This window comes from Pinus tabuliformis, chromosome J (genome assembly GCF_031772625.1).
Source record: "Pinus tabuliformis cultivar Carrire ecotype Pingquan chromosome J, CPIR1, whole genome shotgun sequence".
Classification (NCBI taxonomy): Eukaryota; Viridiplantae; Streptophyta; class Pinopsida; order Pinales; family Pinaceae; genus Pinus; species Pinus tabuliformis.
This window is the reverse complement of record NC_142295.1, coordinates 11,436,110-11,508,198: the sequence shown is the minus strand read 5'-3', so window position 1 is coordinate 11,508,198 and position 72,089 is coordinate 11,436,110.

Sequence of the window (72,089 nt, the reverse complement as noted above, 5' to 3'; positions counted from 1 at the left end):
AAAATCAAACCAATGTTGAATTGTGATAAACATTATCACAAGCTGACAATTTATTTCATACTCATTGTTGAAATTTTACATTATATCGTAATTTATTTAATGTTGACACTCAACATTACAAAATTACGATTTATAAATCCCTTGGGTTTATAATCCCTATGGTTTATAATATTAATCCCTTGGGTTTTTAATCCCTAGGGTTTATAATATTAATCCCTCGGGCTTTTAATCCTAGGGGTTTATAATATTAGTCATTCGATTTTACTAATCCCTTGAGTTTAAAATAGCATTAACATTTAATGTTGTGACATTTGAATGCTGAAGAAATATATGCAACATCTCATTATGATAAACATTGTTGCAATTTGACAAGCAATGTAAAAATCATTGCTGGAAACTTACATTACATTGCAATTTTCCAATGTTACATTGTGACGCTACAAAAGGGCTTCGTATTGTGACAATTTTTTTTACAAAAATCAATCTAACATCACATTATGAAATCAATCCAATGCCGCCTCTCAACATTACAAAGTTAGAGCTTATTAATTCCTTAAGTTTATAATCCCTAGGTTGGTTTGTTTGTTTGTTTGTTTTTCTTTTTTTAAGTCTAGGATAATCAGTAACTGGTGAGAGTTATCCTGAACAGGCCCAGGATCAAATCCAATTGGCTGACACTATAAACCTAGGCTAGGTGCAACAGCTTGCAAGCCGCACACAATAGCAATTAACTTATACCTCAACAAGAGCCGAGACGTCCGCTCAGGGGTCGCCTACTCTTCTAGCCAAGACACAACAGGCCATATACTCATTGAGATAAAAGTGAGCAGGCTTGGCCCGGGAAACGAGTAACACCCACGACTAGTCAACGCCCTCACTTAGGTTTGAGCACAAGACCTAACCGTCTTTCAAGTCCGACTTTACCAACTAGCCGCCTCCGCTGACCTTCCCTAGGGTTTATAATGTTAATCCATATAAACCCAAGGAATTAATAAACCCAATGGATTAATAAACCTAGGGATTAATATTATAAACCCAAGGAAATAATAAACCCAATGGATTAACATTATAAACCTAGGGTTTATAATGTTAATCCATTGGGTTTATTAATTCCTTGGGTTTATAATATTAATCCCTTAGGTTTAGAATATTAATCCCTTGCCTTTATAGTATTAATCCCTTGTGTTTTTAATCCCTGAGGTTTATAATATTAATATGTTGGGTTTACTCATCCCTTGATTTTATAATATTAATAATCTATTGGGTTCATTAATCCCTTGGGTTTATAATATTTATCTCTTGGGTTTATAATATTTATCCCTTTGATTTATAATACTTATTCCTTGAGTTTATAATATTAATAATTTGTTGGGTTCACTAATCCCTTAGATTTATAACATTAATCCCTTGGGTTTTTAATCCCTAAGGCTTATGATATTAATCTCTTAGATTTATTAATATAATTATTAATAATAAATCTTATTAGTACTATTAATTAATAATAATATTAATCTTTTAGGTTTATAATATTGATTTTTTGGGTTTTTTATTATTATTCTTAAAAATAATGACAATAATAATAATTTTGTTATTGTTATTAAATAATCTTTGGGTTTTAATTAATAGGGTTTATAATAAATTCTTGATTTTATTAATCTCTTAGATTTATTAGTAGTAGTAGAAGATACTTTATAATATAATAATTATTTTATAATATTATTTTTATTATTATTATTATTATTATTATTACTACGATGAACCACATTTGTTGGTTTGAAACGCGTCGACAAATGCATTATTATGTGATTTTTGCCGAAGACTCTCCTCAAAAAACTTGACATGGATCACAGAAGCCTTAATTCAACAACAACAATTATTATTATTATTATATATAGAAATAAAATATTAATATCTAGTGATATATTTTAATTTTTAATCATATTAAATTTTATTTAATATGATTAATATGTGTGTATTAACGTTTGTCAATAACATAATTATGCTTATTTATATCCAATTAAAGTACCTTCTATCTAATCAGAGTATTTTGAATCCACACCTTTTATCAACCATATCTTTTAATATAATTATGATAATTTATATCCCATTAGAATACCCTCTAATGGATCAGAGTACCTTGACTCCACACCTCTCGTTCATGATCTTCTAGAGAATGAGTCACCGTATCATAATAAGGTGTTTGACCTTCAAGGATGAGCCTCTGTATCATAAGGTGTAGGGTCATTTTCTTGCATAGCACACTAATAGGACATGGAATCAATTAGGTCACTTTGGTATAATTGATAAAGGGAGATTAGGACGAAATCGAAAACAATTTATTTGTCAATGTTGTACAAATGTGGAATTATTAGACAATGTCTTCATGTTTGGTTGTGGGCATTATTTGCAAGGATCTAACCATTCTCATAAAGCCACCTCATTGAGGTTACCACCTTTTCTTATAATAAAATGGACAAAGACGTTGCAACTTAGTCTTGTGGATTTCCAAAAGGAAGATATAGCAACCCGTGATCTCCTCTGTGCACCTCTTGAAAGTGTCCAAGCATGCATATCTTGGCCAAGACCATGACTTCCTTATTGATATTGCTAATGTGGTGCAAGTTGATTCTTTAAAAATATTGAAGTAGAGGTAAAGGATGTATCTTTTTGGTGTGGGGTTATGAGGTGTAAGCAAGTTGTATTATTCTCTTATTCTGGGTAATTTTGGTTTTTTAATATTTATGAAAAGGTTGAATATTGTTTTTTTAATGAAGATATAAGGAATAATATTTATATTTTTATGGTAAAATGTGGAATGTATTAATAATATAAGGATGAAATTATTAAGATTTTTATTTTTATTTTTATTTTTATTTATTTATTTTAATAAGTATATATTGGTTAATATATTTATGGATTTTATTATGAGTTTATTTATCTTTAATTACACATCAATTATTATGATAGTTGCTAATTATTTTTATGGATGTGTTTATTTTTATGGTTTGTAATATGATCTTATTTTTATTAGTGATTTTTGGTAAGAATTGTTAAAACTTATAGGAATTTAATTAAACTGAGCACAACTTATTACCCTCAAATAGAGGGTTAGAGATATACATGGTTAATAAGTGTTTTGAGATTTAATTGAGGTATTTGCATCATAAAAAAATGGATAATGGGTAAAATAACTTCCTCTTGCAAAATGGTGGTACAATACAATCTATCAGTAAGATGCCCTTACGACAACCTATGAAGAATTATATGGACAAAGACAATCATCTACTTTATTCTACTTGCTCGACAACTACAAGGTGTCATTAATTGATGTACATTTCCTATAATGTTGTACCTACACACACTTAAGGTCAATCTAGTCATACTAAAATAGAATCAAATTACAAGATTATCATAAAGAATTAAAACACAACTTTAGGGGACTTGGTGTTCCTTCATCTCCAACTATACAAGTAGACTTCTCTTTAGTGGAAGAGTACTTGAAATCTTACATCTAAGTCCTATGGGCCCTCATAGGTACTCATAATTATTATCCACGTTGACTATAAATTAGCTTTCCCTAATCACTCCAAGGTCCGCCTCATTTTCCAAGTTCATTTATTGCCACTCATGGTAAGAAAAATAAGCAAGTTGAGATTGCTTTATCAAACTAGATGAAGAGGTTTATTTGCTTGTAGTTTGAGGCCATACTGGTCAAATGCAAGCCTAACCTAAGCCATCACATTATAGATGAAGTCTCAACATAGTGGAAGGATATACAACCAAAAGATAACCTATGAAAACTAGTTGAAATCTTGTTGTAGTTTCCTTAACACCAATCTTAAGGATAAATTGTGTTGTTTTGGAACTGGACAACATGTTAAGGTCTCACTTGAGACTAAGCAAAACATGAGATCCATAGTAAAAAAAACCTTTTCATTACTTTTCCTAATCAATCTTAATATTGATAAATAACCTATATATAATATATTAGAAATGTTTTGATATTAATTCTTACTATAAAAATATATAACTAAACTACCATACCACACTTATTATATTACACAAAAATATTATATAATTTTCATAATTATCTTATTAAAAACTATTTCTTATTACAATATTCATCTAATTTCTTCCCATCTTTGTTTTCCCATATTAACCTTATACTAATAAATATCATAAGACATTAAAAAAGCTAAGATCTCAAATTGTGAAAGCCCCTCATTGATTAGTAGATGGGGCTAACGCCAAGAAAGTGACACCATTGATGGACAACCCATCATCTGCACATAACAAAATGGTAATAAAAACATTAAAGAATACGCAAATATTTGTGGAACCCATTAAAAAAAGTCAGATAAGTAGTGAGAGCGAGGAGTCCATTATGAGATAGTCACAATCTTGGAATTGAAGTGCAGAGAATCACGTGGAGGAATGGAATGGTTATGAGGAATGGAATGGTTATCGAAGCCAATGAGTTGTTTTCAATGACCGTGCAATAAATTTTAATGAGACTTCTAATTCCGAACATAACATAAAAGTATCACACCAGTCAGTCGAACCAATCTTCCAACGATGATACAGTATTTCCGTGTTCAGTGTGTCTCTGGGCAGCTCCATTTTAACACTTTCTTTATAAAGATTTTGTGGTCAGAAGATACATATAATTATGGTATTTAGAGCTGTAGTTTATTATGAGAGTGATGTGTAATTTTGAACGTTTTTTTTAATAAAATTAAAATATTTTAAATAAAAAGTAATGTTTACTATAATAAAAATAATATACATGTTTAGTTAATTTAATTAAAAGTATTATAAAATATTGATAATCTTAATTTTACTATGGTCACTGAATTTGTTTTTGATATTACTCTTAGTCATAAATAAATTATTTAGATGATGTAATATAATTCTATATCAACTTTAAAAAATATAAAGTAATTAGAAGTAAAAAACAAAATGTGTGAGTAAAATGTTTAAACTTTAGACTTTGTATTCACATGAGGTAATATAATTTCATATCAACTTTAAAAAGAGATAAAATAATTAGAAGTAAAAGAAAATGTGAGTAAAATATTTAAACCTTATACTTAAAAAAAAAACAAACAAACAAAACAAACAAACAAACAAACTATTTTAAGATTTATGTAATTGAAAAGAAAACAAATATTTGAAAGTTAGAAAATAAAATAAGAATTATCAAAGTATTTCCTAATAAAAATATTAAGATGGTCATTAATAAAAAAGTTCAATGTGGGTCATTAATAAAATATGCAGAATTAAGTAATATGGATGTATACTTAAAAATATATTACATAGTACACACACATATATATAAAGCCATTGAAAAGAAAAAAAAATTATGGTTAAAACATTTGAAGTAGTTTCATTATTTTACATTTCGATCATTTTTAAGATTTGTTTGGGTCAATTCCCCTTCAAATCCAATAAATATTTGTGAAACTTAAAAGTTATATACCCTATATAACATTAAAAGATACAAATTAAACAATGAAATATATATTCACCATAGATTTATCTTAATTTCCACCCAAAAGTAAAATAGATGGATATGTGTTAAAGTAATATTTAATTGATATTTTTATTATAGATAAATTATATTGAAATATTTTATTAAACATTAAAATATCTTAATCTCCATCCAAAAGTAAAATAGATGGATATGTGTTAAATTAGTATTTAATTGATATTTTATTATAGATAAGTTATAACGAAATATTTTATTAAACATTAATACTATTTTATATTTATATATATATATATATATATATATATATATATATATATATATAAATGTTAGTTTTCAATTTATTTTAAGTATTGAAGCACATCAAAATATTTATTGTATAATTAAAAAAGACAATTATGACTCTAAAAATAAGAGGAACATTGTTAAAATCAATATTAATAAATAATATATTATGCCTTCACTGCAACAAACACCCTCCAAAATTTTGCTTACACTTGAATTTTGGAGCCTAATGAGGATCTTGTGATCTATCGTTCTATGTTCACTTCATGGTATTTTAATGTTTTGCAAAGTATTAAGTCTTCTTCTAAGTGTCAAAGTCACTTGCTCACACATGTTCCATATTCGATGAATTCACAAACACACATCTTTTATGCAAGCTTAGATAAGCATTATGTAGCTCTTGAAGGTAAGGCTTGTGCAATCACTATTGACAGTGACTATGCAATACATAAGCACAGTGTATTGCGTTTGATACACATCGACAATTAGTGTGCACTCTCCATTGACAGTCTTCCTCACTTCGATTGCAATTATACTTCAATTTCGATGAGTTTTCTCAATTGTCGCTCTATGCACCTTTGTTTTTGCAAGTGTCATTTCCACATTCGCAACTGTCATTTTTGTTTTCATTCACTTTAATAATTTCCTTTTTCATGTTATCTTCGCTCTGGCATGCGCCACTTCCACTTTTGTTAAGCCTTTGCAAGTGTCATTTGCACTTTTCTCTTACTTTCACAAGTGTTGTCTTTTAGCATGAGAAGTGTCGCACATTGTAAAAGTGGAGCTATGGTTCATTTTAAGAGGAAAACTTTGGTACCAATGGGTCCTATCTATCATGTAGACATGTATTAGACCCATTCCCAAAGTTTTATGCACTGTCGTACTAGTGCCATCATTGTCGTCGCAAAGTATATCTTAAGTGTCGTACTTTGAGGAGAATGTTGCTTTTTCGTTACATTAATTGGATCATATTGGTTCTGAGTGTTGAGTGTTTAATGTTGTGTTATCAATTTTTTAGTGTGTGATCATATTCAAGTCCAACCTTGGTTTCATCTCTACCTCACTGATCCCACACTTAGTCAAATTCCAGAAAGTCTCATCCCTGACCAACCTAAGCTCACTCTGCCCCCTTGAAATACATATTGCAAAGTTGCAAGCCTCAAGCATGAATCCATGCCTCCTAGAACTACGCAATGCATAGTTACTACCTCCAAGGACTACACAATGCCCAAGAACTACCTCTTGACGTCTAGAAATGCGTAATCCTACCTCCCATCCAGTCTCCTTCTCCTCATTGTGTAGTTGCAAGCAACAATTTGTTACCCTTTGTCCATGAACTGTGCAACTATGCAATCCTCTGCCCCTCTCTCTATCTAAAATTGCACATTGCACAGTTACAGTGGGTAAGCCTACCTCATTGTGATCCTCAACTGCGTAGTATTGTCTCCTAATCCTCGATTGTTGCACATTGTGCAGTTGCAATCCTTAGTCCCTCACTCCTGTCCTCTAGAACTATGCATTGTGCAATCCCTAAGCCTTCCTCTCTATTCAATACTTAGTTCCAAGTCACTCAGTAGTTTTCACGAAGATAATTAGACTAGGATATTTTTGGAATGATGTCGTCTTGTCATCAATGATTTCACTTACAGGAACTACATTTTGACATGACAGGAGGATGCTCAGAGAGGAGGAGAAGGATATTATGCTAGAAGACACTAGTGAAGCAAGAACCATGAAGAAGTCATCAAGAATGAAGATGAAGGGACACTAGTTTACATCAGAAGACCAAAGATCAGGATCACATGAAGACTCCATATCATTCAGTCCCTTGGAGGGTGAAGATGGAAAACAAAGCAGATATTTCATAAAGATGAAGTACCAAATAAACCACTCACGAATATTGAAGACAAAGCAACAAGAAGAATAGCTTGGCATTGCCACCTCATCATTAATTCCATGTAATCATTGTCAAGTTGTGACGTGTACAAGTGTCATTACAATGACATGTGTGTATATGTATCATGCCACATCATTTGCAGATGTAATGATAAAATTATCAAAAGGAAACGACAAAATGTAATGTGTGGAAGTGCAAGAGTCATATATGGAAATATGAAAAGTCACATAGTCATATATGGACAAAAGAGTCTTTAGGAAAAGTCCAAAAGTCATATAGAAGTCAAAAGGTCGAATTAGAAGTCCAAGAGTCATGAGGGTAACCCAAGAGTCATAAGGGATATGAAAGGTCATTCCTCTTATTATAAAAGAAACCTCATAACTCAAGCAAAGGGATTTTGGGAGGCTTAGCCTTTAGGGAGCTAGTCTTGGCTTCTCTAGCTTAGCATAAGAGAGAAGATCATTCTTTAGAGAAACAATAAGTGACTTAATGTTCCACTATTGGAGCTAGTGGCTCACCATTGTAACTGTGTACTTGGATATTTCACTTAATAATCAGAAGCTCATTAAGCCAACACATTTTCATGAATGTATCATGAATATTGTAAGACTAGTTGTTAGATATTTGTGGTATATGTTTTGTTCATATGTACTAAGGAAATTGAACTATGTCACTGGATTTGGTACTTATTTTGTTGAATGTGTGTTGTATTTGCTTTAATGTTCATTATGTCTATGTGAACTATTTCACTAGATAACTAACGAATATTTTCTTGCTCTCTCATGTCTTTCTTATGATAGTACTATTACTTTCCTTTTAGAGACTCACTCTTACTTCCCTCCCTTGAAAGCCTCCTTTTACACATTGCAATTGGTGTTTCACAGTGTCAACTTTCTTGCTAATTTCAAAGGTTATGTGAATACTCTCTTTTGTTATTTGTTGCAGCAAAGGCAAACCTTAAGTTATGGCGGTCGGATCGATATTCCCAATGGGGCTCCTACTCCAAACGATGTGAGGTCTAATTTGGACTTCACATCGGGGAGTCTCCTTCGGTTGATGGATTTCCAAAACTATCAACACCTTCATAATGAAATTAATCATTTTTTAAATAATTCTTAAATATTTTTAAATGAGTAAATTTTAAAAATGATATTATAAATAGATTAAAAATAAATATCACTTCTTAATATACTCCATTCTTAACCATATAAAAAAATACTTTAGTTTAACTATATTTAAAAACTTAGGGGTGGCAGGAGAGGGAGGGGTTATCATCAATCTTGAAGGAAAATTTGTCATCAATTACATATGGGGTTGGGAAGGAAGACCAGCAATCAAGTGAAAATGTATGGACTATTGTTAGGAATAATTATAGCTCATGATATGGGAGTCCTCGAGTTAGTAATCTTGGCAGACTCTTTGATTATTATACAACATCTGAATAATGGCTCCTCTACTAAAGAGAACCACCTCAAGATCCTTCTCTAAAGAATTGATCATGCTATAGAACACTTTCCCTCGAAGTCTTTCTTTCATATCCTCAGAGGCCAAAATGTAGATGCAAATCATCAAGCTAATCTAGCCTACCTCCTCGATGTGGGTTAGACTGAAATAAATGGCTCCAAGGGAAGAAGAACTATACCTTAGTGTTGACAGTATTGGACCCACCAACATTCATGGGATCTCCCCGATATGAAGTCCCAACTAGACCATACACTGTTTGGAGTAGGATTATACTACGCAACTTGAAAGGAATGCACAAGCGAAATGGCATGACAAGCTAAGATGCGAAATAGTCCACAAGTTAAAGTGATGAGTTAATATAACAACATGCATTCAAAAAGATTCATACAAATGCAAACGAAATAGTTCATAAGCATAAGCGTAAGTTAAATAACATATATTGCGAATACAACAAAAATAGTCCTATTATTTTCTAACTTCATAACCGGAGAACCCACAGTAAAAACCATTTTTCTGTCAATGTTTCAAATCCCAACAGGGATCCATCATCAGGACTATTATTGAATGTTCTCCGGTATTAACCACAGAAGTCTTAAATCCAAAATAGTCAGGTACTATATTCACAACATATGCATGAAAGCGTGTTGGCTCTGATTTTATATTATAAGTGAAAGTTCCATTCATACATATACCATTGATGACTACTTACCCCAATAGTGGAACATTAAAGTCAAGAACACCTACTCCTCCAAAGAAGTATACTCACTCTACGCTATGGAGAAGTCAAGGTTCTTCACAATACTCCCAAGCCCTTTTTAAGCCCAAGCCTAGCCAAAAGCTTGGCTCCCAAAATCCCTTTACATGAGTTTTGAAGCTTTATTTATAACAAGAGGGGGTGATTCTTCAACTCCCCTTTGTGACCTTTGGACTACTTATTTAAGACCAAAATTGTTCCTTTTTGACACCTTCCATAAACTCCATTCTCTTCCTTTTACCATAATAACTCCAATTAAGTGTCAGCTCACAATGTTATTGGCAAAAACAAGTATTTAATCATCTTGTATTCATAGTTTCATTGTTTCTTTATCATTTGATTTAATATTTTCACACGCTACCGAATTGTATCAATTCTGCAGCTTACTTGAAGAATCTACAGGTTCTCAAACATCATTTGAGGAACGAAGCATATGGACATGTAGCTGGCAACTAGCACAACAATATCCACCTATTCCTATGATATGGAAAGATGATAAGTACGTCCGTATGAGCAGGTCAACATGGAATTCAACCCAGTGGAAAAGACGGAAGACAAACCAGCTGAGTGAGAATATCGTTGATTGAAGCTGATATTTTGCCTCATGATTTGCTTCTTCGATAGAAAATCATGAAGAGTCGTTATCTTGTTTAGGCAATGTTATTTTAATATGTTCAGTTGAGAAGGATAGGCTTATAAATCTTGAAACAATTTAACAAAGGAGGTTATAAAACCTACCTCTCGGTGTGATTAGACAAATGATTGGTTATTGTTTTAAAACCCGTTGCAATCAATTAATTAAGCTCTTGATTCCACTGTGTTGTCCATATAAATGTGTGGTAAAGTTTTGCTAATCCTTGCATACCTACACTCACGGGAGGGCCCACTAGGAACTGTAAGGTTTCATTTTTGTTTAAGCTTTTTGTTTCATAGGATTAAGCTATCATAGTGATTATAATGTTTATTTCTGGAGAAAAGTGTTAGCAACAGTTAACATATTATTTTTTATAGATTTTGTAATATAATTTTCCATAGAATTTTGTTTATAAGTTTAATCTCGTTGTGTGAAGGACGAAGAAAATAATAGCACTATAAAGTCCACACTGTGTCCTCATCTTCATAGACCAATTATTCTTGGGGATTTTGAACTTTGGATCTCTTTATTTACACAATACTTCCCTAATTGAATTGGGGCTACGAGACAATAACAAAATATTTTAAAATAAAATTATAATTTAATTTATTTTTATAGATTTTTGAATTAGGTTTAAAAACAAGTTTATTTTAGAATAAAATTTCTAGAATTATAATTTAATTATCAATAATTATTATGTGCATAGTACATATTTAACCTCCAAAAAATATTAAAATATTCATAGTAATATTTAAAAATTAATAATTATATTCGAATATTAACCATAAGAGTGATATTTATCTCTAAAACAATTGACTTTGAGAAGTTGAACCACCAGAGTGTCCATCCCCCAACCATATAAGCGAAAAGCCTTTGGGAGGTCCAGTTTGAAGGGCAGCCGAGATGTACGAGAGATGGCGACGTAAGCTGAGAAGGCATGGCTACGTAAGTAGAGAAGGCTTAGCAGAAAGGGATATAGAGAAGGACTTAGCACAGAGGAATGAAGATGAATTGCATATGAAAGCTATATATAATTATAATAAATTAAAATATATATATATATATATATAATATAATGATATTGACTCTGCAAATTTAATTAAAATGTTTTAAAGTTTGTAAAATATAACTATTTTTTGTTTTTATTTGCTATTAAAATTTATCCACATTAAATTAAAACATATCAAAAATTAAAAAATCCACATATATCATATCATATTAAATAATTTATATAATAAAATAAACACACAAGTGAAATATAACTATAATAAATAAAAATATATAAAATATAGTGATAATGTCTATTTACCTTTAATTAAAATATTTTCAAGCTTGTAAAACAATCATTTTTTTGTTTTTTTAATTTTCTATTAAACTTTAAGTGCAAATTGTTATTCATATCGATGCTCGATAACATTATTGAACTTATTGATTTTTCTATTAAAATTATGTATTTTTTTTATATTTGTGTTCTTTATTTTTTATATTTATGTTCCGTAATATTATTATTATGATTGTTACTAGCAAGTATTATGAATTAGGTTTTGGCTTGAGCCCTTATTATTTTAGTCACGTTAAATTATTTTCAATTTCCAAAATAAAATTTTACAATTTATTTTTTTATTTATTACAATCTTTTCATTAACTTTTATGTGTAATGTTATTGGCTCTAATCTTGAACATCGTATTACTCCATAGCTTTTAACTAGTGACTCAGGTCTGATTCTGTAATTATTACATCTGTACATAAATAATAAAAATCTAACAAATGTACCAAGTGATATGCAAAGATCTCTCCAAAGTCATGGTTTTATAAATGATGTGATTGCTCATTGTACCACCACTGCCGCAACTGCCACACCATATTAATTTATGCAAGGTGAGGGCCATCACTGTCACATCACACTTGCAACTGAGTTAAAATATTGGACATAAAGAACATGCACGTTGTTGAAAGAGAACATTAAAATGAAGGTATGCTTATAATATATTTTTGGAGCCAAGATAGTGCTATGGTTACCGTTCATCTCTAAACATAGAAAAAATGAAATCTTTATTATTCTAGTCTAATTTAGTGGGTAGTCCATGAAATAAAGTAATAATAATATTAATGCATTTAATAATTATTAAAACACCCAAATATTTATTCTATTTTTAAATTACTAAATATTATAACTTAAATCTAACCTTGCACATGTCTCTAGTTTCATTTACTAAACCAAATCTCACACTCCAAAACTAAATGTTACCCCTCATACTTTAAACCTAACTATTATTATTAACCAAAAATTTGAAAAGATAGAATATTGTACAATACAACAACTAAAACATTAAAAATAGAATATTATACAATACTACAATTAATTCAAATGCTTTAGGATATAGCATATACAGAAGATGGTTAAAAGAAAGATTTTTCATTGAGGTTATGTATCAATACAATAACTAGTATTAATTAACAAGCTCAAAATTAATAGATGTCTTTAGTTAATATGTTTAAAATTTTATTAGTGGAATTAAATAATTTTTGTCATATAATGGGATGAACCCATTAATAATTAAGTTAAAATAGATTTTACTTATAAATTTTTGCTCAATATATATTAAAAATAGTTAAACGCTTAAAAAAATAATATATATTCATTTAATTATTATACAATTAGTTTAAAAATAAAAACCACTTATTTATATTATCTAGTTATTTATTTTATTGTTTATTACCAAATTTGTTTGAAGTACATGAAAATGAAATGAATTTTAACAAATAAATTAAAATATAGTAAAAGTATATATATATTTACTTAATATCAGTAAAACAATTAGTAAATTTTTATTAATAATAAATTAAAATGGTTAAACACAAATAACTAAGTAAATAAGGTAACTTCATTTTTAATACTTATCTATATATATATATATATATATATATGGAACATATTCTTCCATTCTTTTTGAGATACATCTAGCAAGAACAAATACCGTTTAAAATGTACCTAAGAAAATGTAAAACTTTCTAAACAGTCTTCTCAACAAAAACATTATTACTATAAGAAGACATTATTATTGTAGTTGGGTAGGATTAGATTCTCCACCACCACAATGCAAAATTATAATTACGTAAAACCAAAATTGACTAGATTCTAAACCTTAACACTAACTTGAATTCCTTTTTACATTAATATAGCTATATTTAAACTAAGCAGCAGACACTAGCTACTATGTAGCATTTGTTTTTCCCTCACATGAAGTATAAAGGTTGAGCAATTTTTCAACACATTTTCCTTACATTTTTAACGCATCTCAATCACATGCTTTGCGTTGCCTCGTTTTGTCTTCATCTAAAATATGGACAAAAAAGATTTATGAAAAATTGTTGAAAATCAAGAATACCAGGGGCGCAACAAGTTTGGGTCAAGGTCAAGGTCAGGGTGAGGGTTGGGACCATTAGGGGATTTTTGAGGTCTAAATGGGCATCCTTAGGAAATTATAAAATAATAGTGGAAATAATAAAATAGGATTAGATTACATCATCAAATTTTAGAGGGAAAAAAAGAAAAAATTATTTTTTCAACTCATATTTTCAACTTATCTCCCTATGGGTTTACTCAAATTTCGAGTCGAAACACTCATTGGATGCATAATTTGATTCTTCATCCAAAGAGTATCCATGTTGCATACTTTCGATAAAGCCTACTACATGAAAAATGTGATTGCAATCACGTTTTTTCATGTATTTCTCATTTTATTGTGTAGCAGGGTCCATCAAAAGTATGCAACATGGGTACCCCATGGATGAGGAATTAATTTTTGCATCTAACGAGTACTCCCGTTCGAAATTTAAGTAAAACTTTAGGGAGATAAGGTTAAAATACGAGTTGAAAAAATAGTTTTGTTATTTTATTATTTTTTAATCTTTTCACTTTTCTACTCCAAAATTGGTGAATCATCCCTCATGGTTGATATCATCATCTTGAATCTTATTGGTTCTTATAAAGTGTATTTTGATTGTACATTTTTCTTAGGAGGCTCATTTTAGACCTCAAAATTCCCCTAATGCTTCTTTCTGCTTTTCCAAATTTATTTGTAATTTACTTTTGACTATGGTCGAACTTGACGTCAACAAATATTTTTCTTGCCAATGGGCATTAAATAAGTGGGGGAAGTATACCGTTGGATAACTGGCCTGCCAAAATCCAACGGTTAGCATACAACTCGCTTATTTAATTCTCATTGACAAGCTACTTATTTTCAATCCAACTATAATCAAGATTATTAAAGATTGTGTGGGGTTTGGAAAGGTACCTCTTTTATTCACAATAATGCTCAATGAAATCGGAATAAGGTTGTTGTCTAGCTAGATCCACTAAAATGAAATAACGTTGCATGTTTAAAAAAACCTTTTAACGTTTTAGTTTTGGATATATATTTTTATTAAATTTTTAAAATTAAGAACATAATTTTAAAAAAATTAAGATATTTAATCTGCTTAATTTAAAAGTTTTCGAGAATTTTGGAGAACATTGAATTCATTTATATTTTAAAACTTTATACTGAATTTATTATACCTTTGTTTATAACAAAAATTTTGGAGAATACTAAATTTATTTATATTTTTAAACTTTATAATTAATTCAATTATACTTTAGTTTAATCATTAAATTTGTTTATAAATATTATAAATTTATTATTAATAGAAAAGATAAAAACAAGAAAGTTTAAATATTTATTTACTTTTTTCCAATGTCAAATTACAACCATTTCAGGTAATTTAATTTTTCTTTCCTTCTATATCTATATGATTTGTAATTATTAATATACAAATGATATTGAATATTTAAAAATATTAATAATAAAAACATCTTAATCTTTATTCCACGAAGAAGCTCTCTCTTTAGGTGATTTAATTTTTTTTTTCCATATTATATCTTTATATATATAATTTACAATTATTAATATACAATTATACAATTGATATTGAACATTTAAACTGCATAATTTAAAATGTTTCAAGAATTTGAATTCATTTATACTTTTAATCTTTATACTGAATTCATTTATACTTTTAAACTTTGTACTTAATACATTTATACTTTAATTTAACAATTAAATTTATTTATAAATATTGTAAAATTGGTATAATATAAAGGATAAAAACACGAAAATTCAAATATTTTCAATTTCAAAATACAACTTAAAGTGATTTAATTTCTCTTTGCATATATATAGAAGAAGATGAGATTTGTAATTATTTATATATAAAAGATGTTGAATATTGAAAAGTATTAATAATAATAAAATTTTGATGTTTATTGCATCAAGAAGCTATCTATAGTTCTAGTTGGTAGAGATGTTGTAATGTAATGTTTAGTATTTTGACCAAGTCAATTACATATAAAAATAATAATAATAATAATAATAATAATAATGTAATGTAAGCATTTTAACTGTGTGAAAATAAAATAAAAAATAAAACAATGAAATAAAAATAACTTATTAAAATAAAATAATTTTAAAAATTGGCATATGGTATTGACCCATGGTATTGATAACCCATGATATTTATGTGAAATTTAGTGTATTTAAAGAAGGTAATTAAACTAGTCTAGAACCATCTTAACTCAGATCTTCCAAGCACTGAGAGGGATCAAATATCTTGATATGCAAACATATTTGAAAGTGAAAAGAGATTTGATCTCTCTCCGCAGTTGGCAAATCCAGAATTATAATAGATCTAGGTTTATCATGCTGATATATTCTTATATCAACATCATGTATATTATATGATAATCATTTCATATATATAAAGATAAATATTTTATATTTTATGTATGGTTAATATTAAAAATATATTTTTAATATTATTATGTTTTTTAATAGATGGATGTCAACCTTCTATATCTTTTTTATAATAAATAATATAAAATATCTTTAAATATAATAATGTTTTTTAAATATGGTTTATTAACTTAATAGAAAATTAGACATTTTCAACATTAAAATGTAAAATATATTTATAAATAGAATTATTTTATATAAAATAAAATAATATTTTATTATAACCTTTTATAATTTTCAATTTCAATAAATAGAAATTGATTTTAATCGTTCAATTTATCTTAGGGTTTATAATATTTATCTTATGTTTTATATACCTTGGGTTTATAATATTAATCCTTTGGGTTTAATGTTATTCTATTACGTTTATAATTCTTTAGGATTTTAGTATTAATTCCTTGGGTTTTTTATTCCCTTGGGTTTATAATATCAATTCCTTCAGTTTATTAATCTAAGGGTACATATTCATAGGGTATAATATTATTCATAGGGCATCGTTCTTGAAACTGACTAATTTAATGTATGTAAATTTCTCATTAATTTCTATGTCCTATAAAATATAGTTTTTTTTCATTTTTAACTTCATATTTTTTTTCTTTTTCTTTCTAAAATATATAAAAACATTTTGTACCACATGAATAGTGAAATATAAAAAAAAAAAAAAAAAAAATAATGCACATCTTAGGGTGTATATTCCTTCGGTTTATAATATTAATCCCTTGGGTTTGTGAGAAACATTTTCTCAATATGGAAATTAATCATGGAAAATCAACCATGGTACAATGTGGCATTGTGACAAAGATTGTTTCAATATGAAAATTAACCATGTTCAACCATGGTCCAACATCGCATTATGACAAGATTATGTTGATATGAAAATCAACCATGGTCAACCATGTCTATTTTAGGGTTTATAAAATTTATCTTAGGGTTTATATACAATGGGTTTATAATATTAATCCCTTCAGTTTAATATTATTTCCTTGGGTTTATAATCCCTTGGGATTTTAGCATTAATCCCTTGGGTTTATAATATTAATCCATTGGGTTTATACTGCCTAAGGTTTACAATATTAATCCCTTGGGTTTATAATATTAATATCTAGGGTTTATAATAGACTTAGGGTTTAATTTATGACGTTTGAATGGTGTAGATATCTATACAATATCGCATTGTGACAAACATTGTCACAATGTGACAAGCAATATGACAATCATTGTTGGTACATTACATTACATTGCAATTTTTGCAACTTCACATTGTGACACTATAATAGGGCTTCGTTTTATGATGTGTGCATGCTACAAAACTCAACCAATGTTGGATTATGAAAAACAATATCACAAGATGACAATTTATGTGATGTCCATTGTTGCAATGTTACATTACATCACAATTTATTTAATGTCGACTCTCAACATTATAAAATTAGGGTTTATAAATCCATTGGGTTTATAATATTAATCCCTTGGGTTTATAATATTAATCCCTTGGGTTTTTAATATTAACACCTTGGGTTTTTAATCCCTAGGGTTTATAATATTAGTCCCTTGGGTTTAATAATCGCTTGGGTTTAAAACCCATTAACATTTAATGTTGTGACATTTGAATGGTGAAGAAATATCTCCAACGTTGCCTTATGACAAACATTGTCACAATTGGACATGCAATGTGACAATCATTGTTGGAAACTTACAATTACATTGCAATTTTTCAACGTCACAATGCGACACTACAAAATGGCTTTGTATTGTGACATTTGCATGGTACAAAAATCAATCCAACGTCGCACTATGACGAAATCAAACCAATGTTGCCTCTCAACATTAAACAATTAAGGTTTATTAATCCCTTGGGTTTATAATATTAATGCCTTCGGTTTATAATATTAGTCCCTCGAATTTATAATCCCTGGGGTTTATAATATTAATCACTTGGTTGATATTATTAGTCCATTGGGTTGATAAACATTGTGCAAAAATCAATCCAACATCGCATTATGACAAACATTGTTGCAAGATGACAATCAATCTAATACTCATTGTCGCAATGTTACATGACATTGTAATTTATTCAATGCCACCTCTCAACAATACAAAATTACGATTGAGTAATCCCTTGGGTTTATTAGTTCCTTGGGTTTATAATATTAATTCCTTGGATTTATAATGCCAAGGGTTTATAATATTAATCCTTTGTGTTTTTTATCTATAGGATTTATAATATTAATCTCTTGGGTTTACCAATCCCATGGGTTTATAATAACATTAGGGCTTAATGTTGTGATGTTTGAATGGTGTAGAAATATATCCAACGCTTACGTTGTAATTTTTTCAACATCACATTGTAGCACTACAATAGGGATTCGTATTGTGATGTTTGCATGCTACAAAAATCAAACCAATGTTGAATTGTGATAAACATTATCACAAGATGACAATTTATTTCATACTCATTGTTGAAATTTTAGATTATATCATAATTTATTTAATGTTGACACTAAACATTACAAAATTAGGGTTTATAAATCCCTTGGGTTTATAATCCATAGGGTTTATAATATTAATCCCTTGGGTTTTTAATCCCTAGGGTTTATCATATTAATCCCTCGGGTATTTAATCCTAGGGGTTTATAATATTAGTCATTCGATTTTACTAATCCCTTGAGTTTAAAATAGCATTAACATTTAATGTTGTGACATTTGAATGCTGAAGAAATATATGCAACATCGCATTATGAAAAACATTTTTGCAATTTGACAAGCAATGTAACAATCATTGCTGGAAACTTACATTACATTGCAATTTTTCAATGTTACATTACGACGCTACAAAAGGGCTTCGTATTGTGATATTTTTTTTTTACAAAAATCAATCTAACATCACATTATGAAAAAATCAATCCAATGTCACCTCTCAACATTACAAAATTAGAGCTTATTAATTCATTGGGTTTATAATCCCTAGGTTTTTTTTTAATGTAGGATAATCAGTAACTGGTGAGAGTTATCCTGAACAGGCCCAGGATCAAATCCAACTGGCTGCCACTATAAACCTAGGCTAGGTGCAACAGCCTGCAAGCCGCACACAATAGCAATTAACTTATGCCTCAACAAGAGTCGAGACGTCCGCTCGGGGGTCGCCTACTCTTCTAGCCAAGACACAACATGCCATATACTTAATGCGATAAAGGTGAGAGGGCTTGGCCCAGGAAACGAGTAACACCCACGACTAGTCAACGCCCTCATTCAGGTTTGAGCACAAGACCTAACCGTCTTTACAAGTCCAACTTTACCAACCAGCGACCTTCGCCGACCTTCCCTAGAGTTTATAATGTTAATCCATATAAACCCAAGGAATTAATAAACCCAATGGATTAATCAACCTAGGGTTTATAAACCCAAGGAATTAATACCCAATGGATTAACATTATAAACCTAGGGTTTATAATGTTAATCCATTGGGTTTATTAATTCCTTGGGTTTATAATATTAATCCCTTAGGTTTAGAATATTAATCCCTTGCCTTTATAGTATTAATCCCTTGTGTTTTTAATCCCTGAGGTTTATAATATTAATCTGTTGGGTTTACTAATCCCTTGATTTTATAATATTAACAATCTATTGGGTTCATTAATCCCTTGGGTTTATAATATTAATAATTTGTTGGGTTCACTAATCCCTTAGATTTATAATATTAATCCCTAAGACTTATAATATTAATCTCATACATTTATTAATATAATTCATATTAATAAATCTTATTATTACTATTAATTAATAATAATATTAATCTTTTAGGTTTATAATATTAATTTTTTAGGTTTTTTTTATTATTATTATTAAAAATAATGATAATAATAATAATTTTATTATTGTTATTAAATAATCTCTGGGTTTTAATTAGTAAGGTTTATAATAAATTCGTGATTTTATTAATCTCTTACATTTATTATTATTCGTACTAGTAGATATTTTATAATATAATAATTATTTTATAATATTATTTTTATTATTATATATTTATTAATATTATTATTATTATTATTACTACGATGAATTACATTTGTTGGTTTGAAACATCAACAAATGCATTATTATGTGATTTATGGATCACATAAACTTTAATTCAACAATTAATAATTATTATATATATAGATAGATATATTTTAATTTTTAATCATATTAATATTAATATGATTAGTATGTAATTAATATATATCTATTAACGTTTATCAATCACATAATTATGCTTATTTATATTCAATTAATGTACCTTCTATCTAATCAGAGTATTTTGAATCCACACCTTTTATCAACCATATCTTTTAATATAATTATGCTAATTTATATCCCATTAGAATACGCTCTAATGGATTAGAGTACCTTGACTCCACACCTCTCGTTCATGATCTTCTAAAGAATGAGTCACCGTATCATAATAAGGTGTTTGACCTTCCAGGATGAGCCTCTGTATCATAAGGTGTAGGGTCATTTTCTTGCATAGCACACTAATAGGACATGGAATCAATTAGGTCACTTTGGTATAATTAAAAATGAGAGATTAGGATGAAATTGAAAACAATTTATTTGTCAATGTTGTACAAATGTGGAATTATTAGACAATGTCTTCATGTTTGGTTGTGGGCATTATTTGCAAGGATCTAACCATTCTCATAAAGCCACCTCATTGAGGTTACCACCTTTTCTTATAATAAAATGGACAAAGACGTTGCAACTTAGTCTTGTGGATTTCCAAAAGGAAGATATAGCAACCCGTGATCTCCTCTGTGCACCTCTTGAAAGTGTCCAAGCATGCGTCTCTTGGCCAAGACCATGACCATCCCATGTTGGGGTCGTTGGTAAAAGCATGTGGAAACATTCACATAATATGTTCAACATGTCATTTGGTTGAACAAAAACATCACTTCCTTATTAGTCCCTGATATTGGTAATGTGGTGCAAGTTGATTCTTTAAAAATATTGAAGTAGAGGTAAAGGATGTATCTTTTTGGTGTGGGGTTATGAGATGTAAGCAAGTTGCATTATTCTCTTATGATGGGTAATTTTGGTTTTTTTAATATTTATGAAAAGGTTGAATATTGTATTTTTAGGAAGATATAAGGAATAATATTTTTTTTGGTGAGTAAAATGTGGAATGTATTAATAATATAAGGATGAAATTAGAAAGATATTATGTTTTTTTTTTGTTTTTTTATTGATTTTTAAGTATCTATTCGTTAATATATTTATGGATTTTATTATGAGTTTATTTATCTTTAATTACACATTAGTTATTATGATAGTTGTTAATTATTTTTATGGATATGCTTATTTTTATGGTTTATAATATGACCTTATTTTTATTAGTGATTTTTGGTAAGAATTGATAAAACTTATAGGAATTTAATTAAACTGAGCACAACTTATTACCCTCAAATAGAAGGTTAGAGATACACATGGTTAATAAGTGTTTGGAGATTTAATTGAGGTATTTGCATCATAAAAATAGGGATAATGGGTAAAATAACTTCCTCTTGCAAAATGGTGGTACAATACAATCTATCAGCATGATGCCCTTACAACAACCTATGAAGCATTATATGGACGAAGATAGACATCTACTTTATTCTACTTGCTCAACAACTACAAGGTGCCATTAATCGATGCACATTTCCTATAATGTTGGACCTACACACACTTAAGGTCAATCTAGTCATACTAAAATAGAATGAAATTACAAGATTATCATAAAGAATTAAAACACAACTTTAGGGGACGTGGTTTTCCTTCATCTCCAACCATACAAGCATACCTCTATTTGGTGGAAGAGTACTTGAAAACTTACATCTAAGTCCTATGGGCCCGATTAGGTACTCATAATTATTATCCACATTGACTATAAATTAGCTTTCCCTACTCACTCCAAGGTCCACCTCATTTTCCAAGTTCATTTATTGCCACCAACGGTAAGGTAAAATAAGAAAGTTGAGATTGATTTATCAAACTAGATGAAGTGGTTTATTTGCTTGTAGTTGGAGCCCATATTGGTCAAATGGAAGCCTAACCTGAGCCATCACATTATAGATGAAGTCTCAACATAGTGGAAGGATATACAACCAAAAGATAACATGTAAGAACTAGTTGCAATCTTGTTGTAGTGTCCCTAACACCAATCTTAACGATAAATTGTGTTGTTTTGGAACTAGACAACATGTTAAGGTCTCGCTCTAAACCAAGCAAAACATGAGATCCATCAAATTAGTAAGAAAAAACTTTTTCATTACTTCTCCTAATTAATCTCAATATTGATAAATAACCTGTATATAACATATTAGGAATATTTTGATATTAATTCTTATTATAAAAATATATAATTAAACTACCATACCACACTTATTATATTACACAAAAATATTATATAATTTTCACAATTATCTTATTAAAAAACTATTTCTTATTACAATATTCATCAAATTTCTTCCTCACTTTGTTTTCCCATATTAACATTATACTAATAAATATCATAAGACATTAAAAAAGCTAATATCTCAAATTTTCAAAGCCCCTCATTCATTAGTAGATGAGGCTAATGCGAAGAAAGTGACACCATTGATGGACAACCCATCATCTGCACATAACAAAGTGATAATAAAACATTAAAGAATACCCAAATATTTGTGGAACCCAATAAGTTTTCTAGCTCATAAATGTGGACCCATTAAAAAAAGTCAGATAAGTAGTGAGAGCGAGGAGACCATTTTGAGATCGTCGCAATCTTGGAATTGGAGTGCAGAGAATCACGTCGTGTGATTGTTGTACAGGGAGGAATTGCCAATGAGTTGTTTTCAATTCCGAACATAACATAAAAGTCGAACCAATCTTCCAACGACCATATAGTATTTCCGTGTTCAGTGTGTCTCTGAAGCAGCTCGAATTTAACACTTTTTTTTATAAACATTTTTCGGTAGAAGATACATATAATTATGGTATTTAGAGTGGTAGTTTAGTTTGAGAGTGATGTGTAATTTAGTTTGTATTTAATATTTTTTTAATAAAAATAAAATATTTTAAATAAAAAGCAATGTATACTATGATAAAAATAATATATATATTTATGAGTTTGATAGGTTTTTCCACCTTTTGAAAAAAAAAAAAAAAAAAAATATATATATTTAGTTAGTTTTAATTAAAAGCATTATAAAATATCAATAATCTTAACTTTACTATAGTCACTGGAATTGTTTTTGATATTACAATCCAATGTGTTAAAAATATTCTATTCACTCTTAGTCATGAATAAAATATTTAGATAATTATACGACATAATATAATTCTATATCAACTTTAAAAAATATAAAGTAATTATAAGTAAAAAACAAAATGTGTGAGTAAAATGTTTAAACCTTAGACTTGAGGTAATATAATTTCATATCAACTTTAAAAAGAGATAAAATAATTTGAAGTAAAAGAAAATGTGAGTAAAATATTTAAACCTTATACAAAAAAAAAAAGATTTATGTAATTGAAAAGAAAACAAATAATTGAAAGTTAGAAAATAAAATAAGAATTATCAAAGTATTTCCTAATGAAAATAATAAGATGGTCATTAATAAAAATGTTCAATGTGGGTTATTAATAAAATATGCAGAATTAAGTGGTATGGATGTATACTTAAAAATATATTATATAGTACACACACATATATAGCTATTGGAAAAAAATAAATAAATAAATTTATGGTTAAAACATTTGAAGTAGTTTCATTATTTTACATTTCGATCATTTTTAAGATTTGTTTGAGTCAATTTCCCTTCAAATCCAATAAATATTTGTGAAACTTAAAAGTTATATACCCTATATAACATTAAAAGATACAAATTAAACAATGAAATATATATTCACCATAGATTTATCTTAATTTCCACCCAAAAGTAAAATAGATGGATATGTGTTAAAGTAATATTTAATTGATATTTTTATTATAGATAAATTATATTGAAATATTTTATTAAACATTAAAATATCTTAATTTCCATCCAAAAGTAAAATAGATGGATATGTGTTAAATTAGTATTTAATTGATATTTTATTATAGATAAGTTATAATGAAATATTTTATTAAACATTAATACTATTAAATATTATATATATATATTTATATATATATATTTATATATATATATATATATATATATATATGTGTGTGTTAAATGGTTAGTTTTCAATTTATTTTAAGTATTGAAGCACATCAAAATATTTATTGTATAATTAAAAAAAACAATTATGACTCTAAAAATAAGAGGAACATTGTTAAAATCAATATTAATAAATAATATATTATGCCTTCACTACAACAAACATCCTCCAAAATTTTGCTTACACTTGAATTTTGGAGCCTAACGAGGATCTTGTGATCTATCGTTCTATGTTCACTTCATGGTATTTTAATGTTTTGAAAAGTATTAAGTCTTCTTCTAAATGTCAAAGTCACTTGCTCACACATGTTCCATATTCAATGAATTCACATACACACATATTTTATGCAAGCTTAGATAAGTATTATGTAGCTCTTGAAGGTAAGGCTTGCGCAATCACTAGTGACAGTGACTATGCAATCCATAAGCACAGTGTATTGCGCTTCATACATATCGACAATTAGCGTGCACTCTCCATTGACAATCTTCCTCACTTCGATTGCAATTGTACTTCAATTTCGATGAGTTTTCTCAGTTGTCTCTCTGTGCACCTTTGTTTTTGCAAGTGTCATTTCCACATTCGCAACTGTCATTTTTGTTTTCATTCACTTTAATAATTTCCATTTTCATGTTATCTTCGCTCTGGCATGCGTCACTTTCACTTTCGTTAAGCCTTTGCAAGTGTCATTTTCACTTTTCTCTTACTTTCACAAGTGTTGTCTTTTAGCATGAGAAGTGCCACACATTGTAAAAGCGAAGCTATGGTTCATTCTAAGAGGAAAACTTTGGTACCAATGGGTCCTATCTATCATGTAGACATGTATTAGACCCATTCCAAAAGTTTTATGCACTGTCGTACTAGTGCCATCATTGTCGTCGCAAAGTATATCTTAAGTGTCGCACTTTGAGGAGAATGTTGCTTTTTCGTCACATTAAGTGGATCATATTGGTTCTGAGTGTTGAGTGTTTAATGTTGTGTTATCAATTTTTGAGTGTGTGATCATATTCAAGTCCAACCTTGGTTTCATCTCTACCTCACTGATCCCACACTTAGTCAAATTCCATAAAGTCTCATCCCTGACCAACCTAAACTCACTCTGCCCCCTTGAAATACATATTGCAAAGTTGCAAGCCTCAAGCATGAATCCCTGCCTCCTGGAACTGCACAATGCATAGTTACTACCTCCAAGGACTACACAATGCCCAAGAACTACCTCTTGACGTCTAGAAATGCGTAATCCTACCTCCCATCCAGTCTCCTTCTGCTCATTGCGTAGTTTCAAGCAACAATCTATTACCCTTTGTCCATGAATTGTGCAACTATGCAATCCTCTACCCCTCTCTCTATCCAAAATTACACATTGCACAGTTACAGTGGGTAAGCCTGCCTCATTGTGATCCTCAACTGCGTAGTATTGTCTCCTGATCCTCGATTGTTGCATATTGTGCAGTTGCAAGCCTCAGTCCCTCACTCCTGTCCTCTAGAACTGTGCATTGTGCAATCCCTAAGCCTTCCTCTCTATTCAATACTTAGTTCCAAATCACTCAATGGTTTTCATGAAGATAATTAGACTAGGAGATTTTTGGACTGATGTCATCTTATCATCAATGATTTCACTTACAGGAACTACATTTTGACATGACAGGAGGATGCTCAGAGAGGAGGAGAAGGAGATTATGCTAGAAGACACTAGTGAAGCAAGAACCATGAAGAAGTCATCAAGAAAGAAGATGAAGGGACAATAGTTTACAATAGAAGACCAAAGATCAGGATCACATGAAGACTCTATATCATTCAGTCCCTTGGAGAATGAAGATGGAAAACAAAGCAGATATTTCATAAAGATGAAGTACTGAATAAACCTCTCACGAATATTGAAGACAAAGCAGCAAGAAGAATAGCTTGGCATTGCCACCTCATCATTAATTCCATGTAATCATTGTCAAGTTGTGACGTGTACAAGTGTAATCACAATGAAATGTGTGTATATGTATCATGCCACATCATTTGCAGATGTAATGATAAAATTATGAAAAGGAAACGACAAAATGTAATGTGTGGAAGTGCAAGAGTCATATATGGAAATATGAAAAGTCACATAGTCATATATGGACAAAAGAGTCTTTAGGAAAAGTCCAAAAGTCATATAGAAGTCAAAAGGTCGAATTAGAAGTCCAAGAGTCATGAGGGTAACCCAAGCGTCATAAGGGATATGAAAGGTTGAATTACTCTTATTATAAAAGAAACCTCATAACTCAAGCAAAGGGATTTTGGGAGGCTTAGCCTTTAGGGAGCTAGTCTTGGCTGCTCTAGCTTAGCATAAGAGAGAAGATCATTCTTTAGAGAAACAATAAGTGACTTAATGTACCACTATTAGAGATAGTGGCTCACCATTGTAACTGTGTACTTGGATATTTCACTTAATAATCAGAAGCTCATTAAGCCAACACATTTTCATGAATGTATCATGAATATTGTAAGACTAGTTGTTAGATATTTGTGGTATATGTTTTGTTCATATGTACTAAGGTAATTGAACTATGTCACTGGATTTGGTACTTATTTTGTTGAATGTGTGTTGTATTTGCTTTAATGTTCATTATGTCCATGTGAACTATTTCGCTAGATAACTAACGAATATTTTCTTGCTCTCTCATGCCTTTCTTATGATAGTACTATTACTTTCCTTTTAGAGACTCACTCTTACTTCCCTCCCTTGAAAGCCTCCTTTTACACATTGCAAATGGTGTTTCATAGTGTCAACTTTCTTACTGATTTCAAAGGTTATGTGAATACTCTCTTTTGTTATTTGTTGCAGCAAAGGCAAACCTTAAGTTATGGCAGTCGGATCGATATTCCCGATGGGGCTCCTACTCCAAACAATGTGAGGTCTAATTTGGACTTCACATCGGGAAGTCTCCCTCGGTTGACGAATTTCCAAAACTATCAACACTTTCATAATGAAATTAATCATTTTTTAAATAATTCTTAAATATTTTTAAATGAGTAAATTTTAAAAATGATATTATAAATAGATTAAAAATAAATATCACTTCTTCTTAATTGATGCAGGGGCATCTAACCCCCTCCTTAATCAAAGAAGAATCTAAAGTCGACCGAGGAGGACGTGGACAGCGTAGCTAAACAAAGGGAGAAAGATAGGAAAAATCTACTTTAAAACAGATTTAAAGTGGAAAAGATGGATAAGTCTCTCAAGGAGACTTACTATTGTCATCTGCCATGCATGCGTTGTGGAAGGCTTTTGTTGGAGAAAAACAAGGAGAGGATCAGATTGATCTTTCCAATCTAACACTTCTTGTATATATATGTGACATAGATAGAGAGCGGAGGATATAGAATAATAGATAGACATTGGTGTGGACAGAAGAGTGAGCAAAGTGTAGCAAGAGTGAGCTTGTTTCTAAGGCTGAAATGCCTTAACTTGTAACTGTTCTGTAAATATATAAAAGTATGTTCAGTGTTAATTGTGTACGCTTGCGTGTGTGTGTCTTATAATTGAGTAAATTTTGTGTTCTAAGCTTGATCAACCATCAATCACTTATAAGATCGATGGCGATCAAAATTATCATTTAACGTTATATGTGATTGTCTGTTGAAGGCAGAGTTTATATGAACTGTGTGATAATTTTGTTACAGAGTGTGGCGCAGAGAACCATTCCACATCGTAAACACATTAAAATGGGAGCAGATGTGAAATGTTAAAAATACAGTTGATGGAGAATCGAGTCTGATGTATATCGGATTTCTTACAAGTGCGACGTCGTCCAAACCTTGCGATTTCCGATTCCCGATTGAATCGGATCAGAGCTGTGGAGCAGTTGATAGTTTTGACATTCAATTTGTCGCGACATGCGATTTCCTGTTGTATCGGACCGGAGCAGCGAAGACTTGCATTGCATCGGCGTTGGGTGGTGATGCAGATCGCCTATATTTATAGGGGTGATAATACATATGTTGATATCCGTATCAAGTGGGTTGGAGCAGAATTTATACAATACTCCCGTGTGTTTGTATTATGGTTTGTGGCAGAGTTTTATTACTTGACACCTATCTTGTATGCTTGTGACGATTATGTTCAAACAATGTTTTTAAGAGATTAAAGGGATGGCTCAAATGTTAATGAAGATCCGCGTCAATAAAATTAAAAGGTTTTAAGCCTAAAATGCTTCCGATGGGACTTAGTGGGCCATAACCCACAGGCCTCAGGGTCGATTTATTTGGGAATTGGGATTTTGGTTAACCCCCAAAATCTCACCCCATCAGTTTGGTATCAGAGCAGAAGAAGATTCTACGGAAGGAGGTACAAATTTAAAGAGGTATGGTCTTTATATTTTTGTGCAGGTAGCAGCAGAGGAAGGTGAGAAGATTGCAATAGCCTAGAGCATGGAATGCTCAATTGGTTCCAGAGGAGAGAACCATAAGCTTACCAAAAGACCAAGTCCAGAGGAGAGCTTGGTGAGGTAAGAGGCAGCAGGGAGGACTGCTGTTGTAGAGGCAGATTGCAGCTCACAATTTAAGTTGTTACGAAGACCAGAAGCATATGACCAGGAGGTCATAAATTTTTGTGCCTCGGGAGTCTGATGCAGGGGCATCTAACCCCCTCCTTAATCAAAGAAGAATCTAAAGTGGAGCGAGGAGGATGTGGACAGCGTAGCTGAACGAAGGGAGAAAGATAGGAAAAATCTGCTTTAAAACAGATTTAAAGTGGAAAAGACAGATAAGTCTCTTGAGGAGACTTACTATTGTCATCTGCCATGCATGCGTTGTGGAAGGCTTTTGTTGGAGAAAAACAAGGAGAGGATCAGATCGATCCTTCAAATCTAACACTTCTTGTATATATATGTGACAGAGATAGAGAGCGGAGGATATAGAATAATAGATAGACATTGGTGTGGACAGAAGAGTGAGCGAAATGTAGCAAGAGTGAGCTTGTTTCTAAGGCTGAAATGCCTTAACCTGTAACTGTTCTGTAAATATATAAAAGTATGTTCAGTGTTAATTGTGTACGCCTGCGTGTGTGTGTCTTATAATTGAGTAAATCCTGTGTTGTGAGCTTGATCAACCATCGATCACTTAAAAGATCGATGGCGATCAAAATTATCGTTTAACGTTATATGTGATTGTCTGTTGAAGGCAGAGTTTATATGAACTGCGTGATAAATTTGTTACAGAGTGTGGCGCAGAGAACCATTCCACATCATAAACACATTAAAATGGGAGCAGACGTGAAATGTTAAAAATACAGTTGATGGAGAATCGGGTCTGATGTATATCGGATTTATTATGAGTGCGACATCGTCCAAACCTTGCGATTTCCGATTCCCGATTGAATCGGATCAGAGCTGTGGAGCAGTTGATAGTTTTGACATTCAATTCGTCACGACGTGCGATTTCTTGTTGTATCGGACCGGAGCAGCGAAGACTTGCATTGCATCGGCGTTGGGTGGTGATGCGGATCGCCGATATTTATAGGGGCGATAATACATATGTTGATATCCGTATCAAGTGGGTTGGAGCAGAATTTATACAATACTCCCGTGTGTTTGTATTATGGTTTGTGGCAAAGTTTTATTACTTGACACCTATCTTGTATGCTTGTGACGATTATAAATGACGTTCAAACGATGTTTTTAAGAGATTAAAGGGATGGCTCAAATGTTAATGAAGATCCACGTCAAAAAAATTAAAAGGTTTTAAGCCTAAAACGCTTCCGATGGGACTTAGTGGGCCATAACCTACAGGCCTCAGGGTCGATTTATTTGGGAATTGGGATTTTGGTTAACCCCCAAAATCTCACCCCATCATTAATATACTCCATTCTTAACCATATAGAAAAATACTTTAGTTTAACTATATTTAAAAACTTAGGGGTGGCAGGAGAGGGAGGGGTTATCATCAATCCTGAAGGAAAATTTGTCATCAATTACATATGGGGTTGGGAAAGAAGACCAGCAATCAAGTGAAAATGTATGGACTATTGTTAGGAATAATTATAGCTCATGATATGGGAGTCCTCGAGTTAGTAATCTTGGGAGACTCTTTGATTATTATGCAACATCTGAATAATGGCTCCTCTACTAAAGAGAACCACCTCATGATCCTTCTCTAAAGAATTGATCATGCTCTAGAACACTTTCCCTCGAAGTCTTTCTTTCATATCCTCAGAGGCCAAAATGTAGATGCAAATCATCAAGCTAATCTAGCCTACCTCCTCAATGTGGGTTAGACTGAAATAAATGGCTCCAAGGGAAGAAGAACTATACCTTAGTGTTGACAATGTTGGACCCACCAACATTCAGGGGATCTCCCCGATATGAAGTCCCAACTAGACCATACATTGTTTGGAGTAGGATTATACTATGCAACTTGAAAGGAATGCACAAGCGAAATGGCATGACAAGCTAAGATGCGAAATAGTCCACAAGTTAAAGTGATGAGTCAATATAACAACACGCATTCAAAAAGATTCATACAAATGCAAACAAAATAGTTCATAAGCATAAGCGTAAGTTAAATAACATATATTGCGAATACAACAAAAATAGTCCTACTATATTCACAACATATGCATGAAAGCGTGTTGGCTCTGAATTTATTATTATAAGTGAAGGTTCCATTCATACATATACCATTGACGACTACTAACCCCAATAGTGGAACATTAAAGTCAACAACACCTGCTCCTCCAAAGAAGTATACTCACTCTACGCTATGGAGAAGTCAAGGTTCTTCACAATACTCCCAAGCCCTTTTTAAGCCCACGCCTAGCCAAAAGCTTGGCTCCCAAAATCCCTTTACATGCGTTTTGAAGCTTTATTTATAACAAGAGGGGGTGATTCTTCAACTCCCCTTTGTGACCTTTGGACTACCTATTTAAGACCAAAATTGTTCCTTTTTGACACCTTCCATAAACTCCATTCTCTTCCTTTTACCATAATAACTCCAATTAAGTGTCAGCTCGCAAGGTTATTGGAAAAAACAAGTATTTAATCATCTTGTATTCATAGTTTCATTGTTTCTTTATCATTTGATTTAATATTTTCACACGCTACCGAATTGTATCAATTCTGCAGCTTACTTGAAGAATCTACAGGTTCTCAAACATCATTTGAGGAACGAAGCATATGGACATGTAGCTGGCAACTAGCACAACAATATCCACCTATTCCTATGATATGGAAAGATGATAAGTACGTCCGTATGAGCAGGTCAACATGGAATTCAACCCAGTGGAAAAGACGGAAGACAAACCAGCTGAGTGAGAATATCGTTGATTGAAGCTGATATTTTGCCTCATGATTTGCTTCTTCGATAGAAAATCATGAAGAGTCGTTATCTTGTTTAGGCAATGTTATTTTAATATGTTCAGTTGAGAAGGATAGGCTTATAAATCTTGAAACAATTTAACAAAGGAGGTTATAAAACCTACCTCTCGGCGTGATTAGACAAATGATTGGTTATTGTTTTAAAACATGTTGCAATCAATTAATTAAGCTCTTGATTCCACTCTGTTGTCCATATAAATGTGTGGTAAGGCTTTGTTAATCCTTGCATACATACACTCACGGGAGGGCCCACTAGAGCTGTAAGGTTTCAATTTTGTTTAAGCTTTTTGTTTCATAGGATTAAGCTATCATAGTGATTATAATGTTTAGTTCTGGAAAAGTGTTAGCAACAGTTAACATATTATTTTTTATAGATTTTGTAATATAATTTTCCATAGAATTTTGTTTATAAATTTAATCTCATTGTGTGAAGGATGAAGAAAATAATAGCACTATAAAGTCCACACTGTTATAGCTCTATAAAGTCCACACTGTCTCCTCATCTTCATACACCAATTATTCTTGGGGATTTTGAACTTTGGATCTCTTTATTTACACAATATTTCCAATTGAATTGGGGCTACGGGACAATAACAAAATATTTTAAAATAAAATTATAATTTATTTTATTTTTATGGATTTTTGAATTAGGTTGAAAAACAAGTTTATTTTAGAATTGACTTTGAGAAGTTGAACCACCAGAGTGTCCTTCCCCCAACCATATAAGAAACATGACAGCAGTCAAGATGAATGAGAGAAACATGAGCGAAAGGCCTTTGGGAGGTCCAGTTTGAAGGGCAGCCGAGATGTACGAGAGAAGGCATGGCTTAGCAGAGAGGGATATAGAGAAGGACTTAGCACAGAGGAATGAAGATGAATTGCATATGAAAGCTAAATATAATTATAATAAATTAAAATATATATATATAAAATATAATGATAATGACTCTGCGCATTTAATTAAAATGTTTTAAAGTTTGTAAAATATAATTATTTTTTGTTTTTATTTGCTATTAAAATTTATCCCGCATTAAATTAAAACATGTCAAAAATTAAAAAATCCACACCCATATTTACCTATCATATCATATTAAATAATTTATATAACAGAATAAACACACAAGTTAAATATAACTATAATAAATAAAAATATATAAAATATAGTGATAATGTCTATTTACCTTTGTTAGTTTAACAACGAATTAGTAACTCTAGGTAAATGTAAATAGACAGTTGTATACCGAATAAATCAGTTATGTAACGATAGTTGGGGATATAAAAACATTCAAATGCCCATGAAATAAAACACGGAGAATCATTGTTTAATAAAGTCCAATCCAAATTCAGTTCAGTTTTTCTTGGTCATTCTGTTGTGCTTTCTTCTCCTATTTTTCCTGCTATTCTTTCAACAAGTGGTATCAGAGCCAGTGAATTGAGTCTGGAGTCCAGGAGTGCTGTCGAGAGGTTGTTCTCAGCGTGAAGGCTGTGTGTCTCTGCGTCTCTGCGTTCTGCAGTCATCGTGAAGGTGTCTCTGCGCCCAGCCAAGTTCCACGCTGCCAGACCTGCGTGAAGGAAGGGTTGCGTCTATGTGTTCAGCGGTCAGCGTGAACGTCTATGTGTTCAGCGGTCAGCATGAAGGTGTTTCTGAAATCTGCCTGTGCAAAAGCGTTGAAGAAAAGGCGGCTGTGCATTGAAGAACTTGCAATCAGCACCTGTGTAAAGACCAGTTGTGCATTGAAGAACTTGCAATCAGCCTGTGTGAGAGCAGTTGGATGGGCGTGAAGGCAGCGTGAGTCCAAGACTTGCAATCGGCCTGCGTGAGAGGAGGTCAGCATTTCAGAACCTGCGTAAAGACCAGCAAAAGCTGCGTGAAAGACCAGGTATCATTTTTTTTTTAGCCATTGCTAAATAATTCTGGGCTTGTATTCAGAAATTGTTTCAGAATTTATTTTTTTTAAAGGAATGTGTGAGTGAAATAGGAGGAACAGAAGACAGTTTTTTTATTGAAGAAAAGAAAATTTTAAGGGTTTTGGAGAAATAAGGAGACAGTTTTTTTTTATTGAAGAAAAGAAAATTTTAAGGGTTTTGGAGAAATAAGGAGACAGTTTTTTTTTATTATTGAAGAAAAGAAAAATTTTAAGGTTTTTTTTTTTTTTATTTGGAGAAATAAGGAGATATACTCCTTAGGGTTCTTTCTATTTGGAGAAATAAGGAGATATACTCTTTAGTTGAAGGAAAACCTAAAAAAAAAAAGGAAATATAAAACCCTAGAAAGACTGAAACCCTAGGAAGGAGGAAAAATGGCCAAGATGTCGAATGCAAGATTCGAGGTGGAGAAATTCACCGGAAAGAGCAATTTTGCTCTTTGGAAACTGAAGGTTAAGGATCTGCTTGTGCAACAAGGGTTGCACAAGGCATTGGATGGGGTGACTAAGAAACCTGCAACCATGACTACTTCAGACTGGGAGGACTTGGATGCCCGAGCTCTCAGTACCATCCGGTTATGCCTAGCAGATGAAGTTCTCTTCAACATTGTTGAAGAGACTACGGCGTCAGGATTGTGGGAAAAACTTGAAAAACTCTATATGACAAAATCATTAACCAACAGAATTTATCTAAAACGACAGTTATACAGTCTTCGAATGAAAGAAGGTTCAAATGTTGCAGAACATTTGAATGTTTTTAATACACTAATTTGTCAATTAACAGATATGGAAGTCAAAATACAGGAAGAAGATAAAGCCATAACCTTGCTGTGTTCTCTGCCTGAATCATGGGATCACTTCGTAACTTCAATCAGCTTCAGCTCTGCTGATTCTTTGAAGTTTGAATCAGTTGTGGGAGCTCTTCTGTCTGAAGAAGTACGAAGGAAATCCAGCACTGAAACAGCTGCATCAGAAGCCATGGTCGCTAGAGGACGCTCAAAGGAAAGAGGAGAAAAACCAAGGGGATCTTCCAGGTCGAAATCGAAGGGCAAAAAGTGTAAGGCAAAATGTTGGAACTGCGGTAAAGTTGGACACTTGAAGAAGGACTGTTGGAAATGGAAGGAATCCGAAAACCCGAAGAATGAAGCGAATCAGGTCGATTCAGGTATAATAGACGAAGTTTTATCTGCTGAAGAATTGTGTATGATAGATGAAACTTCACCTGAATGTAATGTCTCTCAGAGTTTTGATAGTTGGCTGTTAGACTCTGGTGCTTCGCATCACATGTGCCCACATAGAAATTGGTTTATTTCGTATGAAAATGTAAACGGTAGTTCTGTGTTTATGGGTAACAATATGTCATGTCAGACTGTTGGGATGGGAGATATCAGGATTAAGATGTATGATAACACAGTTAGGACATTAACTAGTGTTAGACATGTACCTGATTTGAAGAAAAATTTAATCTCTTTGGGAGTGTTGGATTCAGATGGTTATAAGTTTACAGGTCAGGATGGCATCTTGAAAGTCTTCAAAGGAGCCCTTATGGTTATGAAGGCAGAAAAGGTCGGAAATCTTTACAGGTTAAAAGGAAGTACTCAGGTCGGTGAAGCAGCGGTTGCGTCAGAAAAGGAAGAAGCAGGTACTCGTCTGTGGCATCAGCGTTTGGGTCATATGAGCGAGAAAGGTCTTCATATACTGATGAAACGTAAATCTCTTCCCGATCTGAAATCCTTGAATTTAGATTTCTGTAAACATTGTCTGTATGGAAAGCAGTGTAAACAGAGATTTAAATTTGGAAATCATAATAGTAAAGATGTTTTAGACTACATTCATTCTGATCTTTGGTGACCTTCCTCTGTTGTGTCATATGGAGGTGCATTGTATTTTTTAACGTTCATTGATGATTACTCTCGTAGAGTTTGGGTCTATATGCTAAAAAGGAAAGCTGATGTATTAAATGTCTTTAAACAATTTAAAGTAATGGTAGAGAAAAGAACAGGCAAATCTATTAAATGTCTAAGAACTGACAATGGTGGTGAGTTCACTTCTGTTGAATTTGAACAATACTGTAAGGATGAGGGCATTGTTAGACACAAAACTGTTGTTTATACTCCTCAACAAAATGGTGTTGCTGAGCGTATGAATCAGATTCTTATGGAAAGAGCTAGAAGCATGATCAGCAATGCTAACTTGCAAAAGGAGTTGTGGGCAGAAGCAGTATCTACTGCTTGTTATTTAGTTAACAGATCACCTTCAGTAGCAATTGATTGTAGAATTCCTGAAGAAGTCTGGACAGGTCAATCTTGTGACTATTCCCATTTGAGGATATTTGGCTGTGATGCTTATTCTCTTATTCCGAAAAATCAGCGTTCAAAATTAGATCCAAAGTCGAAATGTTATGTCTTTGTTGGGTATGACTATGCAGTGAAAGGATATAGGTTGTGGGATCCTACATTGCGGAAGATAGTCATTAGTAGAGATGTAACATTTGATGAATCCTCTTTGTTAAAATCAAATGTTGAAAGAATTGAACAGGAACAGGTATCACCGAGTCAACGAGTTCAGTTGGAGGCTAGATTTTTTGGTGACAGTCAAAAGGAAGGAGAGACTTCTGGAGACAAAGGTGTTGAAGACACAAAGGAAGCCGTTGAAGCTTCTGAACCAGTGCAAGTTTCTGAACCAGTTCAGCAACCAGTCGCTCTGAGAAGGTCTACAAGGGAAAGGAAAACTCCCAAAAGGTATGAAGATTCTGCTTCATCTGTTGCTTTGGTTACTGAAGATGGGGAACCTTCTTGTTATCAGGAAGCAGTAGATGATACAGATAGCGAGAAATGGAAAATGGCTATGGAAGAAGAAATGGACTCCTTAGCCAAAAACAATACCTGGGATCTTGTAGAGCTTCCTGAAGGGAGAAGTGTTTTTGGATGTAAATGGGTCTTCAAGCTGAAACGGAAAGTTGATGGTAGTATTCAAAGGTATAAGGCGCGACTGGTAGAAAAAGGGTATTCTCAGGTTGAAGGTATAGACTTTCATGAGATTTTTTCTCCAGTTGTAAAACTTGTTTCTATACGTACTGTGTTGGCACTAACTACGTTGCTTAATCTTGAGTTAGAACAGTTAGATGTTAAAACAGCTTTTCTACACGGTGATTTGAATGAGGAGATATATATGGAACAACCAGAAGGTTTTGTACGAGGTTGCAGCAGAAGATTAGTTTGCAAGCTCAGGAAATCATTGTATGGTCTGAGGTAGTCTCCCAGACAATGGTACAAGAAGTTTGATTCCTTCATGGTGAGCCAGAACTTTATAAGAAGTGAGTATGATCATTGTGTGTACTTCAAAAGTTTCAATGACATGTTCATTATCTTAGCTTTGTATGTTGACGATATGCTTATTTCAAGCAAAAGCATGGAAGAGATCAATAGGTTAAAGGCTCAACTCTCTAGGACGTTTGATATGAAGGATCTTGGAGCAGCAAAACATATCTTGGGCATGGAGATACACAGAGACAGGAAAAATGGTAAGCTTTGGTTGTCACAGCAGAAGTATGTGGAGAAGGTACTTGAAAAGTTCTCTATGAATAATGTGAAACCTGTTAATGTTCCTTTAGCTTCCCATTTTAAGCTTTCTTCGGTTTTGAGTCCTAGAGCTGATGAAGAAAAGCAGTATATGTCTCATGTACCATATGCAAACGCTGTAGGCAACTTAATGTATGCGATGGTATCTACAAGACCTGACATTTCACATGCAGTTGGAGTTGTCAGCAGGTTCATGGCAAATCCAGGTAAAGAACATTGGCAAGAAGTGAAATGGGTGCTTCGATATCTAAGAGGCACAAGTGACCATTGCATCGTCTTTAGTGGTAGTGAAGGATCAGTCTGCGGATATGTAGATGCTGACTATGCAGGTGATTTGGACAAAAGAAGATCTACTACAGGTTATGTCTTTACTCTTGCAGGTGGAGCAATTAGTTGGATGTCAAAGCTTCAAGAAACAGTTGCGTTGTCCACTACCGAAGCTGAATATATAGCTGCTTCAGATGCCAGTAAAGAAGCAATCTGGTTAAAGGGTCTGCTCGATGAGATTGGAAGGACGCAAGAGAAAGTGAATGTACTTTGTGACAGTCAAAGCGCTATTCACTTGGCTACAAACCCTGCCTATCACAGCAGAACCAAGCACATTGATGTAAGGTATCATTTTCTGAGACATGTGATTGATGGCGGAAAAGTAGCTCTTAAAAAGGTCCATACACGAGAAAATTGTGCAGACATATTCACAAAGCCAGTTACAGTAGAGAAGCTGCGGTGGTGTTTAGCTTCTCTTGGCTTGCAGGAAAGATGATGAATGGGAAAATTGTTGTCAAGGTGGAGTTTGTTAGTTTGACAACGAATTAGTAACTCTAGGTAAATGTAAATAGACAGTTGTATACCGAATAAATCAGTTATGTAACGATAGTTGGGGATATAAAAACATTCAAATGCCCATGAAATAAAACACGGAGAATCATTGTTTAATAAAGTCCAATCCAAATTCAGTTTAGTTTTTCTTGGTCATTCTGTTGTGCTTTCTTCTCCTATTTTTCCTGCTATTCTTTCAACAACCTTTAATTAAAATATTTTCAAGCTTTTAAAAAAATCATTTTTTTGTTTTTTTAATTTTCTATTAAACTTTAAGTGCAAATTATTATTCATATCGATGCTCCATAACATTATTGAACTTATTGATTTTGCTATTAAAATTTATGTATTTTTTATATTTATGTTCTTTATTTTTTATATTTATGTTCTGTAATATTATTATGATTGTTACTAGCAAGTATTATGAATTAGGTTTTGGCTTGAGCCCCTATTATTTTAGTCTTCTTAAATTATTTTCAATTTCCAAAATAAAATTTTACAATTTATTTTTTTATTTATTACAATTTTTTTATCAACTTTTATGTGTAATGTTATTGGCTCTAATTTTGAACATCGTATTACTCCATAGCTTTTAACTAGTGACTCAGGTCTGATTCTGTAATTATTACATATGTACATAAATAATAAAAATCTAACAAATGTACCAAGTGATGTGCAAAGATCTCTCCAAAGTCATGGTTTTATAAATGATGTGATTGCTCATTGTACCACCACTGCCGCAACTGCCACACCATATTAATTTATGCAAGGTGAGGGCCATCACTGTCACATCACACTTGCAACTGAGTTAAAATACTAGACATAAAGAACATGCACGTTGTTGAAAGAGAACATTAAAATGAAGGTATGCTTATAATATATTTTTGGAGCCAAGATAATGCGATGGTTACCGTTCATCTCTAAACATAGAAAAAATGAAATCTTTATTATTCCAGTCTAATTTAGTGGGTAGTCCATGAAATAAGGTAATAATAATATTAATGCATTTAATAATTATTAAAACACCCAAATATTTATTCTATTTTTAAATTACTAAATATTATAACTTAAATGTAACCTTACACATGTCTCTAGTTTCATATACTAAACCAAATCTCACGCTCCAAAACTAAATGTTACCCCTCATACTTTAAACCTAACTATTATTATTAACCAAAAATTTGAAAAGATAGAATATTGTACAATACAACAACTAAAACATTAAAAATAGAATATTATACAATACTACAATTAATTCAAATGCTTTAGGATATAGCATATACAGAAGATGGTTAAAAGAAAGATTTTTCATTGAGGTTATGTATCAATACAATAACTAGTATTAATTAACAAGCTCAAAATTAATAGATGTCTTTAGTTAATATGTTTAAAATTTTATTAGTGGAATTAAATAATTTTGTCATATAATGGGATGAACCCATTAATAATTAAGTTAAAATAGATTTTACTTATAAATTTTTGCTCAATATATATTAAAAATAGTTAAACACTTAAAAAAATAATATATATTCATTTAATTATTATACAATTAATTTAAAAATAAAAACCACTTATTTATATTATCTAGTTATTTATTTTATTGTTTATTACAAAATTTGTTTGAAGTACATGAAAATGAAATGAATTTTAACAAATAAATTAAAATATAGTAAAAGTATATATATATATATATATATATATATATATATATATATATATATACTTAATATCAGTAAAAAAATAAGTAATTTTTTATTAATAATAAATTAAAATGGTTAAACACAAATAACTAAGTAAATAAGGTAACTTCATTTTATATATATATATATATGGAACATATTCTTCCATTCTTTTTGAGATATATCTAGCAAGAACAAATACCGTTTAAAATGTACCTAGGAAAATGTAAAACTTTCTAAACAGTCTTCTCAACAAAAACATTATTACCATAACAAGACATTATTATTGTAGTTGGGTAGGATTAGATTCTCCACCACCACAATGCAAAATTATAATTACGTAAAACCAAAATTGACTATATTCTAAATCTTAACACTAACTTGAATTCCTTTTTACATTAATATAGCTATATTTAAACTAAGCAGCAGACACTAGCTACTATGTAGCATTTGTTTTTCCCTCGCATGAAGTATAAAGCTTGAGCAATTTTTCAACACATTTTCCTTACATTTTTAACGCATCTCAATCACATGCTTTGTGTTGCCTCGTTTTGTCTTTGTCTAAAATATGGACAAAAAAGCTTTATGAAAAATTGTTGAAAATCAAGAATACCAGGGGCGCAACAAGTTTGGGTCAGGGTCAGGGTCAGGGTCAGGGTCGGGACCATTAGGGGATTTTTGAGGTCTAAAATGGGCATCATAAGGAAATTATAAAATAATAGTGGAAATAATAAAATAAGATTAGATTACATCATCAAATTTTAGAGGGAAAAAAGAAAAAACTATTTTTTCAACTCATATTTTCAACTTATCTCCCTATGGGTTTACTCAAATTTTGAGTGGAAACACTCATTGGATGCATAATTTGATTCTTCATTCAAAGAGTACCCATGTTGCATACTTTCAATAAACCCTACTACATGAAAAATGTGATTGCAATCACGTTTTTTTCATGTATTTCTCATTTTATTGTGTAGCAAGGTCCATCAAAAGTATGCAACATGGGTACCCCAAGGATGAGGAATTAAATTTTGCATCTAACGAGTACTCCCGTTCGAAATTTGAGTAAAACTTTAGGGAGATAAGGTTAAAATACGAGTTGAAAAAGTAGTTTTATTATTTTATTATTTTTTAATCTTTTTACTTTTCTACTCCAAAATTGGTGAATCATCCCTCATGGTTGACATCATCATCTTGAATCTTATTGGTTCTTATAAAGTGTATTTTGGTTGTACATTTTTCTTAGGAGGCTCATTTTAGACCTCAAAATTCCCCTAATGGTTCCTTCTGCTTTTCCAAATTTATTTGTGATTTACTTTTGACTATGGTCGAACTTGACGCCAACAAATATTTTTCTTGCCAATGGACATTAAATAAGTGGGGGAAGTATACCGTTGGATAACTGGCCTACCAAAATCCAACGGTTGGCATACAACTCGCTTACTTAATTCTCATTGACAAGCTACTTATTTTCAATCCGACTATAATCAAGATTATTAAGATTATTAAAGATTGTGTGGGGTTTGGAAACGTACCTCTTTTATTCACAATAATGCTCAATGAAATTGGAATAAGGTTGTTGTCTAGCTAGATCCACTCAAATGAAATAATGTTGCATGTTTAAAAAAAACTTTTAACGTTTTAGTTTTGGATATATATTTTTATTAAATTTCTTTAAAATTAAGAACATGATTTTAAAAAAATTAAGATATTTAATCTGCTTAATTTACAAGTTTTCGAGAATTTTGGATAACATTGAATTCATTTATATTTTAAAACTTTATAGTGAATTTATTTATACTTTTGTTTATAACAAAAATTTTGGGGAATACTAAATTTATTTATACTTTTAAACTTTATAATTAATTCAATTATACTTTAGTTTAATCATTAAATTTGTTTATAAATATTATAAATTTATTATTAATAGAAAAGATAAAAACAAGAAAGTTTAAATATTTATTTATTTTTTTCCAATGTCAAATTACAATCATTTTAGGTGATTTAATTTTTCTTTGCTTATATATCTATATGATTTGTAATTATTAATATACAAATGATATTGAATATTTAAAAATATTAATAATAAAAACATCTTATTGTTTATTTCACGAAGAAGCTCTCTCTTTAGGTGATTTAATTTCCTTTTTCCATATTATATCTTTATATATATAATTTACAATTATTAATATACAATTATACAATTGATAGTGAACATTTAAACTGCATAATTTAAAATGTTTCAAGAATTTGAAAAATTATTGAATTCATTTATACTTTTAATCTTTATACTGAATTCATTTATACTTTTAAACTTTATACTTAATTCATTTATACTTTATTTTAACAATTAAATTTATTTATAAATATTGTAAAATTGGTATAATATAAAGGATAAAAACACGAAAATTCAAATATTTTCAATTTGAAAATACAATTTAAAGTGATTTAATTTTTCTTTTCATATATAGAGAGATCAGATTTGTAATTATTTATATATAAAAGATGTTGAATATTGAAAATTATTAATAATAATAAAAATTTTATGTTTATTGCACCAAGAAGCTATCTATAACTCTAGTTGGTAGAGATGTTGTAATGTAATGTTTAGTATTTTAGCCAAGTCAATTATATATAATAATAATAATAATAATAATAATAATAATGTAATGTAAGCATTTTAACTGTGTGAAAATAAAATAAAAAATAAAACAATGAAATAAAAATAATTTATTAAAATGAAATAATTTTAAAAATTGGCATATGGTATTGACCCTGTTGACCCATGGTATTGATAACCCATGATATTTATGTGAAATTTAGTGTATTTAAAGAAGATAATTAAACTAGCTTAGATCCATCTTAACTCAGATCTTCCAAGCACTGAGAGGGATCAAATATCTTTATATACAAACATATTTGAAAGTGAAAAGAGATTTGATCTCTTTGCAGTTGGCAAATCCAGAATTATAATAGATCTAGGTTTATCATGCTGATATATTCTTATATCAGCATCATGTATATTATATGATAATCATTTCATATATATAAAGATAAATATTTTATATTTTATGTATGGTTAATATTAAAAATATATTTTTAATATTATTATGTTTTTTAATAGTTGGATGTCAACCTTCTATATCTCTTTTATAATAAATAATATAAAATATCTTTAAATATAATAATGTTTTTTAAATATGGTTTATTAACTTAACAGAAAATTGGACATTTTTAACATTAAAATGTAAAATATATTTATAAATAGAATTATTTTATATAGAATAAAATAATATTTTATTATAACCTCTTATAATTTTCAATTTCAATAGATAGAAATTGGTTTTAATCGTTCAATTTATCTTAGGGTTTATAATATTTATCTTATGTTTTATGTACCTTGGGTTTATAATATTAATCCTTTGGGTTTAATGTTATTCTGTTACGTTTATAATTCTTTAGGATTTTAGTATTAATTCCTTGGGTTTATTATTCCCTTGGGTTTATCATATCAATTCCTTCAGTTTATTAATCTAAGGGTACATATTCATAGGGTATAATATTATTCATAGGGCATCGTTCTTGAAACTGACTAATTTAATGTATGTAAATTTCTCATTAATTTCTATGTCCTATAAAATATAGTTTTTTTTTTCATTTTTAACTTCATATTATTTTTCATTTTTTTTTCTAAAATATATATAAACATTTTGTACCACATGAATAGTGAAATATCAAAAAAAAAAGAAAAATAATGCACATCTTAGGGTGTATATTCCTTCGGTTTATGATATTAATCCCTTGGGTTTGTGAGAAACATTTTCTCAATATGGAAATTAATCATGGAAAATCTACCATGGTCAACCATGGTACAATGTGGCATTGTGACAAAGATTGTTTCAATATGAAAATTAACCATGTTCAACCATGTTCCAACATCGCATTATGACAAGATTATGTTGATATGAAAATCAACCATGATCAACCATGTCTATTTTAGGGTTTATATAATTTATCTTAGGGTTTATATACGTTGGGTTTATAATATTAATCCCTTCAGTTTAATATTATTTCCTTGGGTTTATAATCCCTTGGGTTTTTAGCATTAATCCCTTGGGTTTATAATATTAATATCTAGGGTTTATAATAGACTTAGGGTTTAATGTTATGAGTTTGAATGGTGTAGATATCTATACAATATCGCATTGTGACAAACATTGTCACAATGTGACAAGCAATATGACAATCATTGTTGGTACCTTACATTACATTGCAATTTTTGCAACTTCACATTGTGACACTATAATAGGGCTTCCTATTATGATGTGTGCATGCTACAAAACTCAAACCAATGTTGGATTATGGAAAACATTATCACAAGATGACAATTTATGTGATGTCCATTGTTGCAATGTTACATTACATCACAATTTATTTAATGTCGACTCTCAACATTATAAAATTAGGGTTTATAAATCCATTGGGTTTATAATATTAATCCCTTGGGTTTATAATATTAATCCCTTGGGTTTTTAATATTAATACCTTGGGTTTTTAATCCCTAGGGTTTATAATATTAGTCCCTTGGGTTTAATAATAGCTTGGGTTTAAAACCCATTAACATTTAATGTTGTGACATTTGAATGGTGAAGAAATATCTCCAACATCGCTTTATGACAAACATTGTCACAATTGGACATGCAATGTGACAATCATTGTTGGAAACTTACAATTACATTGCAATTTTTCAACGTCACAATGCGACACTACAAAATGGCTTTGTATTGTGATGTTTGCATGGTACAAAAATCAATCCAACGTCGCACTATGACGAAATCAAACCAATGTTGCCTCTCAACATTAAACAATTAAGGTTTATTAATCCCTTGGGTTTATAATATTAATGCCTTCGGTTTATAATATTAGTCCCTCGAATTTATAATCCCTGGGGTTTATAATATTAATCACTTGGTTTATATTATTAGTCCATTGGGTTGATAAACATTGTGCAAAAATCAATCCAACATCACATTATGACAAACATTGTTGCAAGATGACAATCAATCTACTACTCATTGTCGCAATGTTACATGACATTGTAATTTATTCAATGCCACCTCTCAACAGTACAAAATTACGATTGAGTAATCCCTTGGGTTTATTAGTTCCTTGGGTTTATAATATTAATTCCTTGGATTTATAATGCAAAGGGTTTATAATATTAATCCTTTGTGTTTTTTATCTATAGGATTTATAATATTAATCTCTTGGGTTTACCAATCCCATGGGTTTATAATAACATTAGGGCTTAATGTTGTGATGTTTGAATGGTGTAGAAATATATCCAACGCTTACGTTGTAATTTTTTCAACATCACATTGTAGCACTATAATAGGGATTCGTATTGTGATGTTTGCATGCTACAAAAATCAAACCAATGTTGAATTGTGATAAACATTATCACAAGATGACAATTTATTTCATACTCATTGTTGAAATTTTACATTATATCATAATTTATTTAATGTTGACACTCAACATTACAAAATAAGGGTTTATAAATCCCTTGGGTTTATAATCCCTAGGGTTTATAATATTAATCCCTTGCGTTTTTAATCCCTAGGGTTTATAATATTAATCCCTTGGGCTTTTAATCCTAGGGGTTTATAATATTAGTCATTCGATTTTACTAATCCCTTGAGTTTAAAATAGCATTAACATTTAATGTTGTGACATTTGAATGCTGAAGAAATATATGCAACATCGCATTATGAAAAACATTGTTGCAATTTGACAAGCAATGTAACAATCATTGCTGGAAACTTACATTACATTGCAATTTTCCAATGTTACATTGTGACGCTACAAAAGGGCTTCATATTGTGACATTTTTTTTTACAAAAATCAATCTAACATCACATTATGAAATCAATCCAATGCCGCCTCTCAACATTACAAAGTTAGAGCTTATTAATTCCTTAAGTTTATAATCCCTAGGTTGGTTTGTTTGTTTGTTTGTTTGTTTGTTTGTTTTTCTTTTTTTAAGTCTAGGATAATCAGTAACTGGTGAGAGTTATCCTGAACAGGCCCAGGATCAAATCCAATTGGCTGACACTATAAACCTAGGCTAGGTGCAACAGCTTGCAAGCCGCACACAATAGCAATTAACTTATACCTCAACAAGAGCCGAGACGTCCGCTCAGGGGTCGCCTACTCTTCTAGCCAAGACACAACAGGCCATATACTCATTGAGATAAAGGTGAGCAGGCTTGGCCCGGGAAACGAGTAACACCCACGACTAGTCAACGCCCTCACTTAGGTTTGAGCACAAGACCTAACCGTCTTTCAAGTCCGACTTTACCAACTAGCCGCCTCCGCTGACCTTCCCTAGGGTTTATAATGTTAATCCATATAAACCCAAGGAATTAATAAACCCAATGGATTAATAAACCTAGGGATTAATATTATAAACCCAAGGAAATAATAAACCCAATGGATTAACATTATAAACCTAGGGTTTATAATGTTAATCCATTGGGTTTATTAATTCCTTGGGTTTATAATATTAATCCCTTAGGTTTAGAATATTAATCCCTTGCCTTTATAGTATTAATCCCTTGTGTTTTTAATCCCTGAGGTTTATAATATTAATATGTTGGGTTTACTCATCCCTTGATTTTATAATATTAATAATCTATTGGGTTCATTAATCCCTTAGGTTTATAATATTTATCTCTTGGGTTTATAATATTTATCCCTTTGATTTATAATACTTATTCCTTGAGTTTATAATATTAATAATTTGTTGGGTTCACTAATCCCTTAGATTTATAACATTAATCCCTTGGGTTTTTAATCCCTAAGGCTTATGATATTAATCTCTTAGATTTATTAATATAATTATTATTAATAAATCTTATTAGTACTATTAATTAATAATAATATTAATCTTTTAGGTTTATAATATTGATTTTTTGGGTTTTTTATTATTATTCTTAAAAATAATGACAATAATAATAATTTTGTTATTGTTATTAAATAATCTTTGGGTTTTAATTAATAGGGTTTATAATAAATTCTTGATTTTATTAATCTCTTAGATTTATTAGTAGTAGTAGAAGATACTTTATAATATAATAATTATTTTATAATATTATTATTATTATTATTATTATTATTATTATTACTACGATGAACCACATTTGTTGGTTTGAAACGCGTCGACAAATGCATTATTATGTGATTTTTGCCGAAGACTCTCCTCAAAAAACTTGACATGGATCACAGAAGCCTTAATTCAACAACAACAATTATTATTATTATTATTATATATAGAAATAAAATATTAATATCTAGTGATATATTTTAATTTTTAATCATATTAAATTTTATTTAATATGATTAATATGTGTGTATTAACGTTTGTCAATCACATAATTATGCTTATTTATATCCCATTAAAGTACCTTCTGATTATATGCTTATTTATATCCCATTAAAGTACCTTCTGATTATATGCTTATTTATATCCCATTAAAGTACCTTCTATCTAATCAGAGTATTTTGAATCCACACCTTTTATCAACCATATCTTTTAATATAATTATGATAATTTATATCCCATTAGAATACCCTCTAATGGATCAGAGTACCTTGACTCCACACCTCTCGTTCATGATCTTCTAGAGAATGAGTCACCGTATCATAATAAGGTGTTTGACCTTCAAGGATGAGCCTCTGTATCATAAGGTGTAGGGTCATTTTCTTGCATAGCACACTAATAGGACATGGAATCAATTAGGTCACTTTGGTATAATTGATAAAGGGAGATTAGGACGAAATCGAAAACAATTTATTTGTCAATGTTGTACAAATGTGGAATTATTAGACAATGTCTTCATGTTTGGTTGTGGGCATTATTTGCAAGGATCTAACCATTCTCATAAAGCCACCTCATTGAGGTTACCACCTTTTCTTATAATAAAATGGACAAAGACGTTGCAACTTAGTCTTGTGGATTTCCAAAAGGAAGATATAGCAACCCGTGATCTCCTCTGTGCACCTCTTGAAAGTGTCCAAGCATGCATCTCTTGGCCAAGACCATGACAATCCCATGTTGGGGTCGTTGGTAAAAGTATGTGGAAACATTCACATAATATGTTCAACATGTCATTTGGTTGAACAAAAACATCACTTCCTTATCATGGTGGGTTGAACAAAAACATCACTTCCATATTGATATTGGTAATGTGGTGCAAGTTGATTCTTTAAAAATATTGAAGTAGAGGTAAAGGATGTATCTTTTTGGTGTGGGGTTATGAGGTGTAAGCAAGTTGCATTATTCTCTTATTATGGGTAATTTTGGTTTTTTTAATATTTATGAAAAGGTTGAATATTGTATTCTTAGGAAGATATAAGGAATAATATCTATTTTCTTTCTTTCTTTTTTTTGGTAAAATGTGGAATGTATTAATAATATAAGGAATATTATGTTTTTTTGTTTTTTTATTATTGATTTTTAAAGTATATATTGGTTAATATATTTGTAGATTTTATTATGAGTTTATTTATCCTTAATTACACATTAATTATTATGAAAGTTGCTAATTATTTTTATGGATATGCTTGTTTTTATGGTTTATAATATCACCTTATTTTATTAGTGATTTTTGGTAAGAATTGTTAAAACTTATAGGAATTTAATTAAATTAAGCATAATTTATTACCCTCAAATAGAGGGTTAGAGATATAGATGGTTAATAAGTGTTTGGAGATTTAATTAAGGTATTTGCATCATAAAAATAGGGATAATGGGTAAAATAACTTCCTCTTGCAAAATGGTGGTACAATACAATCTATCAGCATGATGCCCTTACAGCAATCTATGAAGCATTATATGGACGAAGACAGACATCTACTTTATTCTACTTGCTCAACAACTACAAGGTGCCATTAATCGATACACATTTCCTATAATGTTGGACCTACACACACTTAAGGTCAATCTAGTCATACTAAAATAGAATGAAATTACAAGATGATCATAAAGAATTAAAACACAACTTTAGGGGACGTGGTTTTCCTTCATCTCCAACCATACAAGCATACCTCTCTTTGGTGGAAGAGTACTTGAAAGCTTACATATAAGTCCTATGGGCCCGATTAGGTACTCATAATTATTATCCACATTGACTATAAATTAGCTTTCCCTAGTGACTCCAAGGTCCACCTCATTTTCCAAGTTCATTTATTGCCACCAATAGTAAGGTAAAATAAGAAAGTTGAGATTGATTTATCAAACTAGAAGAAGTGGTTTATTTGCTTGTAGTTGGCCCATATTGGTCAAATGCAAGCCTAACCTGAGCCATCACATTATAGATGAAGTCTCAACGTAGTGGAAGGATATACAACCAAAAGATAACATGTGAGAACTAGTTGAAATCTTGTTGTACTTTCCCAAACACCAATCTTAAGAATAAATTGTGTTGTTTTGGAACTAGACAACATGTCAAGGTCTCGCTCTAGACTAAGCAAAACATGAGATCCATCAAATTAATAAGAAAGAACCTTTTCATTACTTCTCCTAATTAATCTCAATATTGATAAATAACCTATATATAACATAATAGGAATGTTTTGATATTAATTCTTACTATACAAATATATAATTAATTACCATACCACACTTATTATATTACACAAAAATATTATATAATTTTCACAATTATCTTATTAAAAAACTATTTCTTATTACAATATTCATCAAATTTCTTCCCAACTTTGTTTTCTCATATTAACCTTACTTTGTTTTCCCATATTAACCTTATACTAAGACATTCAAAAAGCTAAGATCTCAAATTGTCAGAGCCCCTCACTGATTAGTAAATGAGGCTAATGCCAAGAAAGTGACACCATTGATGGACAACCCATGATCTGCACATAACAAACTGGTATTAAAAACATAAAAGAATACTCAAATATTTGTGGAATCCAATAAGTTTTCTAGCTCATCAGTTTTCTAGCGAGAGCAAGGAGTCAATTAAAAAAGATCAGATAAGTAGTGAGAGCGAGGAGTCCATTATGAGATAGTCACAATCTTGGAATTGAAGTGCAGAGAATCACGTCGTATGATTGTTGTACAGGGAGGAATGGCATGGTTATCGAAGCCAATGAGTTGTTTTCAATGACCGTGCAATAAATTTTAATGAGACTTCTAATTCCGAACATAACATAAAAGTATCACACCAGCCAGTCGAACCTAGGGAAAATTTTAAGAACCCCCCTAAATTGACATCTATAATAAATGGGCGAATCTCCATGGTATATAGGAAAAATGGAAGGCGATTTTACCAATAATATGATATGTATATATAATATTTTGGCGAATCTCTTGCCAGGAATGGCGAATATTTTACTCAATTATAAAATCTTGTGTTTATTGAATACACAAATGAAATCATTGCATTTCTTTAAAATATCTTTTGAAATCAAAATTACCGAAATTACATATCGATAACCTAGTGGGTGTAGGATAAAATTCACCCGTGCCATTCACAGAAAGCATGAGAAAAAACCTAATACTATATATAAACCAAGAAAAATTCAAATTCATCACTTCTAGGGACCTCGTAACCACCCTGCCAATACATAAGTATGTTCCTGTTTGCAATTAGAAAATTACCCAAATTACAATCTGTTTACTCCAGCATATGTTGGAAATTTTGGGAGGATGACTAGTGCAATCAATCCATTCCTTTTAGCCCTGGATTCATTTCAGTTTAAAATAGAAGTATACAAATATACTTGTCCAATGTCTATGCTTTAACCATTCACTTAAGATGTTTTTACAATATAATTTCCTAAGTCTATTTAATATCTTCAATATCATAAAAACCAACCTATATACATCTTAACTCCACATCTACCACTCTTAGGGGGATGAAATCTATTTATCCCTCTGAGCACTTGGTAGACCCAGAATTAAGATGGATCTAAGATGATAGAATTTCCCCTTTAAATAGTTTATGCTCACATGAATACCATGGTATTACCATGGGTCAATACCATGGGTTATCATAAACCTGGAGCTTAAAAATTACTATTAGTAATTTATAAAAATTAATAAAATTAATAGTTGATTTTTATTTTATTTTTTATTTTAACCAAGCTAAAATGTTTAACATACATTAAATTACAACATCCATTTTTACTCTTGATCGGATCAAATATTTTTTCACTCTATGCTAGTTTGCATATCACGATATTTGATACCTCTCGGGGGTTAGTAGATCCAGAGTAAAGATGGATCTGTGCTGGTTTAATTCCCCCATTTAAATAGGCTACATTCGAGGTGAATACCATGGGTCAATATCATGTGCCATTTTTATTTTTATTAATACTAATATTAGGGTTAATAATGTTTTTTTGCCTGGTATTAATAACAATCTAGTCCATGGTATTTGTCCCATAGTATTTTGCCCATAGGTTTCACCTAAATGTAACGCATTTTTTGAGTGTTCGTAAATATAAGGTGACTTATGGAGTAAATATAAAAAAATGTTTTATTTGTTTACCATACCTCTCCTTTATTTATATTTTTATTAATTTACCATACCTCTTTTACAAATATCGTATTTGGCCCATAGGATTCACTTAAATAAAACCTCTTTCTTGAGCCTTCAGAAATAGAACGAGGCTTATGAACTAAATATAAAAAGAGGTTTTATTTATTTACCATACATCTAGTTTATTTATATTTTTATTTATTTACCATACCTTTTGAGTAAGTATAAAAGACGTTTTATTTATTTACCATACCTCCACTTTACTTAGATTTTTATTTGTTTACACCCTTGCATGTATATAAGGTGACTTATGGAGTAAATATAAAAAAATGTTTTATTTATTTACCATACCTCTTATTTATTTATATTTTTATTAATTTACCATACCTCTTTTATAAATATGGTATTTGGGCCTTTGGCCCATAGGGTTCACTTAAATAAAACCTATTCTTGAAAATGGACGAATGGATTCACTTAAATAAAACCTATTCTTGAAAATGGGCGAATGGAAGGTTGTAACTCCTAATTTCAAGGGCTAAATTTACCTTTTTTACCCTCTCCCTTAAAATAAGGTGGGCTATTTGAGGTGATTTGTAAAAATGTACTATGATACAAAATATTTCGCCCACTAAAAATTTAAAGCCCCTTAATTTCGCCAAAGGGCGAAAATTCACCCCTAAAATTTTCTATGGTCGAACCAATCTTCCAACGACCATACAGTGTTTCCGTGTTCAGTGTGTCTCTCAGCAGCTCCATTTTAACCCTTTCTTTATGTCGATTTTTTCTGTAGAATATATATATATATATATATATATATATAGATATATATATATATATATATATATATATATATATATATATATATATATATATATATATAGATATATAGATATATATATATGGGTATTTAGAGCGGTAGTTTAGTATGAGAGTGATGCGTAATTTCGTTTGTATACAACTTTTTTTAATAAAAATAAAATATTTTAAATAAAATGCAATGTCTATTATGATAAAAATAATATACTTATTTAGTTAGTTTTAATTAAAAGCATTATAAAATATCAATAATCTTAGCTTTACTATGGTTACTGGAATTGTTTTTGATATTACAATCCAATGTGTTAAAAATATCTATTCACTCTTAATCATAAATAAAATATTAGATAATTATATGACACAATATAATTCTATATCAACCTTAAAAAATATAAAGTAATTAGAAGTAAAAAACAAAATGTATGAGTAAAATGTTTAAACCTTGGACTTTGTATTCACATGAGGTAATATATTTTGATATCAACTTTAAAAAGAAATAAAATAATTAACAGTAAAAGAAAATGTGAGTAAAATATTAAACCTTATACTTCAAAAAAAAACTATTTTAAGATTTATGTAATTGAAAAAAAACAAATAATAAAAGTTAGAAAATAAAATAAAAATTATCAAAGTATTTCTTAATAAAAATAATAAGATGGTCATAAATAAAAAAATTCAATGTGGGTCATTAATAAAATATGAAAAATTAAGTACTATGGATGTATAATTAAAAATATATTACACACGCATATATATAAAGTCATTGAAAAAAAAATTATGGTTAAAACATTTGAAATAATTTCATTATTTTACATTTCATTCATTTTTAATATTTGTTTGGGTCAATTTTACATTTAAAGTAGTTTCATTATTTTACATTTCAATCATTTTTAAGATTTGTTTGGGTCAATTTCCCTTAAAAACCAATAAAGATTTGCGAAACTTAAAAGTTATGTACCCTATAAAGCATTAAAAGATACAAATTAAACAATAAATGATATACTCACCATAGTTTTATCTTAATTTCCACCCAAAAGTAAAATAGTGGATATGTGTTAAAGTAGTATTTAATTAATATTTTTATTATAGATAAATTATATTGAAATATTTTATTAAACATTAAAAAATATCTTAATTTCCATCCAAAAGTAAAATAGATGGATATGTGTTAAATTAGTATTTAATTGATATTTTATTATAGATAAGTTATATTGAAATAATTTATTAAATATTAATACTATTAAATATTAAATGTTTTATTATATATATATATATATATATATATATATATATATATATATATATATATATATATATATATATATATGTTATATTGACATATTTTATTAAATATTAATACTATTAAATATTAAATGTTTTATTATATATATATAAAAGGTTAGTTTTCAATTTATTTTAAATATTGAAGCACATCAAAATACTTATTGTATAATTAAAAAAAATAATTATGACTCTAAAAATAAGAGGAATATTGTTAAAATCTTTATTAATAAATAATACCTTATGTCTTCATTGTGACAAACACCCTCCAAAATTTCGCTTACACTTGAATTTTTGAACCTAATGAGGATCTTATGATTTGTTGTTCTATGTTCACTTCATGGTATTCTAATGTTTTGCAAAGTATTAAGTCTTCTTCTAAGTGTCAAAGTAACTTGCTCACACATGTTCCATATTCGATGAATTCACATACACACATCTTTTATGCAAGCTTAGATAAGTAATGTGTAGCTCTTGATGGTAAGGCTTGCGCAATCAATAGTGACAGTGACTACACAATCCATAAGCACAGTGTATTTCATTTGATACATATCGAAAATTAGTGTGCACTCTCCATTGACAATCTTCCTCACTTCGATTGCAATTTTACTTCAATTTCGATGAGTATTCTCAATTGTCACTCTATGCACCTTTGTTTTTGCAAGTGTCGTTTTCACATTCGCAACTGTCATTTTTGTTTTCATTCACTTTAATAATTTCCATTTTCATGTTATCCTCGCTCTGGCATGCGTCACTTTCACTTTCTTTAAGCCTTTTCAAGTGTCGTTTGCACTTTTCTCTTATTTTCACAAGTGTTGTCTTTTAGCATGAGAAGTGTCACACATTGTAAAAGTGGAGCTATGGTTCATTTCAAGAGGAAAACTTTGTTACCAATGGGTCCTATCTATCATGTAGACATGTATTAGACCCATTCCCAAAGTTTTATGAACTGTCGTATTAGTGTCATCATTATCGTCGCAAAGTATATCTTAAGTGTCACACTTTGAGGAGAATGTCGCTTTGTCATCACATTAAGTGGATCATATTGGTTCTAAGTGTTGAGTGTTTAATGTTGTGTCATCAATTTTTGAGTGTGTGATCATATTCAAGTCCAACCTTGGTTTCATCTCTACCTCACTAATCCCACACTTAGTCAAATTCCAGAAAGTCTCATGCTTGACCAACCTAACCTCACTCTGCCCCCTTGAAATACATATTGCAAAGTTGCAAGCCTCAAGCATGCATCCTTGCCTCCTGGATCTGTGTAATGCATAGTTACTACCTCCAAGGATTGTGCAATGCCCAAGAACTACCTATTAGGTCTAGAACTATGTAATCCTACCTCCCATCTAGTCTCCTTCTGCTCATTGCGTAGTTGCAAGCAACAATCTGTGACCCTTTGTCCATGAGCTATGCAACTACGCAATCCTCTACCCCTTTCTCTATCCAAAACTACACATTGCATAGTTACAGTGGGCAAGCCTGCCTCATTGTGATCCTCAACTACGCAGTATTGTCTCCTGATCCTCGATTGTTGCGCATTGTGTAGTTTCAAGCCTTAGTCCCTCACTCTTGTCCTCTAGAACTACGCACTGTGCAATCCCTAAGCCTTCCTCCCTATCTAGTACTTAATTCCAGGTCACTCAGTGGTTTTCACAAAGAGAATTAGACTAGGAGATTTCTGGACTGATGTCGTCTTGTCATCAATGATTTCACTTACAAGAACTACATTTTGACATGACAGGAGGATGCTTAGAGAGGAGGAGAAGGAGATTATGCAGAAGACACTTGTGAAACAGGAACTATGAAGAAGTCATCAAGCAAGAAGATGAAGGGACACTAGTTTACAACAGAAGACCAAATATCAGGATCACATTAAGACTCCATATCATTCAGTCCCTTCGAGGGTGAAGATGAAAACAAAGCATATATTTCATAAAGATGAAGTATCGAACAAACCTCTCATGAATATTGAAGACAAAGCAGCAAGAAGAATAGTTTGGCATTGCCACCTCAGCATTAATTCCATGTAATCATTGTCGAGTTGTGACGTGTACAAGTGTCATCACAATGACATGTGTGTCTATGTGTCTTGCCACATCTAGGAAAAGTCCAAAAGTCATATAGAAGTCAAAAGGTCAAATTAGAAGTCCAAGAGTCAAGAGGGTAACCCAAGAGTCATAGGGAATATGAAAGGTCATTCCTCTTATTATAAAAGAAACCTCATAACTCAAGCAAAGGGATTTTTGGAGGCTTAGCCTTTGGGGAGCTAGTCTTGGCTTCTCTAGCTTAGCATGAGAGAGAAGATCATTCTTTAGAGAAGCAAGAAGTGACTTACTATTCCACTATTGGAGCTAGTGGTTCACCATTGTAACTGTGTACTTGGATATTTCACTTAATAATCAGAAGCTCGTTGAGCCAACACATTTTCATGTATGTATCATGAATATTGTAAAACTAGTTGTTAGATATTTGTGGTATACATTTTGTTCATATGTACTAAGGAAATTGAACTATGCCATTGGATTTGGTACTTATTTTGTTGAATGTGTGTTGTATTTGCTTTAATGTTCATTGTGTCTATGTGAACTATTTCGCTAGATGACTAACGAATATTTTCTTTCTCTCTCATGCCTTTCTTATAATAGTACTATTACTTTCATTTTAAAGACTCACCTTTACTTCCCTCCCTTGAAAACCTCCTTTTAAACATTGCAATTGGTGTTTCATAGTGTCAACTTTCTCGCTGATTTCAAAGGTTATGTGCATACTCTCTTTTGTTATTTGTTGCAGCAAAGGCAAACCTTAAGTTATGGTGGTCGGATTGATATTCCCGATGGGGCTCCTACTCCAAACAATGTGAGGTCTAATTTGGACTTCACATCAAGGAGTCTCCTTTGGTTGACAGATTTCCAACACTCTCAACGCCTTCTTAATGAAATTAATCATTTTTAAATAATTATTAAATATTTTTAAATGAGTAAATTTTAAAAATGATATTATAAATAGATTAAGAATAACGATCACTTCTTCTTAATATACTCCATTCTTAACCATATAAAAAAATACTTCATTTTAACTATATTTAAAAACTTAGGGGTGGCAGGAGGGGGAGGGGTTATCATCAATCCTAAAGGAGAATTTGTCATCAATTACATATGGGGTTGGGAAGGAAGACCAGCAATCAAGCGAAAATGTATGGACTATTGTTAGGAATAATTATAACTCATGATATGGGAGTCCCCGAGTTAGTAATCTTGGGAGACTCTTTGATTATTATACAACATTCGAATAATGGCTCCTCTACTAAAGAGAACCACCTCAATATCCTTCTCTAAATAATTGATCATGCTTTGGAACACTTTCCCTCGAAGTCTTTCTTTCATATCCTCGGAGGCCAAAATGTAGATGCAAATCATCAAGCTAACCTAACCTACCTCCTCAATGTGGGTTAGACTGAAATAAATGGATCCAAGGGATGAAGAACTATACCTTACTGTTGACAGTGTTGGACCCACCAACATTTAGGGGATCTCCCCGATATCAAGTCCCAACTAGACCTCACATTTTTTAGAGTAGGGTTATAGTATACAACTTGGAAGAAACGCACGAGTGAAATGACATCACAAGCTAAGCTGTGAAATAGTCCATAAGTTAAAGTGATGAGTTAATACAACAACACGCATTCAACAAGATTCATACAAATGCAAACGAAATAGTTCATAAGCATAAGCATAAGTTAAATAACATACATTGCAAATACAACAAGAATAGTCTTGCTATATTCACAACATATGCATGAAAGCGTGTTGGCTCTTATTTTATTATTATAAGTGAAAGTTCCATTCATACATATACCATTAACGACTACTAGCCCCAATAGTGGAACATTAAAGTCAAGAATACCTGCTCCTCCAAAGAAGTATATTCACTCTACGCTACGGAGAAGTCAAGGTTCTTCACAATACTCCCAAGACCTTTCTAGGCCTAAGCCTAGCCAAAAGCTTGGTTCCCAAAATCCCTTTACATGAGTTGTGAGGCTTTATTTATAACAAGAGGGGGTGATTCTTCAACTCCCCTTTGAGACCTTTGGACTACCTATTTAAGACCAAAATTGTTCCTTTTTGACACCTTCCATAAACTCCATTCTCTTCCTTTTTAACCATAATAGCTCCAATTAAGTGTGAACTCACAAGGTTATTGGCAAAAACAAGTATTTAATCGTCTTTTATTCATAGTTTCATTGTTTCTTTATCATTGTATTTAATATTTTCACACGCTACTGAACTGTATCAATTCTGTATCTTACTTGAAGAATCTACAGGTTCTCAAACATCAGTTGAGGAACGAAGCATATGGACATGTAGCTAGCAACTAGCACAACAATATCCACCTATTCCTATGATCTAGAAAGATGAAAAGGACATCTATATGAGCAAGTCAACATGGAAGTCAACCTAGTGGAAAATATGGAAGACAAATCAACTGAGTAAGAAGATTGTTAATTGAAGATGATATTTTGCCTCATGATTTCCTTCTTTGATAGAAAATCATGAAGAATCTTTATCTGGTTTAAGAAATTTTATTTTAAGATGTTCAGTTGTGAAGGATAGGCTTATAAATCTCTAAACAGTTTAACAAAGGAGGTTATAAATCCTACCTCTCAGCATGATTATACAGGTGATTGGTTATTGTTTTAAAAACTCGTTGCAATTGATTAATTAAGCTCTTGATTCCACTATGTTGTGCATATAAATGTGTGGTTAAGTTTTGCTAATCCTTGCATACCTACACTCACGGGAGGGCCCCCTGGGAGCTATAAGGTTTCATTTTTTTTAAGCTTCCTATTTCATAGGATTAAGTTGTCATAATGATTATAATGTTTATTTTTGGAAAAGCATTAGTAATAGTTAAGATAGTATTTGTTATATATCTTGTAATAGGTTTTTCCATAGAATTTTATTTATAAATTTAATCTCGTTGTGTGAAGGATGAAGAAAATAATCAAAGGGATTTATTATGCACATGTAAATTCTTATTGATAGATAGAAAGTATGAGTCATTTGATTTGGAATTTGCAATTAATTAAAGGTTTTATTTCTGTTAGTGTGAAGAAGGTTTTGATTTTGTTAGTGTGATATTTATTTCTGCACTTTAAGGTTAGCTTTGTTTTCTGTCAGCATGAAGGAGATTTAGATTTGATTTTGTTGTTCATTTCTACACTTCAGATATTTCTATCAGTGTGATACTTTCCTTTCCTGCAAGAGTGATAATATTTTTTTGAGTGATAAAGCATGTGCATGAAAACATCCTAATTCAATTTGAAAATTACTCACATAATAAATAATCCTATCACAAATGGTGCACATGCACTTCATTAGTTTACAAGCCCCGTTCGATAATTTATGAAGTAATTTAAGGTCAATTAAATTTCCCAACATTTTGGTGCCGTTTTCGGGGAAGTATATATAGGATTTATTTATTTTAGGAGTATTTTCATTTTAAAAAAGAAAATTAAAAATGATACAAATATATTTATGCATAGGGAAAGATATTTTAGGGATAGGTTTATGAGTAGAGGTAGGAGTTCAATTCCAACATCACCACTCACCTCACTAACCTCATAGTTCCACACCATCCATTGAAACTCATATTCCATCATTTGCAAGTAGACAGAGACTTCTGAGGTACATAGATCTAAGATCCAACCGAAATATTCACCAACTTATTCTACTGAAGCCATAGTAGACAAACCTATATCCCCAACACAAGGAGTGATATTTTTATCTTCAACTGGATAACTAATTCTAGGACAAGAATTGGAAGTCCCTGGTGAGGATGAAGAAGATACTTATTTTATTCCATTAATAAAAGAACCAAAAGAGGAGCTAGAAAATCCAATTGAAGAACCCTATATTAGCTTTGAGGAAACTACAATGGAAGGGGAAGGAGAAGTAATTAATGTGAATGATGAACTTAGAATTGGAGGTGGACGAGGTGGAAGAGGTAGAGAAGGAAATTGAAGAGGAGGTTGAGGAAGAGGTGGTAGAGGAGATCCAAAACCTTTTGGGTTTCCCATCTTAGATGAACATACCACAGTTACAATGAAGAATATTTCACCCTCCATCCTCCCTAATTTCCATGGAGTAAGAAGTGAGGATCTTGAAACATTTCTTTTTGAGTTTGAAGTCTTGTGTAGATCTTATGACTACTTGTTTGATTCTTAAAAATTGAAATTGTTTCCAACCACTCTTAAAGACGAAGCACTTAAATGGTTTATGGGATTAGGAACACATACCATAAGAACATGGGAATAAATGAAGAAAAAAATTCTTAGACAAATACAAATATTATTGTATGTCTCATAACATTAAAGATGAAGTATTTAAAACGATGTAAAAAGTGTTAAAAATAGCAACTAAATTCCAATTTAATGTGTCCTTGAATTAAATTGTGAATTAAATTGCAAATCTATTCTCATAGCAACTTGTAATAGTTAAGTAAGTTAAATTGACTTAGGAAATTCGAGTTGAAAGTCTATGTAGAGTAATGTAGAGTGATCCCTAAATTTTAGGGGCCTAGGTTGAGTTCTTTGGAGTTGTAATTAGATAAATCACTCTAACTAAGTTTTAGTCAGTTAAACTAGTTATAACTGTTGGAGGAACTAGTAGAGGTCTGAGTGGAGTAGTGCATCACCAATACCACACCAGTTAACTGAAGATTCACTCACTAATAATTCATGCATGTTAGTTCAGATGAAGATCCAATTGAGACTAGAGTTCAGGGACAATGTACTATCAGTTGTATAATTTTCCAAGTTGTAGAGATGGTGCATGGAATCAGTTGAGGACCTATGTTTGGATTGCACAGTTATGGAGAGTGGATTTCCCAATTAAATATGGGTTGATTCCTCTGGGAATTATGGAAGGGAGTAGGGGTTTGGCAGGCAGCATAATTGGCTAAATGTTGGCTTGAGATGGCTTGTGAGGAGGAGAGTTAAATTGTACTAGTGCAGGAATTATCCAGGACGAACAAGCATTTCATTTTCCTCTCAGATCTTCTAGTTAATGCAATATAGATAGTCGGGGTTTTTAGCAGTTTCTTTCCCTAGAGAAATATTGTGTTATGTGTGATTGATATTCTTCCTCTTTCTGCTTATTGTTTTCATCAATCAATTTGGTTTTAGCTGAGAAGAGTAGAGTAGATTCTTGTCTTGTGTTTTAGAAAATCACATAATTTGGTGAATCTATAGTAAAAATATACATGGTATCGGATCTTAAGGCAATATAGAAAAGGAGATTTCGAGTCTGGTGTGCAGGTGAAAATCATATTTGCATGTTCATAATTCAAAGTAGCAATATGTCTTTCTACGAGTTGCAACTTGAGTATGCATTGGAGGGAAGTTCAAATTATGTAGCTTGGAAGGACACGATGGACGCAATGTTGGAAGATAATGGCCTCAAGGAATTCATAGATCATGGCATTCCTAAGCCTTCAGCATCGGATGCTAAAGATCTAGTTGAATGGAGAAAGTGTGTGGTATAAACAAGAAGGATTATCCTAGAGGGAGTTTGATACCACATTGTCTCGAGTCTCCATGGAGAGGATACTCCATACTCAATGTGGAAGGCATTAACGGACCTGTTTTAGAATAGCAGTGACCATAGGAAGTTGGCACTGAAGGAAACACTCAGAAAGATCAAAATGGAGAAGGTTGACTCTATTCTGAAGTACTTAACCAAGTTTAGCCATTTTTGGGATGAGCTTGGAAGTGTCGGGATCACTGTTGTTGAGGACGATATGGTGAGCCTATCTCTTCTAGGACTTCCCAAGAGTTGGAAAATTTATCAAGACTCTGTCAATAGGAGGGAGAAGCTACCAGATTGGGAACAGTTGTGGTCGGATTTGGTACAAGAAGAGATTCGGAGGAATACCATAGACGGATCCTCATCAAAGACTGATAATGAGGAAAATTGTGCCTTAGTGGGTAAGGCAAAGAAAGGGAAGGGGAAGGCATCCCATTCCAAATCAAATTCTTGTCATGGAGGCAAGAAGAAGGACATGTCGAAAGTCAAGTGCTTTCATTGTCATGAGCTGGGACATTTTTCCACAAAGTGTTCGCTCAAGAAGGTTGGTAAGAAGCCCTTAAGAGGAGCGACAGGAGGTGAGGCGCTTGCCTCACAATTCGAACTGGACTTTACCCTCATCGCATGTATGGTGTCATTGATGATGGGTAGTGTATGGTAGCTAGATAGTGGAGCTTCTTTCCACATCAATGGTAACAAGGATCTCTTCAATCACTTGGAGGAGAGGGATCTCCAAATGCATATCGAGATGGGTGATGATGAGAGATATAGTGCTATCGGTCTTGATATAGCTACCTTTCAGAGGGATTCAGGTTCTCCCCTCTCTTTGCAAGATGTTATGTATGTTCCTGGTTTGAAGAAGAACTTGGTATCTATTACCATGTTGGAGGATAGAGGCTATGATTTGATCTTTAGTAAGGGAAAGGTGTTCCTTCTTTACATAGCCACAGGACAGGTAAAGAGGATAGGGTTTCAGGTGAAGAATCTCTACAAGTTCGAGGTAGAATATTGTGTTGCCTTGAGCACGAAAGTAGAGAAGGTGTAGATCCAAGACATCGGTGAGTTGTGGCACAAGTGGTTGGTTCACTTACATCATGGCGCTTTAAAAATCATGCTGCAAATTTCTATTAGTCTTCCCAAAGGTACATTATAGAAATTTGACACATGCAAAAGGTGTACTTTGGGGAAATACACCAAAGATTCATTTCACGACAAAGAAAATTGAGCACAAGTGATCCTCAATTGAGTTCATTCAGGCGTGTGTGGATCATTCTCGGCAAAATCCACGGCCAAGCATAGGTATTATATTATATTTGTTGATTAATTTCCCTGTAAAAGTTGGATCTTCTTCATGCAGAAGAAAGATCAGAAATTTGCAAAGTTTTTTGAATTTAAAGCATTGGTCGAGAAAGATACTGGTAAGAAGGTTAAATCTCTCAGGAATGATAATGGTGGAAAGTATGTGTCGAATGGGTTTAACAACTTATGTGTGGAAGAAGGAATTCAATGAGAGTTGACAACACCTCATAACCCACAAAAAAATTGGGTGGTTGAAAGGAAGAATGGAAGCATAGTAGGAACAGCACAGGCAATGTTGCATGATCAGGGCCTACCACTACACTTGTGGGTCGAGGCATGCAACACAGTTGTTTAATTGCAAAACATAAGCCCTCATTGAATTCTTGGGATGAGTGCATCGAAGCAGGCTTTTTCAGGGATGAAACCAGATGTGGGTCACTTTAGGATTTTTGGTTCATCGGTCTACTGCCATGTGACTAAAGATGCACGGAAGAAGCTTGAACCAACAGCAACGTTGGGGATATTTGTGGGGTACACTGATACACCTCACAACAATCGGGTTTACCTACCGACCAACAGGATGGTAGTGGTTCGTAGGGACGTAAAATTCGATGAAGAGAAGGCCATGCGATGTTCCCTTGAGAGGCATCTTCAACTATATGTGGTTCAGGAGATTTTAGCTCCTAAGGAGGAACCTTATATTTACATTGAGCAACCACATGTAGAGGATCATGGAGTGAAGACACCCACTCATTCAGAGTCTTCTAGAGATGGGAGAAAACGCACCAGAGAGGACGATAGGATATTGCATGATGCGAGAGAGAATGTGGGAGCACCCACATCACAACATAAGCAGAGGAGGTCACTTGAGAGGTACACTGGATACATGGCTCTTATGAGTGGATGTGTTGAGACATAACCATCTTCTTTTGAGGAGGAAGTGCAAAAACCAGTTTAGGTTGATGCCATGGTCTAGGAGTATGACTCCATTGTCAAGAACAACATTTGGGATGTGGTCCCAAAACTGGCACACTAGTCAGTGGTGAGTTCTGGATATCTTTACAAGGTAAAGCAAGTAGCGGATGGTAGTGTGGAGAAACATAAGGCCAAGTTTGTGGCCTGAGGATTTTCTCAGGTGGAGGGGATTGATTATGATGAGACCTTTTCTCTTGTTGCAAGGTACTCATCAATTAGATCCATTTGGCACTGTTAGCGCAAATGGGATGGAAGATACATCATATGGATGTAAAAAAAACCTTCCTTAATGGCATGATTGAGGAAGAGGTCTATATTGAGCAGCCTGAAGGTTTTGAGACCTTCGATCGAGAGTCGCATGTGTTCTGACTCAAGTGAGCATTGTATGGGCTGAAACAAGCACCCTGTTCTTGGTACACCAAGATTAATAGCTACTTCACCGAGTTGGCCTTCACCAAAATTCATTGAAATAGATGCGAACCTTTACCATATTATGGTTGAAGGTAAATTTTTAATTATTGTTTTATATGTCAACGATTTGATTATTATAGGTGATGATAAGATGATCAAGTCTTGTAAAGAGGACTTTGCAAGAGAGTTTGAAATGAAGGACTTGGGGCTCATTCACTACTTTCTAGGCATGGAAGTATGGCTAGGTGATGAGGAATTATTTGTCTCTTAGGGAAATTATGCCAACAAGATAATAAAAGGGTTCTACATGGAGAGAAGTAAACCCATGGAAACTCCTCTAGCAGGTAACTGGCGGAAGGAGGATGCTACTTCCGGTGAAGTAGTGGAGGCTACTATTTACAGGTAGCTTGTAGGTTCACTCATTTATTTGGTGAACACAAGACTGGACATGCGCTACGCAATTAACCAACTTATTCAAGTGATGGTTAAGCTGACCAAGTTGTATTGGAAGGAATCCAAGCATGTGTTAAGATACCTCAGAAGCACTACTCAGTATGTTTTATGGTATAGATAGATAGAGGGAGTGAAGCTTCAAGGCTTCATCGATGCAGATTGGGCAAGGAGTCCATCCGACACGAAGAGCACAACAGGAGGGATCTTCAGTATTGGGTCAACAGTTGTTTCTTGATACAATAGGAAATAAAGATCAATTGCACTCAGTTCAGTAGAGGCGGAGTACATGGTTGTTAGTCAAGCAGCTTGTAAGGCCATCTGGATGAGGAAGATTCTGGTTAGTTTGTTTGGTCATCAAATGGAACATAGTTACTAATCAAACGGGAAAATTACCTAGTACCCGGCTTTTTGAGGTTGCAAAAAATCACCGGATTTTGAAAATTGATGATTCGGAATACACTCTTTTTTTTAAGCATATTTTTCACAGTTTAAATTTTCTTATGTATAAAGTATGAACATTTTTTCTAAAATGTTAGTGATTTTCATGTTGATTTTAAAAAGTGTTAATGGAGCATCAACACATTTTTTTAAAGAGCTTATCTTTGACACTTTATATTTTTTTTTTATGTATCAATTATGAACATTGTTTTTTTAAATGTTAATGATTTTCATCTTGATCTTGAAAAGTGTTGATGCAACATCAACCCTTTTTGTTTAGAGAGATTATTTTTCACACTTTAAATTTTCTAATGTATTAAGTGTGGATATTTTTTTAAATGTTTGTGATTTTCATGTTGGTAATACACCATAAAAAAATGACAAAAAGACTCAAATAATATATATATATATATATATATATATATATATATATATATATATATATATATATATATATATATATATAACAAAAAAAAACAAAACAAAAAAACACCCATAAAAATGTAAAAAAAAAAAAAAACAATTAAAAATTTAAATTACAAAAAATTTAAAAAAAATCAAAACAAAACAATTAAAATAAATAAATAAAATTAAAAACAATAATAATAATTATAAAAAGTCCACGGGGTTTTGGATTGATGGTGAATGGGTGTACTGTTAAGGCACTCATTGCGATAGGTCACCGATTCAAATCCCCCGTGGGTGCTTAGGTAGTATTATATAGAAAAAAAAAAATTATAAAAATTTAAATAGAAAAAACAAAAACAAAAGCAAAAACAAAAAAATCCCCGCCACCCCTGGGCTGGGTTGGTCGTGGGCACAGGTGGGGAGGCATGTTGCATGCAACTGCCTCCCCGTCCACGCCCACAACCAACCCCACCCAGGGGCTGTAGGGCCAATTCCAGGAATCGACCCTTACAGCCTCTAGGCAGGGTTGGCCGCGTTCTCGGGCGGGGAGGCAGGTTGTGTGCAGCCCACCTCCCCATCCACGCCTATGGACAACCCTGCCCAGCGGTGACGGAGATTTTTTTATTTCTTATCTTTTTTTTCATTTTTTTTTTGTAAGTTAAATTAGGACCTTTGATTTTCTATTTAACCAGGTTGAAATAAGTACAAACATTTGGTGGCCTCAACCCGCCCCGAAGGGAAACCGAGTCTGTTGACCACCTTAAGTCTTTATAAGCCAAGTAGTAGCAAAAAAGAGTAAGTCTGCCTATCCATGCCAAATAAACGACACTGTCAAAAATGCTAATCTGATTTCCTATCGACATTATAGACCATATACAGAAAAAAGAGAGCTTGTTCTCAACGAATTATCAAGGAAAACCATGGGCACAGCTAGAAGGATTAATCTACCATTTTTTCGGGTGGAGTGCCTTCGTCTTTTGTCACTGGAACAATCTTCTTCAGTTGTTGTTGAATCTCCTCCAGCTTGCTGTCCTGCATGAGCAGAGTTATCTGAAGATTCTTCATTTCTCTCCTCAAATTAGGAATGCCCTGAGCCATCTCTGCCATTTCCGCTGCCACCTATTCCATTGCCTTTGCCAGTAATCTCTTCAACACCCAGTAAACATGTAAGGCCTGCTTGTATAAAGACAGGCGTCCCCTGGTATTACCCAGGTCAAGAATCAGGTTACCCCAGTCTTCCATCTCTGGTTCCGAATCTTCCTGCATTGCATTTGCTTCTAGTTCTTGGATTATCCTGCGGATATCGGCATCGGTTCCTTCATTATAAGCTTTTTCTGCCTCCTACACCATATGCCTCATGGTTTTACGGCCTCGTCTCTGGAAAACTGGAGATGGGGGTCTTTGTTCCTGTCTGCCGGTTTGACGACCTCTTCCTCTGCCCCTACGCCCTCTTCTGCAACCTGGGCGAGTTGATTTGTTCCTGGCAGCTGCCCTACTTCCCTGCCTAACGTCAAAGGATATGTTCCATATAAATTCCTCACCTCCAGGCCCCTTAATTTTCTTTTCCAGGTTCATTCCCTCCCCTTGCGGCTCTCTTTCGGGATTTTTGACCTTCCCCGCTCATCCTTTCCTTGGATGGACTTGGTAAATCTGCTCGAGGGTCATCTCTTCCTCCTGAACCATCTGCTTTTCCTACTCCGGCTGCCCCTGATCGGTATCCCACCGTGAACCTTGCATGCTCTTATCCTGGCCTGTCCGACTCCTTTCCTTGCTCAGTTCGACCCCAACCTTTCTCATTCTCCCACACTCTGTCTTCTGACTGATATTAAAATAGATGAATTTTCAGCCCTATCCTTTCGTTGACCTTCTGCAACTGTTAATCCTCTTTCCATTTCCTTAATCTTGCCAGTGATATCAGAGAAAGTAGTGGACAGTGTCATGCATTCATATTGTTGTGGGGAAAAATGCCTATGCAGGTCGATCCTATCCACCTAAGGTGTGACAGTGCCTTAGCAACAAACAGACACAGCTATTCTAGTATTCTTCCTTTATGAATTAAGAATGAAGAGAGATGGATGGACTAACCGGTGTCTTCCGTTTGTCCCTCGATCCGGTTTCTCTTCTCTTTGAGAGTTCCCAGCTACTTGCCTTCTCGCTCGCCCAGCTTCAATAGGTCCCTGCAAGATCACAAGAAGAGAACACTACACAAAGACATAGATTCATATTCATAACTAGTTCAGGATTAGAAATAAACTAAACATACTAATGCAATCATACATCAGTATATAGGAGAAACCAAGATAGCTTTATTGATGAATAACAAGGTTCAGGAGGAGATACAACCAAGAGAGTTCCAATCCAGCATCTCCTTCCCAGCAAATGAAATTCCTATCTTCACCTCCCTTCAAAGCATTAAGCACCCAATGATTCCAGTCTCAAACCAACAGCAATTCTTTGCAACAACAAAATTCCAGCCTCCTGGATCTCATGGAAGAGAGATCCATATATAGATGTTTGGAGAGAGGATGAGTCAGCTTGAGATCTAACTAGTGTCCTCTCCCTCTGTCAGTTCTTGCTTCCACTTGGAGACTAAGAGCCTCTTACTCATCACTAGTCGAATTCATTGAGGCAAGTGTCATTGGAGAAGATTCTGGAAGCTTCCTGGGTCTTTTCCACCTCGTTGAATGAACTTGCCATTTGTCACTTCCCGCTCAGCGCACCCTAGTAGTGCTTCTACCTGCATTGCAGTGCACCTAGCCAGTGTAATCTCTGCATTTCAGCGCAGACAGCTAGTGGAGCCTCTGAATTGATCCTGAATTGACTTGTTTTTGAGCAGTTTCTGGTGGAGAACTTCTGTGAATTGCTGTGATTTGTTAGGCTTGTTCCTCTAGGGGTAGGAACAACATGTTTAGGGACTTTGGATCCCTTAGATTATGGACATTTCATGCTTATAGCTGTAAGGCACAAAAATGTCTATAACAGTTGCCCCCTAAAGTATGAGGCCGTTTATCGGGTGAAATGCTTTATTAGGAGGATCCGAAGTTCATCCAATGCTGGGAGGAGCCCTGTAATAAGATACAATACAATACATTATTTTTCATACTGCTTTCATGATTTAGCTGAGGCGGGCATTCCCATGCTCAGCTTTATAAATTCATTTTTCTGTACATAGAACAGACAATCGTCTGATGGTAGACTGATAATTTTGATGAAATTATCATCCTTTGGGTAGGATGATTATCTGCTGCAATGATGTACATGTCAATGTCTTTATCTTTCCTGAATATATATCACAGCCCGGATGGATGAAACTAGATCCGGGGTCTTCAAACTCGTTCGATCTTCACTCTAAGTACAAGTCGATCCATGTGAGAAATGTTCTGAAGTCGAACATGGAAAGACATCGCTTTATTACCGGTCAATGAGGTAAACCGTTAACAAGCGCGAGAGGAATCACCGATAATGATAATGACCCTCAAGTTACTGCAGTACAATTCACGTGGTGTGAATAAAGGACTTGGCGTCGAACACCACGCAAAATCTTTCGGTCGAAGGTCATTGATGTATACCTGTCGCCGGAAGTGAGAAACTTGCCATTGAGGCATGCAAGCTTCAAAGTACTGAAGGGGGTGTTCCTAGATCAACTTCTTGGATAATGAGTTGATGTCGACAAGAAGCGATCCGTCAAAGGAGGGCCTTAATGAATCCCACATCAATGACACGGAACGGAGCTAATGATTTTGATGGAGGTGAAAACGATCTGAGGACATATGATTCAGGGTGGCGGTCATGAAAGGATGAAGGATAATGTACGGCAGTGGATGGGACACGGTTGACTTCTCTGAACGACTTCTCTTGAACATATGGCGACACTTATGCGATGGATTGGTAGCATTACCCCAAATATGGATGGTATGGTGAGACCATGGTGATGTGACCGGTGAATGAAACAACCCAACCCGATTGTGGTACGGAGGAAAAGTGTCATGTTCAAGAGCGACTTGCTACCATCAAAGTTTTCTCGAGTTTCCCCCAATTTTCCCCAGTCATTGCTAACCAGTACCTCTTTATTTTTGTCAAGCTTGAGGAGGATAACATATGCTTGTTCTATAACTTGCCCTTCGGGCAAGCCCATCGCTATGTTTTAACAAGCCTAGCGATAGTGAAACTCGTTCTCGTCTAAAGACAAGTTTGTCGCTATTTAATGATTTTAACGAGTCTAACGACAAAGATAACTCGATCCTTTTCATTTTTAGAGAGTCTGAAAAGGTACGTAAAGTCAACTCCGAAAGTCCTTTTTCGTCATCTAATACCTTAAGTCCGAAAAAGTATAAAACAATACAGAAGGGATGAGTTTTCAATAGTTTTAACGAGCCGAACAAAACAAGAACTCGATCTTTTTGTGCAATAATCCCTCAGGTCCAAAAAGATTAAAATCTAGAGGAGGGATAGCACTTCCGGTCGCTTTAACGAGCTGGAAGGCCAAAACTCGGCAATCTTTTCATATTTTATGAGTCAGATGAAAAGAGCTTAAAGAAGACTCGTCTTTTGAGGAACGAGTGATAAAACGGGTTAGCAGCTGATTCCAGGTACGGGTTGGAATTTTCCAATCACGACAGTGTCACAAGGATGGCTAGTGAAATCACTCTTCGCAGCTGTTCCTCAAAATGGGTAAACAATCATATGGAGGTGAACGATCGGCCAATGGAAAAGTGGAGGTGACGGTGCAAACACGACCAAGGATTTAATGGCTGATAATGTTACATTCACTGTGGTTATTTACCGGAAGATAGTTCATTTTTTAACGAGCTTAAACGCGGAAAAACACTGCTCAGTCTTATGTTTATTTTTTAACGAGCATGAACTATGTGCTAAAACTGCTCAAATCTTGCGTTTATTTTTTAACGAGCATGAACTGTGTGCTAAAACTGCTCGATTAATCCAGTCATATGATAAGAATGTCTCATTGAAGATGCTATTTTTTATGGAGCTTAGATCTTACAAAGCTTTGCTCCGGATCCTTTCGTTATGCAAGTTCGGAAACGACTAATCCTACGAGTTTAAAGGGTTAGACCTACAGGTTTAAAGGGAGGACCTAAAAATTTAAAAAAAATAAATAGCCGCCCCTTGCTTGCACTCCAAAAGGTTTGCATGCCCCCAGGTATAAAGTACGATTTCAAGGTTACCCCTCAATTTGCAGATAAAACATTTGTTCTACCAGGAAAGGCCTACCTCTTTCAGGTTACCCAAAGATTGTTTCATTTGCACAGCAAACAAGACACTTCTTCAGCGATGTCTACCGAAATAGACAAAGGTGAGAGACTCCGTCTGTCAACTCACATAACTTTGAAAAAAGAATCTTATTCTAGAACAACCCCTCTTCCATGCCGGACGGGGTACGGACTAGTCATATTCTCCCGTGGAAACCTACCCTATACCCAAAGTTTTCCTGCCGAAGCAGACCAGGACGCATGCCCCCTGGGTTCCAGTCATATCCTTCCGAATCACTCGCGCTCATCGGGAGGACGGACCGTGGGTTGAGACATTTCTTGCGTGAAGAGACCATTTAGGGATGGTGTATGACTATTTGCGATGCGTGATCCGGGAAATGAAAGTTGGTCCACGAGCTTGACCACTCTTCCTTCGTGCGGAAAACACATTACTCTAAAGAGTGAGGAGACGATGGCTCCCATGCAATATATATAGTCTCGTCCAAGGAGTAGGTTATAATCCAAGGGTCCTTGAACGACCATCACGTTCATTTGAACGGTCTTCCCTTTCAATGTGATTGGCACATTGGGAAGAATCCCTAAAGGTCGACTGGTTCCTTTATCAAAGCCTGTCAGATTTCTCATTTTAGGCAAAAGCGCTGGCGAACCAAGCGCTTTCCAAGCAATAGAGGAAAGGATACTCACAGATGCCCCCTCATCAATGATGGTGCCAGCCATTACCATTCTGTATATTTGAACGATAATTCTGAACGGTATGCTTGCTGGCAACCGGGGTCTGCCTAGTTGATTCCAGTCGAAGGATACAACTAGGTTGCTTGGTGGTGGGACCGAATAGACGGTCGGGTATGACTCTGACGAAGTTCCTTCCTGCGATAAAGGAATGGGCAAATTGCCCCCTTGTTCGTTGGAGTCTGTGTTGATGAAGAGAATTTGGACGGTGTCGTCTTTATTCTCTTCTGTGATGGTATCATTCGAAGATAGAACCTCTGAAGGCAAGACCGGGTCAACTGCCGTCTCGACCTTTTGACTTTCGTCAGGTATGGATTCAGACGGTTCATCCTCAATGATAGGTGCTTCGGCTGACCACCTGAGCGGGCCAGCCGGGTTCTCAACTGGTGAAGGACTTGGCAGGAGTTTTTGATATCCAAGAGGAAGTCGCGCTGGTAAAATCAGGCGATCTTCCAAAACTCTTTTAGCCTCGTCTAAGAAGGGACAACGGTGGATGGCATGGTCGCCTTCACATAGTTTGCAGGGAAATCTAGCTTTCCCTCCCTGTCCTGTGGCTTCACTTTCACTAGTTGACGGTGTGCTGTCAACATGGCTATCAGAGGTTGACGCCACCGAATTGTGCAAACGAGGAGACCAGTCCCTTAGTATCCGAGGGATGCAGGGACAATCTCTGTGGAAGTGGTCTCCCTTGCATATGACACATGGCGATTTAGGCCTAGTCAGTGCTGTGTGCGGATTTTTGTCAGACGACACTTGTTTGCCCCCAGTCGCTTTTGGCTCCTTCTTCTTCTTCTCTTTCTTCTTCTTTTCCTTCTTCTCCTTAGGAACTTGGTTTTTCATTTTACCAGTTCCGTCAAGCGAAGAGGAAGGAGGAGAGGAAAAATTAGATGAAGTAGAAGGCTGGTGGGTAACTCTGGTCTGGTCTAACTGTTGATTCGACTGTTCAGGAATAGTGGTGTTCTGAACGACATTGGTTGAAAAGAGCCAGACCG